This window comes from Tamandua tetradactyla, chromosome 17, assembly GCF_023851605.1.
Source record: "Tamandua tetradactyla isolate mTamTet1 chromosome 17, mTamTet1.pri, whole genome shotgun sequence".
Lineage (NCBI taxonomy): Eukaryota > Metazoa > Chordata > Mammalia > Pilosa > Myrmecophagidae > Tamandua > Tamandua tetradactyla.
In genome coordinates this window covers 41,320,492-41,392,580 of record NC_135343.1, presented here as the reverse complement: position 1 = coordinate 41,392,580, position 72,089 = coordinate 41,320,492, and the positions used below count along the sequence as shown (strand labels likewise).

At 36.2% G+C, this 72,089-nt stretch overlaps 1 protein-coding gene across 4 annotated transcripts; it reads left to right on the top strand.

The window, feature by feature from the left end:
- The first annotated feature begins 19,274 nt into the window (after positions 1 to 19,274).
- On the top strand, positions 19,275 to 53,862 carry C1D (C1D nuclear receptor corepressor). 4 transcript variants are annotated; one of them, XM_077134420.1, is made up of 7 exons: positions 19,277 to 19,352; positions 43,985 to 44,202; positions 45,558 to 45,598; positions 46,827 to 46,973; positions 47,714 to 47,780; positions 48,088 to 48,143; positions 50,853 to 53,862. In XM_077134420.1, exons 4-7 carry the CDS (start codon positions 46,836 to 46,838, stop codon positions 51,015 to 51,017), a joined length of 426 nt encoding a protein of 141 aa, XP_076990535.1. In that variant the 5' UTR covers positions 19,277 to 19,352; positions 43,985 to 44,202; positions 45,558 to 45,598; positions 46,827 to 46,835; the 3' UTR covers positions 51,018 to 53,862. The 4 variants fall into 4 exon arrangements, with proteins under 4 accessions (XP_076990532.1, XP_076990535.1, XP_076990533.1 ...); XM_077134418.1 differs by having other exon boundaries at positions 19,279 to 19,361; XM_077134417.1 differs by lacking the exon at positions 43,985 to 44,202 and having other exon boundaries at positions 19,275 to 19,361; positions 50,853 to 53,860.
- Positions 53,863 to 72,089: the final 18,227 nt, after the last annotated feature.

The window sequence follows — 72,089 nt, the reverse complement described above, 5'->3', positions numbered from 1 at the left end:
CACTCTACAAAGCAAGGGACTTCATGGGGTTGCTATTTCGATGATGAAAAGCTGCTTTCCATCTCTACTAAGGATATAAAGACAGGAAATAGGGGTGGTTTGCAGCATGAGGTCTCAGATTAGATCAGTGACTCAACTGGTGGTGATTTCACCCCTGAGAGCATTCGTGGTGATGTCTGGAGACATTTTTGGTTGTCACATCTGGGGAATGCTACTACTGTCATCCAGTAGGTAGAGGCAGGGATGCTGCTAAGCAATGCACACGGCAGCCCCTCTGACAAGGAATTATATGGGCAAAAATGTTAATAGTGCCATGGTTGAGAAACTCAGGGGTGTACTATGGAATATTTTTCTGAATTTGAATTTAAATGAATATTGGAACGGGTTTATAGGTCCAGGACTACTATGGGGTGAGTAAAGCACTTGTCAGGCACAAAATTTAAGAAAGCACCAAAAAACAAACAAACAAAAACCCCAAAACAAAACCTCAATAATCAAGATAAATAAACTCAACGCAAGCTATTTCTTTAATGCAATTTTTTTGTTCATTTTTAATGCAATATTTTTAAAGCCAAAATCAATGCCAACAAATCCATGATGAACAATATATCAACATTTAAACTAAAGACAGGATTCAACAGAGATGGGATTAGGGTGGAGAAAGTTAGAGTACGATTTATTTTGTTTACTGAGTTTTTGGGCACCCCTTAAATTTTGTACCAAAGGTGAGTGCTCACCTCACCCTACTCCTGACCATTGGGTTAGAGTACAGGATCACCTTAGCTAAAAGCTGATTTGATTATTACCAAATTGGAAGTAGTTAAGCCTGGTGAAGGTAAATGAGAAGGCCCTTCTTACTCTAGAATTTTAGAATTTAGTGAATGCGTTGAGAAAGCAAGCCCCATGTTAAGCTACATAGAACTTTCCTAACATGGAGTTTTACCCTTCTGTTTTTATATTCTGAGCTCAGTTGTTTAAGATCTTCTTCATTATGGAAGATAATTTCCCCCAGAAATGTGTGTGATTAACTGTGGTCTTCAGCAACCCTCTTCTACTATAGTTTTGTTACCCTTCCAGAAAAATAATTACTGCATGACTTTTCCATCTGACTTAGCAAGTAAATGTTATTCTTCCTCATCTTCTCCCCTCCCCAATATCATTCCACCTCCAATCAACTTGATATTCTTTTCTGGGCTCCATTGATGTTAACCTTATATTACTAGACCCTAATATACCCCATGATGCCTTAGATGGAATTATTGGGGGGATTGTGTGTGTGAAAATGTTTTTCCTTCTAATATGTTTGGGGAAATAGTTTGTCTACATCTAATTATTAAGTTCATGTATGTGGAGTTCAGAGTACTTAAAATATAATGCTGACCTCTCAGAGATGCCAGATGAAAGTTTTAAAGATAATTTAGTAGCCTAGGCAGGGTAAGACAGGCAGTTATAAAAAATTACAGTAATATTACTAATCAGGAGAAATGTGGTCTTGGATCCATATCAGAACAAACACTCTAACCATTATAGATCGCTCTCCATTAATTTCCATGGTTTCCATCTATGAGTAACTAGCCAATTAGAGTACCTGCATTCAGCAAATGTGCTCATGCATAAAGTAACTGGATATGGGACCCACCACTTCCCCACATCCTGCCACTTAATTTGACATATGTATAATTCCTTTTGATCTATGCTAACCATCTTTATCTCAGTGCAGATCTCAGCTTCCTATCTGTTATTTTAAAAAATGCTTTAATCAGAGGGTGGCGACAATTTGGGTTGAATTATAGGGTTTGGGTTTGGGATGGTTTAGTTTTGTTTTTCCTTCTTTGGTTAGAAATAAGGCAACTTCAGACTTGGGCTCCTTCTTCCAGACCACTTAGTCATTTGCTATTTTGATGAACTATTTTGTGTTTATTTCTTTAAAAAGAAAAGAGAAAAAAAGAATAAAGCAGTAGATGAAGAATAATTCTAATTTAATTCAAAACACCAAAGCTAGACATATCCAAATATTTTCCTTCTTTCCTTTTCTTTCTTCTTATTTTAATTTTTTTTTAATCCAGAGGTAAATGGAAGTTATTAAGCAAAGGGTGTATGTGATTGTTTAGGTTTTAGGCCTCTGAGTCGTCTGGATTGTGGAAGACCATAAACACATTGCTGCAGAAATTCTCCCAGAACAGGTCAGAGCAGAGTACCGAGTGGCAAAGTTGTTGGCCTAGGGCAGAGGCCCTGATTCACTTTATGATTATACATTTTGACCAAGGACAGATCATGGCATCTAAACTATATGTGCCTAGGTTTTCCTATTCACAAAATGGCAATGAAAATACCCAAAAGTTCCTTTATAACAAACTATCTACATGAATAGTAGGTTTATGGGCTACCTGTTGTTCCCTGGCATAGGAGAAATGATGTCCCCTGGAGAATTTTTATTAGATCTTCAGAAAGAAGAATTTGAAGAAATGGGGTGTTTGTTCCCTTTCTATATTCCTGTCCCCTGAAGAAATGTTACTCCACTTCTTTTATATAATGTTGTAAATATATACTGAAGAAATGAGTGAAAAATCGAAGTCCATTGTAAATAGTAAGTATCGCTTCATGAAAGGTCCATCAGGGTTACCTATAAATTATGGGTCACAATGTAAAATGTGTTTCTCACTGTGGATGATGCTGGTCACTGCTGATGAGGCAGACCAGAATCATACCACTACATAGCTATTACTTCATCACTGATGGCATATACTTTGTGGTTGAAATATTTTCCTTTTATCACATTACTCCTTGCATTCCAGTATAATTTGTAGCTATTTAAAACAGCTTCCTTTATGATACCATTCTGTCTTCTTTCGTGAACGTTTGAAATTTTTCAAAATAAAAACTGTTTTAAAAACCTCCTACCCACAGCCCCAACTTTTTGTTCATGTAAATAATCAGGGAGAATTTCTCATTATTTCCAACTTTTTGAGGTAAACCCCTCAAACTCTGGGCCAATTCAGGGGACCCACAGGGCTCTCTACCTGAAGTCAAATCTTCTGGTCTGGTTTCTGATTCAGTCTCTGCCTATAGGAAGAAAACAATTCATTAACATAGGAAAACAGCACCTTCTGAATATCAAATTTCAGCTGTAGGATTCTCATTGAATTCTTCCATTTAAAGTAGCCAGCAAAAGTAAATATTAGACTTGATGAAATAAACAATAATTCAGAGGTTGCCTATTGTAATGAACTCGCTTTCCCTCCTCTACAGGTATTGTTAGAAATTCAAAGAAGAATGAAACTCACATTTGCAGCCCTCACCTTACAAAAAGGAACTGAGACAGTTGAAGTTCTGACCCCATCAATTCTGGTGAAGGTCACCCTGAGAACGAATATATGGTTAAAATCCTTGGGCTGAAATTGAGAGCCATGTAACTACAGCAGGTGATAGGAGTCACTGGGCAGAAAGAACCCTTCTAACCCTGGAATCTTGAGGTTTCCGTCAGCCTGGGAGTAGGAGGTACCTCGCTCTTCGGGTGCTGTGGGTTTCACACAAATGACATCTCTTTGGGAGGGGGCTAAGAGCCCTGTGGAAAAAGATTTTTACCGTCAGACATTATACTTTAGGACCCACCAGTGCTAGGTTAATTAGGGTGACCAACTCACCCCAGTTTGCCTGGGCAAATCCCACATCGCAGGATCCCCTGAGTTAGTACGAGGGAAATTCAAACATCACTCTGTAAAAGTTAGTCACATGGCTTTTACCAACTCACATTGGTGTAAGCCTATAAAATACATTAAGTCATGTAGACACTAAAATACTTAAAGGAAGTAAAGTGTGATATTTATAACAAAACGACTCCTTACACACAGAATAAACTAAAGCTCAGTGAGCTTGCTTTGGTAGTGGTTAAATACAGTCACCAGAGCTCCGAATGGCAACAGAGCATAATTTGTGGGTCCCTTAAAAACACAACGAATTGGGGGTGCAAGGGTAGTTCAGTGGTAGAATTCTCTTCTGCCATGTGGAAGACCTGGGTTCAATTCCCGACCCATGCACCCACCCACTAAAAAAAAAATTCAATAAATGATGCTGCAATAGTGGGGTACTCACATGGAAAAAGAATGAAATGTCACCTGGACCATATAGCCCGGTGTACAAACAAACAAACAAAAAACAGACATTAAAACACAAAGAATTGAAATTTCTTCCTGTAGCTCAGCCTTGCTCTAATGACTTTACTATTTCCATTTGAATGACTGGGTAGGCTGAACACATAAAACTTGACTTTGTGGTACACATATTGTTCCATAAGGGCAGAGGGTGATATTTTCATAAGATGGAGCACACTGGGGTGTGTGTGTGCATGTGTGCTCATTTCTACTTGACATCATAATAGCTAATGCTAATGCTTTGAAAAATTATCCAGAGTTACATAGAGAACACACTGGATTTAATTCAAACCTATTAAGTCCAGCTGTTTGTAAGAGATTGTCTTAAGTAGTTCATCCCCTTTCTTATACTTGATATACAGTACTTGATATACTGCCCTAGAAAAAAGAAAAATATTTGGAAGTATTTAGTAAAGTAGAGTCATTGTTGAATAAAGAGAAAAGAAAAAAGGTAGAAAAAGAAAGGAAAAAATTAAGAAATGAAAAAACAGGGTCAGAAGGAATGGGGAAATAAAACAATATTCTGTTTAGATCCATTAATTGATTGATTGATTTTTTCTTAACCTATTTCACGTATCGGGTTGTGCCATAGCTCAGGAATATTTAGCTCAGAAAAAGCTAAATGGGAAAGACAAACTTATTTTTATAGTAACTTATTCACTGGTTTTTAAAAAAATTTTTTTTAATATAAGTCTGAATGACAAGCCCCACGGTGCATAAGCTAACATGGTGTGGAAATTCTAGAAATGTCCAGGATAGGTGCTTGGTTTCAATGTCGTCTCAAGTTTGGTTGTGGTTTTCAGTTGCTCCTAGTCTTACTTTAATGAATGTGGTTATTATTTATTGATCACTATGAGGAAAGAACCGAGACACGACACTCAGTGACAGGATAAGTTTCAGGAGCAGAGCAGGGGCAATTGAGCCAGATTTTCAATAACAGGACAGGCTGGGGACTAGGATGCCAGAAAGCTCCTTAGCAAATGTATCCAAGAAGGACGGATCATGCTAGTTATAGCTGAGAGTCTCCTTTTAATCCCAGTCTTGCTGTTTTTTGTTGTGAGACTTTGGACAAGTTCTACACCTCTTTAGGCTCTGGAGTTTTCATTTTTAAAATGACAAGTTTGGGGTGCATGGGTGGGTCAGTGGTGGAATGCTTGCCTTCTATGCTGGAGACCCGGTTTCATTTCCCGGACCATGCACCTTGGTTCAAGAAGGCTGATGAAGTTCAGGGTTTCTCTCTCAAGTGAGAAGGCACATGGTGAACATGGTCATGGTTTCTCTCTCATCTGGAAGGGCACGTGGCGAACACGGCATCATCTGCTAGCTTCTTCTCCTGGCTTCCTGTTTCATTAAGCTCCCCGGGAGGCATTTTCCTTCTTCATCTCCAAAGGTCGCTGGCTGGTGGACTCTGCTTCTCGTGGCTATGTCATTCTGCTCTGCTCTCTGAATCCTTATTCACTGGTTTTATCATTTTCATCATACAATTGCTTTCACTACCCTTTGTGAATCTCCAAATAGTAAGTTGATCTTCAAGTCTTACAATTGGTTTCAAATAATTTTTCGAACAGGCAAAAAGAATCTTATTTCGGAGAACACTGCCTTCCTTATTTTTAATAGTGATCAATATCAGAGAAATAATTTATCTACATCCTGAAACCCCAAAGAACTTACATCTGTTAAAATATGGTCAGCATAGATAGATGAACAGTAGTTCTGTGGTCTCAAAGTATTACCCCAAACCAGCAGCTTTAGCATCATTGTCAGAAATGAAAGTTCTCAGGCCTCACTCCAGACCTACTGAATCAGAAACTCTGCAGGGTGGGACCCAGCAATCTGTGTTGTGATAAGTTTTCCAGGTGATCCTGATGCACACTAAAACTTAAGAACTGCTGCATTTGTCAATTCACAATGGCACTTTGATTTCCTTATCACATTATTATATTGTATGGGTATGCTTTACCACACCAGGTCAGCTGTTGTAAGAAGTTCATTGATTCTGCAGTGATGCCTTACCTGACGACCTGGTGGCAGAGGACTTCTGAAGCCTGCAGAATAGTTCTTACATCACGGGCCATATTTTCAATTATTATTAAAATTCCTCCTAAGATTGTCAACCTCTCCAGAACATCAACTAGTTCCATCCGCCTATCCCAAATTATCAACAGCCCCTTCCATGAAAAAGTTACAATGGGGATAGCCCAAAAACCCCTAAAGAGTTGGAGAAAGATCAAAGGTGATAGTGGAGTTATACAGAGAAGGTGGTGTTTAACAAAGTTAAAAGAGAATCAACTCAATAATTACTGAGTGGTATAGTATAAAATTGTAAAGAAGGTATTCATTATGCTCTACTCTTGAATGAAAGAACATTTTAAAGACATTTTCCAAGTAAGGATGTGGGGAATATACCATTCATAAACCCTGCAGGATGTACTTGAGGAAGAAGGAAACTGAACATAGATGAAAAAATAGGATAAAAGAATCCCTGGAGATAAAACAACAACAACAAATGTGTACTACTGAAGCTTGAGCATGTTTAGGGAGAAACTCTCGTCTCAAACTTCTCTCCAACAATCCCAATGGTGGAAGTTCAAATTTCAGAGCCATAAGAATGTGCTTCCATTTATTGAGCATCTACTTTGTGCTGGGCTGTAATAGGATGTTACATAGAGTATTTCATATTTCATAACCCATCTATGAGGTAAGTATTATTTTACATACTTGGAAGCTGAAACTGAGGTTAAGGGAGGGCCCAGGACCAAAAAGCTATTATTGTATGTAAATTATACCTCAATTAAGTTGATTTTTTAAAAAAAATCTGTTGATCTGAAATATTTTCCTCCTTGGTTCCTCACAATATACTCTTAGATTTTAATATATTGTGTGTGTGTGGGGGCGGTGCACAGGCAATGTTTTTAAGTCTAAGTTCCTATTTAGGTGTCTTTATCTGTGTAACCTACAAAGCAATGGTAGTTAACTAATTTATGGAGAGGTATGGAGTCTGGCCTTTTGAATGTAATCATCTCAACAGGTTCCACTGTTCCTTAGGCCATCATTTTTTAAAATCTTTTCCTGCCCTTCCTGACTATTATGTTATCTTGATCTAGGCCAAGTTCTACGATGTAAGCGTAACTGAATGAATCGATTTAGATTTAAGGCAAATGTTAGACAGAGAAAGGGTAAACACTTGTACTCAATGCTCAGCAATACTCTTTGTTCATTGATTGATTTACATTAAGGGTTTAAAGTAAATACCACCTTCTTAGTAAGATTGCTTTATTTAAAATAGCATGGCTTGTGCAGTGGCTTTTACAAAGTTTCTTTTTGAGAGCTCTGAATCTGTACTAGCTATAAGCTCTAAAATTAAATCAATGGCAAATTTTTGAGTCAACATTATTTACTTTTCCTTTCAGAGTGAAATGTTTCTAAAGGTTGATTTTTCTCCTTTTCATTTATTTTTAAGTGGCATGTTCTTCTTTAAAATCCAAAATTTTCTAATTAAAGAACCAAAATATTTAAATGGACAAAACTGTACCTGCCTTGTGTTTTTCTTTACATATATTCCTCATAGTTCTTAATTTCAACATAATATAAAAATTTCATTTTGAAAATTTTAATAAAAAATCACCCAAATGCCATTACTTATGTAACTATGTATATATTTCTGAATTTCTATACACATTACATTTAGATGTGTCAATTGAACCGTGCATATGCATTTTTTTCCTTCTTAATATAGATGCAGTTCTTCCTGGTAGCAACTTTGATATTATAAAATTCTACTTCTCATGGTGAGGAAAATGATGACAGATTTTTTCTTTATGCTACTCAGTTTCTGCATCTCCTAGCCTTTGTTTTGTGTGATAGTCAAAAAGATGAATCTAATCCCTAACCACCCAATGAGATAGGATTGTAGAAATCTACTAGCACTAAGAAATTTAAGAAGTAGAAAGAGGTCACTGTTCTTAAGAAACTCAAGTCTTGTTACGAAGCTTGCAAAAGACGGGCCAGATCTGAACTCAGGTCAGATTACCCTCTGTCTTTGTCTGCACATTTTGCCATGTCTTCTCAGCTGCACCTATTGCCAAAGACATTGATGGACGTGGAGGGAAAAGTGAGTAACAGAGGGGCAGCCTGGGGAAAGCCCTCCAGTTCTCTGTGTGCGCTGGAGCCCATGGGAGAGATTCAGAATGACTTGATCTTCCCAGGAATTTTTTGCTCCTGAGGCTAATAGGTGCTTGGGGGAATATAATGAAAATAACATTAATGAGGCAGTGAGATGGCATTTATTATCTGATATGAAAGGAACAAAATATCCTGTTGACAGATTTAAAAGCAGAGGCTCCTCCTCCATTTGAAATGAAAGAAACACAACACATGGTTGTTAATGAGAAAGACATTTCCACTGTTTGCCCTGTGAAACAAAGCAAAACAAGCAAATAAAACCACAAAACATCCTAGTTTTCTTTCACACTGCATACTTTGTTTTTTGAAATGTGGAGAATTAATTATGTTGTTGGTGAGTGTTTTCATTTCCTGCCTGCTAAAACAAGTACATTACAATGCGTTGGCATAAACAACAGGAATTCACTGGCTCATGATGTCAGAGAATTCAAGACTTGCTTCCTTCCAGGGTCAGTATCTTCTGACTAGTTGGCAATCTTTGGGGTTTCTTGACTTGGCAATGCACGTGGCAGTGTCTTGTCTTTTCTCTTCCAGATTCCAGGTTCCGTTGACTTTCAGTTTCTTGTTCTTTCAGCGGCTTCTCTCTCTGGATTCAATTTCCCTTGCTTTCAAGGCCTTCAGCCGTATTGGATTGGTCCAGTTTCATTCAAATAGGGCACACCTTAACAAACAACATCTTCAAAGGTCTTATTTACAAATGGGTTCATGCCCAAAAGATCAAGGCTTGGGTCCTCAACATCCCTTTTGTCAGGGGAGCAACACGATTTAATCTCCCAAAATAAGAGACTAAGCCAATTTGTGTCATTTAGGTTTTCAAGCTCACTATCTCTTGTATTTAAATGTAGATATTTTACTCCAAGGATAGAGGCTTTGCAGAGAGTCTACCAAAGAATGGTGGCCTTCTCATGGACAGCGATCTATCTTCCAATTAGCAAAGGTCATACCAAAGAATCAATCCCAGAAACCTGGGAGCCCAAAATACTACAAATGCCTCTAACTCAAAGATTTTCAATCTTGCTTGTTATGAGGATGATCATTTAGTTCATTTTGTTAGCATAAACAGGTCTTCTGAATTTTGAATTATCGCGGGTTTTTTTTTTTTTTTTTTTTTTAAGCTACAAAGTTCCTTTTGCCTGTACGGTCCTAGTCTTTCTTTAGAAAAGGTCATGATTCCAGCACACCGTCAAATATTCATCATGATTTCTGATCTTATAAATTAATCTACTTACCATGGGCTATTGGGGCTTGAGTTCCCAGCATGGGCACAGTTCCCAGCATAGGCCTCTTATATTAGAGACACTTGTGATGACTTGCCACCTTCACACTGATTATTTTTCTAAGTCTTAATTATAAGGTATATGTAAACTTTGACTCTCCAGAAGCTTTCCTCTGAATTCATCCTTTTCATGAAAACCATCAGATAACCAAACCTCCCTCCTAAATCAGCCCAATTACCTAACCACAACCATAATCTTTACTGCATAACCATTTTTCATTTACTTTGCGAACCAAAAGTAAGTTCTAATCGTGAATTAATTAACCAGGTCAGGTCTTATCTCTGTTGTTAAAGTAGCCACATCAAGTCAAATAAGGAGTGTTTCAATTCCAGAAATTCCAGTCTCACTGGAATTTGGGTTACAAATGGCATATGAACTATTTATTAGTTGATGAGGAATTTACTTTTCACAGGAGTTGGGAGAGTTTCTTATGTATAGAAAAACAAAAACAAAACAACAACAACAAAAAAACAACACGCGAGAACACATACCTTGGCCAACAGTACAGTTAATTTTCTTCTCAAGGATTTTTTAGAAAATTTTTTGTAGACTTCCAAGTCTAAATCAAAGAAAAAGATTTTGTTTTCAATTGTAACCCATACCAAACTCTGAAATCTGTTCTACAACTAATTGTTGTGATGTGCTTTGAAATTTATTGGGGTTTTTTGTACATATGTATTTTCACAAAAAAGAAAACAGAAGTATATTAAAAAAGATTTTTCATTCTAGTAACTTAAATGCAGCATGTTGTTCCATCAATAGGATTATTTAATCCAGCCACCGTTTCAATAGGTTTGATATGTAGCTAGCTAGGATATTTTTAGTTATTAAGATAAAATGAAATTATTAGTCTTTTAAACAACCACATGCTGGATTTTTCTAGCAAGATGGATTACAGGGATTTCTAAAGATTTTGTACCTTAAAGCTTTAAGAGATGGTTCTCCCATTGCAGAACCTTTGAGAAAGCCAGGATATGCTAAAGGATCCCTAGAGACAAGGTACAAGGGTAGTACTGAAGCAGATAACTCAACTTGTTTTGGGGCCCTTAGAGGAGGAAAATGGAACTTGCAAAAATTTACATGCCTCTCACTTCATAACAGAGGACTCTGCATAGGGTATGTGTGCAGTAAATGAGATGCCATGACTGAGACCCTTGGAAGTTCAGTAAGAGCTTGATGTGAGTCCCTAAGTCAGTGGTAGAGCCAGGACTAGACACTGGTTTTCTTCTCTTGCCAGTAGATTCTTTCTTTATGTGGTGTATTAATTTGCAAAGACTGAGGATTTGGGGACAGGGAGCCAGAAGTAGAATGAGGCATCATAACTCCTAAAATTATGCTTCTAAACATCTGTCTATATATTCTGTTTTAAACATGGCACCAGTTTGGAGGCCATATGGCAAAAGTCAAACAAGTTTTTCTATTGAGACTATCCCTCATAGTGAATGTGATGCTGGGGAGAGATGGGTATCAAATAGAAAGATGTGAAAAAGGTCTCAAATACAAATGGCTACTGAGTTGTAAACAATTATTTGAAGTCACAAGGAACTTAACACTATTCCTTCATAGACATTTCGAACTGATTCTTTAACTATTAATTTTAAAAGGAACTGCTGTTGGAGACTTTGACCTGGACCTGTATTTTTCTGTTGCTCTGTGTTACAAAAGGGGGGTGGGTGGTGTGGGGTGGGAGAATGGGATGCTGGATCCCCATGTACCTATCATATAGTTGTGTGAACTTCAGTTCTGAGGTCTTCACCAATGATACTCTGGAAAGCAAAAACATGTGGGAAAATGTTCACTTAAATGGTAAAGACAGACACTCTGGCATTCCTTAGAGTGTATCTGTCTTGTCCAAACCGGTTGATTATGTGGTACAGAGCCTTAGGAGGGCAGTTGTTGCGCTCCTTTAAAAATGTCCCTGTTCCTCAGCTCTCCTGGGAATTTAAGCGACAGGCAAAAAAAAGTCAAAAGCTTTTGCAAGCCCAGGGAGGGATGAGTGAGTGGAAAAAATGGAGAGTGTTTGGAAACAGAGTTTTAGAATTCTTTCAGCTTCAGAGGACCTGCTCTGGGGCAAAACGCTCAAAACAAAAGAAATTATTAAACACCGATTAATGGAGCAAGAAGAAACTTTCCTTTTAAGGCATGTTTAATTGAGCCATTAAGACCTAGTGAGAAATGGCCAAAAGTACTTTCATTTCAACCTCATGGCTCACTCAGAGGCATTCTAAGCATGTCATAACGGCCTCATAAAACACACCCAATTGTCTCTTATCCCTTAATTAACATCTTGTAAAATTGACAATATGATTATGGTTGAATCGAACCAGAAACCATTGGGCGCTTTCATTAGCGAAAACCGTAATCTCCTCTTGGGAACTCAAGGAATACTGCAGACAGGAAGGGGGCTGTTGACTACATGAAGAAACGCAAAAATAGCATTTTTCATGAGCCCCTTTAAATTGTTAAAGAAGAAAATAAAGTAAATGTAAACCAATACTGTCCACTGGGAAGGAATCTTAGCCCTATGAGTCTTTAATCAGCTTCCCCCTTCTTAGCACAAGCCTGGCTGTGTTGAGAGCCCTAAGGGAGAACCAAATGCCAGACAGACACAATGTTTTGTTCTTTTCTTAGATGATCTCATTTAATCCTGTCAACAATTTATGAGGAAGATACTATATTCACTTCCCTTTTACAGATCAGGGAACTGAAGCATGGAGAGCCAAAGTAACTTGCAGAAGATCAATTAGGTGTTAGGGTTACAAGCCTAGGAATTCTGACTTAATGGCTGTGCTAACTAATGCTTCCTATACTACATCTCACCTGTCTATACTCCTTGAGCAAGTTTCCCTATTTGGGGATCCAAAGACAAATTTGAGGGACCCTGGATTTCACGTTTTTGTGTTCTTACCTTTTTGTGATAATCTGAAAATTTTAACATAAGCATATCTGCAGGTTCACATTATAAATGAGTATGAGCTTGTGTTGAACTTTGCTCACGTGAACCCTTACCTTCTATGGAGCCATAATTTGGGGATATTCTTGTCATATACCTCTGAGATTTCTTTCTTATGTCATAGCACCTCATGGAAGGCAAAAAAAAAATCTCTGAACGTAATTCACATATCTTATGTACATCTGTTTTGTGCCTTTTTCCTGTTTTCCTTGCTTGCCAATTCTCTTTGCTTGTTTTATATCCTCAATTCTTTATGTACTTACAGTGCAGAAAAAGTAGAGGAAATAGGTTGTCTTCTAAGTATTAGTTATTTGAGTTCTAAAGTTATGAGGTTGTGTAGTCATTGTATAAAAAAAAAGACCATTTATAAAATTAGTCTGCCCTCAAACATCGCTGCCCCCTTAAATCTAGAGTCTGCCACCTTTCACCAGGCATCTTCCTTGACAATACCATGGCTCACAGTAATGCAGATAATGTGTTACTGTCAGGGTTCTCATCTGAAAGTCCTATAATGCATTAAAACTACTTTGCTTTATTAATTTATTATAATGAATATAACAAATTTATATTTATTATAAATTATAGTAAATATGAGTTATATTTATAATATAATAGATTTACTATAATATAAATTATAATAAATATAATGATATATTATATATATATACACACACACGGGGTGTGCAGATTGACTGCAGAGGGCAATCACAATTACTGCAAAGGATTCCAGATTACATTTAGTTGAGCAAAGTGATGGAGAAAATGCAGTTATGGACAAGTGAGGCTCTGGCCAAGTTAGACACGTTGTTATTAAAGAGGAGAGACTCTACAAGGATCATAACAGGATAGGTACTTTAAGGAAGATTAGGGTTTCAAGGGATTAAGAGACGCCCTACTTATGAGTTACTTCCAGAGGACCTCTTTTGTTGCTCAGATGTGGCCTCTCTTTCCCTAATCCCAACTCTGCAAGTAAAATGCATTACCCTCCCCTCTATGTGGGACATGACATCCAGGAGTGAAAGTCTCTCTGGCAACGTGAGATATGACTCTAGGGATGAGCCTGGCCCAGGCACTGTGGGATGGACAATGCCTTCCTGATCAAAAAGGGAAAAACAATTGTAACAAATAAAATATCAGTGGCTGAGAGAGTTCGAATAGAGTCAAGAGGCTACTTTGAAGGCTGCTCTTACATAAGCTTCAGCTAGATGTTGCTACTATCACGGTTTGTCAAACTCCAACCAAAACCATTTCTGCCAACCCTAAAGAACACTCAGGGCTATTTGAGATTCTACAAAAGTTCCATGTACTATGAACACTTTCCAGAAATCTACAGCCTCCAGATGGGTTCCTAGGTCAGATAGGTACTGAAACTTAGAGGGGCCAGCCTCTCCAAGAACGTCAACTAGTTCCATCCCCCTATCCCATATTTATCAACAGCCTTTCAACATGAAAAGATTGGGAGAAAGACCAAAGGAGAAAGCAGAGTTATAACACAAAGATGGGACTTAACAAATGAATATGACTGCCGAATCATTATATTGATATTTCTTTTAGTCTCCATTGTCTTGGAGCAGCTAGAAATAAAAACCTAAAATTGTGAAATTGTAACCCATACCAAACCCTGAAATCTGTTCTACAACCAGTTGTGATGTGCTTTGAAATTTATTGCTTTTTTTTGTAAATATGTCATTTTTTCAAAATAAAAAAAAGAGAGAGAGAGAGAGAGACCCTTGGAAAAATTGGTGCAGTCTTCACATATTTTTGCAAAACTGAATCTCTTCAAGGTCATGCTGCTAAAGTTAAAAATGAATGAAGAATGTCACATTATGTCTTTAACAATTTTTTAATAGACTTTTCATTTTGGTATAATTTTAGGTTTGTAGAAAAGTTGCAAAGATAATAGAGATAGTTTCTGTAAACTTTCACCCAGCTTTCCCTATTGATAACATCTTAAATTACCATGGTTAATTTGTCAAAATTAAGAAGTTGACCCAGGTACATTACTATTAACTGAACTTCAGACTTTATTCAAATCTCACCAATTTCCCCCCATTAATGTCCATTTTTTCTGTCTCAGCATCCAATCCAGGACACCACACTGCATTTAGCACATAACAATTTTGTCAGAAAATTCTAATAGAAATCCAATCAACATTTGATTCTTTCTTCATTCTAAGAATTAATTTGTTGCAGCTATAATTAGAATTCTGTTAAATGTATGAAATAAAATTGTAATGTTTTTTAGTTTCAACTTTCAAATTAAAGTACAAATCAAATCATTTCTAACACTATTTACTAACAAACTTTACTTCCTACTTGTAGAAAATTAACTTTAACTGATCTTTTCCCCAGGCTAATTATTCTTGGGTAACTACAATGGATGTTTAGAGGGCCTTTCTTAAAATACGCAAAACAGCATTTTATTGGGATCTGTGATGAAAAGAATAAGTAAGTTTTTTAATCAGTGGCATACTATGTAAAATGCATATGCACTCTATGGGCCACACAAAATAAGTTAATAAAGCAAAGTACTTTTGATGAGTAGACCTTTCAGATGAGAACTCTGACAGTAATGCATTATCTGCCTTTTTTTTCCCTTTTGCATGGGCAGACATGGGGAATCGAACCTGGGTCTCTGGCATGACCGGTGGGAATTCTGCCTCTGAGCCACCATAGCACCGCCCCATTATCTACCTTTTGACTGGAGAATTTATTGCATTTATACTTAAAATAACTACAGAGAATGCAGGAAATTGTTCTGCCATTTTATTATGTGGCCTCTGTTAAGTCCTACTTTTTTTTTTGTCCCTTGATTTTTCCGTTAATGCCTACTTTCATATTCAGTTAATTTTTGAGGTGTAACATTTTGAGTCCCTTCTCATTTCCTTCTGTATAGCTTTTTCAAATATGTTCCTTGTGGTTATCATGGGATTTAAGTTTAACAGCATAAATGTTAACTTCAATAGCATGCTCACACAGTACCTGTACTCCCCTGCCCCCCCCACTTTTGTTGTAGTTGTTACAAATTATATCTTTATACATTGCATATCCCAAACCATAAATTTGTAATTACTTTTTGTGCATTTTGTTTTGGAACATGTAAGAGAAAAAGGGGTTATATACCAAAACAAAAACCAGAAAACCAAAAAAACATGGTACAATCCAGGGTATGGACAGATGGGTTAAAAAAAATATATGGCTAATAAATAAACAATAGGGGGTATAATAGGTAAAATAAATTGGCTAGATGGAAATGCTAGTGGTCAATGAAAGGGAGGGGTAAGGGGTATGGGATGTATGATTTTTTTTCTTTTTCCTTCTATGTCTTTTTCTGGAATGATGCAAATGTGCTAAAAATGATCATGGTGATGAACACAACTATGTAATGATATTGTGAGCCATCGATTGTACACCATGTATGAATTGTATGTGTGTGAAGATTTGTCACTAAAAATATTAAAGAAAAACACATGGTATAATAGTACTATAAAATAAAGTTACCTTTATTGGAGGTCTTCATTTCTTTATGCCACATCGGTTCATTTTCTAGTGTCCTTTCCTTTCAGACGGAAGAACTCCTTTTAGTTTTGCTTGTAGGACAGGTCTAGTGGTGACCAAATCCCCCAGCTTTTGCTTATCTGGGAATATCTTAATTTTCTCTTCATTTTTGAAAACTTGTCTTGCTGGATATAAAATTTTGGGTTGGTCATTTTTTCCTTCAGTACTTTAAATTTTATCTAACAGCCTTCTTGCCTCTATGGATTATCCCCATCAAATTTTCATCCATAGTGTTATCACTTATTGACAAATGTCACCTACAACAAATATTATCTTGATGGGTATAAAATGGTGATTTTCTTAGGCTACCATTCAAAAGACAGAACAAAAATTCTAATATTATACTGTGATATCAGTTGGGAGTCTAATTTTGTTATTCATAGATAGAACACTAAAATCTTAAAAAATTCCCAAAATCAACATCAGAACTTTCTAATTTTCCGTCTTTTTGTTGATAATATTTTTTCACTACTACTACTATAGCTATTAGTAACTGATGTTTATTAAATGTTTACTCTGTGGCAGGCACGGTAGTAATCACTTAGATATGATGTCTCATTTGGTCCTTATAGTATCTAAGAACCAGTTGCATTATTGTTTCTATTTAAATATGAGAAAAATGAGAATGGAAAAGTTCAGTAAATTGCCTAGGGTCATATAGCTAGTTTGAGCAGGAAGTGATCTGCATTGGGAATGTGATCAGTGGCTTTATTTTCCATTTCCATGGCTATCTATATTGTTAAGTATCAACTCTTTCTCATTACAGCTGAAGGATGGCGTTTTCACTAGCACTTTGATGTGAATTCAGCCTTGTGATGCTGCAAAATGGAATAGCAGAAACTGTGATGCAGCATGGTGCAGTGATCCTGAACTACTGTCAATAGACATGTTTTGTCTGTGACATGAGGCCTTGGACAATTTTTGTTTTTTACTTATTGTTCTTTACGGGGCTGAACAATACTCAAGCATGGACAAGAAAGGCTTAAACGTATAAGTATCTAAGGAGGAAAAAATGCGGTGAAGAAAAAGAGTAAAGGGGAGTAAAAACAAGAGGGGAATATAGTAATAGAGGAAGTTTTGAGTGTAAGTTCCATAAAGGGAAGAGAGTTTCTTTTCTTTTCTTTTTTTTCAATGCAGAAAGTAGGATAGAGTCTGACACATAAAAAAGGGACTCAGTAAATATTTGTTGAACAAATCACAGGATTGTGGTGCTACTTTTATGTGGACAGTTCGGGTGTATGGTGGGTGAGGAGGTACCCTCACCCCTCAGATCTCCAAGACAGAATTTGCCATTCAGCTGCAGGAGTGCACTTAGCTGGCAATCTCCAGCTGTTAGCACCTTCAGGATCTCCCCAAACCACACCCTTTCCCGACAGCACACCACCCCCCCCCAGATGACTAGTCATAGACGTTCCCACAGTGCCTGCCCAATGTGGTCTCTTCAAAGGGGCATTCTTTGCTCTGGAGTTCATCATTTGGTTGGCCTTGACTCTGCCAGATCATTACCATGGTCTGAGGCTCTTCTAACTTCCTTCACCTTTATCTTTCACATGCATCCCCTCTCCCTCCATACCTGCAATAAACCTCTTGAACTACTAACTCCAGTACAGTGTTTGCTTCCTTTCAGAGGGACCCAAATAACATAAGGTATAACAATTTGCCTTGAAATCTCATTATCATCTTGTTGCAGGGTAAACTGCCAGGGTGATGTTATTCTGGGTGATATTTCAGTCTTCCCATGTCTCACCAGGCTTTGTGTGAAATTATGCACCCAGTTGTCTAGGACAGTGCTACTCAGTGTGATCTGTGGAGTTGTGACAGTTTATGAACTATTTATTACCTGTCACAAGGAGATGAAAAGGGGAAATTGAGAATAATCATACAGAAACTTATATAGCAATTTGGCATTACTGCATCAACTGTGATCAGTGAACTCATTGTCTTGAATCGGGTATAGATTAGTTCGGATGTTGTTGAACTCAGATGGTGCCCATGTCACGTAGGCTTATGTACCAGTCATGTACAGGAGGACCACATTACAATTTGTGACATTTTAAGGTTATTTTGGTAACTGTAACCTTAACAATGTACGAAATTTGGAATCCATTTCTTTCATCAAAAGAATTTAAATTTAATTATAGCTTTAAAGGATAAATTGTTGGAACCGGCAATTGAAAAAGAATGAAGATGAATTTTGAAAATATGACATTTGTTTCATTTTAGATAAATCTTAAAAATGAATATCCTTAGTTTGCGGAAATTGTTTTAAAATCATTTCTTCCATTTCTATCAACCAACTTCTGTGAGACCGACTTCTCTGAGAGGTGAAACAGAGAAACAGTTTAGATACACAAGAAGTTTTGCTTTTAATCAAACCTAGATTAAATTAACAAACCAGCAGGAAACTTATTTGCCATTTAAAAATATTGACATACGATTTTTGGTCAAAGTGCCTTTTTGGGGGGGTGGGTGGCACGGTGCGGAATCAAACCCGGGTCTCCCGCATGAAAGGCGAGCTTTCTACCACTGAACCACCCGTGCACCCTGTCAAAGTGTTTTTGTAACAATTTAATATAGGGAATCGCTCTTTCATACATAACTGTTTGTTAAATTACGATTGTGGAACCATACGAAAGTAAAGCAATGCTTTTCACCGCTTATACAACGTCAGTGAACAACAGGCACAGTTGTTTTTGTTATTCTATTTTTCCTATCATGGTTGTTCTGATGGTATTTATCTAAATGTTTTATTTGTTGAAACTAATAATTTAAAGTTTGGGCACACTTTCGCTTTTTTAAAATTTTATTTTTCTAGGAATTCATTTTACAAAAGTATCTCAATAATGGAATGAAAAAAAAATGACCCGTCCTTCACCGCGGGTTGAATTTGAGAAGCTGTAGTAGGCTATTTTTGAGGCCGACAGGACACTGGGACGAGCTTCCACGAAAGAAAAACCTGAACAAAGGTTAACGAGCTAACGCTCTTCTGGTTAAATACTCTCAACTTGTACTTGAAGAAGAGGTCAGCGGAGTGCCTACGCAGAACAAATTCCCAGCCGTCTCCCAACAATCTCCTCCCATACGACGGCCAGAGCGCCCGAGAAAAAGCAGCGGAGGGGCGGGGCGAGCAACGTGACGTCTCTAGGAAGCGACGCTGGTTCTACAGAAAAAAACCGGCGCGTGGTTGACGTCATCTCCATACGACTTCTTTCTGGGAGACAGGAGTCCAAGGCAAGCGAGGTATTTTAATCAAAGCTGGGATTTAAGTTTTTCTTGTGCTCCTGCATAAGTCTGCTTTTTCTCCTGGGGTCCTTCTTTCATCCCGACCTGACTGGGAGGAGCGGGATCGGGCTACGTATCCTTTGGGAATGCCATTCCTCATACTGGAGCGTTGGGGGCAGCATTGTTGCAGGTCACCTACTTCCGCTTGTCCTGTCGCTACTTGTCGGCTTTTGGCTTATGATGGTCCCTCACTTCATTTGCCTTCCCTCCCGCTTCTTAGCTCCGCCTCTTAAATAGTGGAAGAGAAATAAAAACACATGACTTTACAATTTTCAGCTGCTTTAAATCTTTGTTTAGGGAGGAAGGCTAACGTGGAAGGTGTCTGGGAGTAACTTTCCTGTATTAGCCACTTTTATTGTTTACATTCATGATCACCAACTGTCTCCTGCAGCTGTAGTAGCCTACCTGGGATGGTGGGATAATTTTTGACCCTTAGTTGAAGTCTGTAGCAGATTCTCTCTAAAACAAACAAACAAAGCAACCCGTTTTTCTTTACGGTCCAGGAAAGTTCAGGATGAGTCAAACTTATGTTTGAAAACGCCTTTAATGTCTTCATGTTTGTTGAGTGCAATTCAGTTTTGTTCAGGTAAAAATATATCTGTCGGAATGAAATATTTGTTACTAACTACCTAATTGGACTGTGATAATTGACTGAACCGCGACTTAACCATATGTTAATTTTCTTTAATCAGCCATATGTTGACGGTTGACTGGAAAATAGCCATGTAACTCCTATTGAAATTCAAAGAACCGTTAGAGATTGGTGGAAATGGCAGAACGCTTTTTTTTCTATTAATTAAAAAAATTAACATTTAGGAATCATTCCATTCTACATATACAATCAATAATTCTTAATATCATCACATAGATGCATATTCATCATTTCTTAGTACATTTGCATCGATTTAGAAAAAGAAATAGAAAGACAGAAAAGAAATAAAACGATAATAGAGAAAAAAATTTTTAAAAAAATAAAAAAAAAATAAAAAAACCTATACCTCAGATGCAGCTTCATTCAGTGTTTTAACATAATTACATTACAATTAGGTAGTATTGTGCTGTCCATTTCTGAGTTTTTGTATCCAATCTTGTTGCGCAGTCTGTATCCCTTCAGCTCCAATTACCCATTATCTTACCCTATTTCTATCTCCTGATGGACTCTGTTACCAATGACATATTCCAAGTTTATTCTCTAATGTCGGTTCACATCTGTGGGACCATACAATATTTGTCCTTTAGTTTTTGGCTAGTCTCACTCAGCATAATGTTCTCTAGGTCCATCCATGTTATTACATGCTTCATAAGTTTATTCTGTCTTAGAGCTGCATAATATTCTATCGTATGTATATACCACAGTTTGTTTAGCCACTTGTCTGTTGATGGACATTTTGGCTGTTTCCATCTCTTTGCAATTGTAAATAATGCTGCTGTAAACATTGGTGTGCGAATGTCCATTGGTGTCTTTGCCCTTAAGTCCTCTGAGTAGATACCTAGCAATGGTATTGCTGGGTCATATGGCAATTCTATATTCAGCTTTTTGAGGAACCGCCAAACTGCCTTCCACAGTGGTTGCACCATTTGACATTCCCACCAACAGTGGGTAATTGTGCCTCTTTCTCCGCATCCTCTCCAGCACTTGTCATTTTCTCTTTTGTCGATAATGGCCATTCTGGTGGGTGTGAGATGATATCTCATTGTGGTTTTGATTTGCATTTCTCTAATGGCCAGGGACATTGAGCATCTCTTCATGTGCCTTTTGGCCATTTGTATTTCCTCTTCTGATAGGTGTCTGTTCAAGTCTTTTTCCCATTTTGTAATTGGATTGACTGTCTTTTTGTTGTTGAGTTGAACAGTCTCTTTATAAATTCTGGATACTAGACCTTTATCTGATATGTCATTTCCAAATATTGTCTCCCATTGTGTAGGCTGTCTTTCTACTTTTTTGATGAAGTTCTTTGATGCACAAAAGTGTTTAATTTTGAGGAGCTCCCATTTCTTTCTTTCTTTCTTCAGTGCTCTTGCTTTAGGTTTAAGGTCCATAAAACCGCCTCCAGTTGTAAGATTCATAAGATATCTCCCTACATTTTCCTCTGTTTTATGGTCTTAGACCTAATGTTTAGATCTTTGATCCATTTTGAGTTAACTTTTGTATAGGGTGTAAGATACGGGTCCTCTTTCATTCTTTTGCATATGGATATCCAGTTCTCTAGGCACCATTTATTGAAGAGACTGTTCTGTCCCAGGTGAGTTGGCTTGACTGCCTTATCAAAGATCAAATGTCCATAGATGAGAGGGTCTATATCTTCCTTGACCCACTGGTTGTTTAAGAGTGTGTTGTTGAGCCTTCATGTATTTGTGAATTTTCTGGCACTCTGCCTATTATTGATTTCCAACTTCATTCTTTTATGATCCGAGAAAGTGTTGTGTATGATTTCAATCTTTTTAAATTTGTTAAGACTTGCTTTGTGACCCAGCATATGGTCTATCTTTGAGAATGATCCATGAGCACTTGAGAAAAAGGTGTATCCTGCTGTTGTGGGGTGTAATGTCCTAAAAGTGTCTGTTAAGTCTAGCTCATTTATTGTAGTATTCAAAGTCTCTGTTTCTTTATTGATCCTCTGTCTAGATGTTCTGTCTGTTGATGAGCGTGGGGAATTGAAGTCTCCAACTATTATGGTAGATGTGTCTATTTCCCTTTTCAGTATTTGCAGTGTATTCCTCACATATTTTGGGGCATTCTGGTTCGGTGTGTAAATATTTATGATTGTTATGTCTCTTTGTTTAATTGTTCCTTTTATTAGTAGATAGTATCCTTCTTTGTCTCTTTTAACTGTTTTACATTTGAAGTCTAATTTGTTGGATATTAGTATAGCTACTCCTGCTCTTTTCTGGTTGTTATTTGCATGAAATATCTTTTCCCAACCTTTCACTTTCAACCTATGTTTATCTTTGGGTCTAAGATGTGTTTCCTGTAGACAGCATATAGAAGGATCCTGTTTTTTAATCCATTCTGCCAGTCTATGTCTTTTGATTGGGGAATTCAGTCCATTAACATTTAGTGTTATTACTGTTTGGGTAGTACTTTCCTCTACCATTTTTCCTTTTGTATTATATATATCATATCTGACTTTCCTTCTTTCTACACTCTTCTCCATACCTCTCTCTTCTGTCTTTTCGTATCTGACTCTAGTGCTCCCTTTGGTATTTCTTGCAGAGCTGGTCTCTTGATCACAAATTCTCTCAGTGACTTTTTGTCTGAGAATGTTTTAATTTCTCCCTCATTTTTGAAGGACAATTTTGCTGGATATAGGAGTCTTGGTTGGCAGTTTTTCTCTTTTAGTAATTTAAATCTATCATCCCACTTTCTTCTTGCCTCCATGGTTTCTGCTGAGAAATCTACACATAGTCTTATTGGGTTTCCCTTGTATGTGATGGATTGTTTTTCTCTTGCTGCTTTCAAGATCCTCTCTTTCTCTTTGACCTCTGACATTCTAACTAGTAAGTGTCTTGGAGAACGCCTGTTTGGATCTGTTCTCTTTGGGGTGCACTGCACTTCTTGGATCTGTAATTTTAGGTCTTTTATATCATAAGAGTTGGGAAATTTTCAGTGAAAATTTCTTCCATTAGTTTTTCTCCTCCTTTTCCCTTCTCTTCTCCTTCTGGGACACCCACAACACGTATATTTGTGCACTTCATATTATCATTCAATTCCCTGAGCCCCTGCTGAAATTTTTCCATTCTTTTCCCTATAGTTTCTGTTTCTTTTTGGATTTCAGATATTCCATCCTCCAGTTCAGTAATTCTAACCTCTGTCTCTTGAAATCTACCATTGTAGGTTTCCATTGTTTTTTTCATCTCTTCTACTGTATCTTTCATTACCATAAGTTCTATGATTTGTTTTTTCAGACTTTCCATTTCTTCTTTTTGTTCATCCCTTGCCTTCTTCATGTCCTCCCTCAATTTATTGATTTGGTTTTTGAAGAGGTTTTCCATTTCTGTTCGTATATTCAGAATTAGTTGTCTCAGCTCCTGTATCTCATTTGAACTATTGGTTTGTTCCTTTGACTGGGCCATATCTTCAATTTTCCTGGTGTGATTTGTTATTTTTTGCTGGTGTCTGGACATTTAATCAGATTTCCCTGAGTGTGAGACCCAGCAGGTTGAAAGACTTTCCTGTGAAGTCTCTGAGCTCTGTTTTTCTTATCCTGCCCAGTATGTGGCGCGTGTCTGTCTGTGGGTCCCACCAGCAAAAGATGTTGTGGCTCTTTTAACTTTGAAAGGCTCTCCCTGCTGAGTGTGTGGTGGAGACAGAGGAAAGGTTGTAGGTTGGTTTTAATGGCTTCAAATTGCGAAGTACTGGGATCTGAATTCCCTGAGAGAGGTACTCTACCTGAGTTGCGTTTCATCCCTCCCGTGGGGAAGGTTCATGTGGTAGAGAGCCCTGAAAGCAGCCTGTTTCTGTGTTTGGGGCAGTTACACTTCGTGTAATCCCAGCGCTGAGCCCAGAGGCTACTGAGCCTCCGTAGAAACAGCTGCAGAAGGCTCTGTTTCGCCCCCTTTCCTCTTTTTCAGTTAGCCCAATAGGCGACTTCCGCCTTGATCATTTTCGCCTGAGCTGGGGGCCTACTTCTAGTAGTCAGAATTTGTCCATTAACGCCACTATTGGTGTTTGGCTGGGCTCAGTCCCCGCTACTGTTTGGAGACTCTTTCCTTTCCCTCCTGGTAGCTGCCTGTGGGGGAGGGTCGCCGGCTGCGGCTTGGGAAACTCGCGATCCGAGACCCGCCGCCGGACTGGGAAGCCGCCTGTGTGGGAGGGGCGCTGGTTGCCGGCTGCTGCGGCCTGGGAAACTCGCTGATCCAAGACTCGTAGCCGGTCAGGGAAGCCGCCCGCAAGGGAGGGGTGTCGGCTGCCGGCCGCCGCGGCTTGCGAAACTCACCTCTCCGAGACTCCCAGCCCTTCCGGGAAGGAGGGAGGGAGGGGCACCAGCCGCCAGCCGCCGCAGCCCAGGGAAGCACGCGCTACTTGGGGAGCTCACCGCAGCAGATTCTCGCAGCCGGACCAGCCAATCCAGACTGGGGTACACTGTGTGTCTGGTCCCTGCCGTGGCCCCGGGAGCTGTTCTGCACTGTTTCTGGTTATTTAGTAGTTGTTCTGCAGGAGGAACTAAGACGCGCGCACCTTACTAAGCCGCCATCTTGGCCCCTTAGAACGCTTTGTTTTGTTGAAAGATAATGATCAAGTGTAATCAATGTTTTTTCAAAATAATAAAAATTGTTGGAGTCAAAAGATGTTATAGCTACCTTCAAACAATTGTGTTGTCTATATCACAGTTCAGAGATGATAAAATTTTTTCTTAACTTCTTTTAACTTTTCAAACGGCTCTTCATATGTATTATCTCAGTTATTGTTTTCAGACAGTTAAACCTTTAAGTATAGTTCTTAGAACGCTTGCCTGCCAGACGGAGACCTGGTTAGATTCCCGTCGTGTGCGCCAAAACCCTCCTCAAACCTACATGTGTGGTTCTAAATAAAGACTAAGATATTGATCATTTTCACTTTAGTAAAATAATAATTGTTAACTAATATTATTAGCTAATATATTGAGTGCTAATCCAGCCAGGTACTGTTCTAATAGCTTTACCTATATTGTTCACTTAATCTGCACAACAACCCTGTATACTTTTATTATTTTAGAGATGAAAAAATTGTAATAAGCAAATTTCCATGTGTTTTGGAAGGCAATTTTTGTTATTTCTTATCTACAACTTTGAAACCACTTCAAATTCACTCTCTCATTCAATTATTCTTTCTATGAATAATAATCTTTAGTAGCCTCTTTTAATTTATATGTTTTTCTATTATGAAACTTTGGGTAGATTTGGGAAATATCTTCACGAGAAAAGGAAGACATCTATTTTAGGGATTTTATTGTAAGTGTGAAGAAGAAATACAGTTGACAGTGACATGGACTCATTGTCTGCCCCTGATCAGCAATATTTATTGAGTGTTTGCTTTGTGTACATTTCACTATATTTTTTAAGATAGTGCAGTGCAGAAGAGGCATTACAGTAATAGAATTCTGATGGAACATCTGCAGATGGCTCTAAAGTTCCAAAAAAAAAAAAACAAAACCAACCAGTTATATGTTGGATCTATTGTCTGGCTTAGTTCATAATTGTGTGTAATTTTACTGGATATGGGGATGGAAACAGCCCCAGAATGTACATTTATCATATGTTTTCCTTTTGTAACCCTGTGGTGACATCCTAATATCTATAAATCTGAACTGTAATCTGATATTAAGGCTCTCCAAAATTTAGTCCCATTTTACTTTGTTTTAGTCTGTAAACAGATAGTTTACTAAGTACCTAGTATGTGGCAAGACATAGTGTTAGAGATGTGGAGATAAAAATGCTATGCAACATGGATCCTTTTGAAGGAGTAGCCTGGTGGGTAAATAAACAAGTCAAGGCTCTGGGCAAAAGAGTGATATGATCTGATTTAAGATTTTAACAGGATCACTCTGGCTGCTATGTTAAGAATCGATTATTATGGGGGCATGGTGGATGAAAGCCAGGAGACTAATTAGGAAGGTATTGTAATAATTCAGATGAGAGATGATAGTGGCTTAACAGGGCCATAAGAAGTGAAGGTGGTGAGAAGTGGTTCAATTTTGGTTCGATTTTGTAGGTAGAACTAATAGGATTTGCTTGTAGATTGAATGTACAATGTGAGAAAAAGATAATTGTCAGTTTTGAGATTAAACAACTAGAAGGGTGAAATTGCCGTTAATTGAGACATGGAAAACTGTAGGAAGAGCAGGTTTGTGGGGTAAGATTAGAAATTCACTTATGAACATGTTATGTTTGAGATGTTTGTTTGTCATCCAAGTGGAAATGTTGAGTAGGCAGTTGAGAATACTGAGTCTGGAGTTCAGGGCATGGTTGGAAAAATACACTTGGGAGTTGTCATTGAACAGATGGTATTTAAAGTCATGAAACTGGAGTTAATTACCAAAGAAGTGAGTGTAGTTAGAAAAGAGAAGAAGCACAAAGCCAGAGACTGGATAGTCTAGCATTTGTAGGTTGGGGAGATGAGGAAAACCTGCACAGGAGACAGACAGAACAGCCAGTAAGGGACAAGGACAATTTTGAGAATTTGGTGTCATAGAATCAGGGTGGGGTATTATGCCAAATGCAGCTGGTGGATCAAGTAAGATGAGGACTAACACCATGGGATCTATCAGTATAGAGTAGGACACCAGAAAACATGGTCCTGATTGGTCAGGCCTGCCTGATCCTGCATCAAACAGAAACAAGTCTCTTTATCTTGGTGAGAAGGTAAGTTTATTGAAGATGTATCATCAAGGAACTGGAAGAAAAACTTTCCAAGCCCAGTTCAGAGTGGAAAGGGTGTTTTGAATTTTTATAACTCCAGACAGACAAAGAAATGGCAAAGGTCCAGATGAAAGCAGAAATTTTTTTTTTTTAAGCTATGAAAGAGTCACAGGATTCATTAAAATTGAGTAACCTTTGCTTGCTTCATTTTGTTTGGTTAGCATATCCAGTTGTCTCTTAGGCCCTTCTTTCTTTGTTGACCATTCAGGCCTTTGATCTTGTCCTTCAAGAAGAGGAAGGTGCTGGTATTAGTTCATATGATATTTCATTCCTGCAAGCAGAGCAAGGGAGGGTTTCTGGGAACAGAGAGCAAGCCCTTTGAGATTAGACCAACAGCAAACTATTCCAAAAAGGGCTTTATATGGTTAAAATAATTCAAAGCTGCTTGAATGAACTGATTATAACAAACAGTTTTTTAGCTAATGATTTTCCAGCTAAAGGATTATAGTGAATCTTTTTTTATTTATCTAGTGGTCAATGGATATGTGGAAAATCAGACGATCCTAAACCTGTGTGTATTATCAGAGAATATTGGGAGCAAAGAGGAAGGTTTGCTCTTCCTCTTTGGGAAGAGATAAAGCCTGGGATATATGGCAGGCTTTATGGGGGAGAGGTCTTTGGCATGGGTTTTAAAAGATTAACAAGTTTTTCTAGGCCCAGAAGAGGGGTGGGAGGGGACATTCCAAGCAGAGAAAATGACCTGCAGATGAGATGTAATTAGAGAATCATGACTGGAGCAGAGACTGGATGTGATATTAGGGGACAGGAGGAAGATGGGAATTAATTCTGGAACGTTGAGAGAGCTGTACTTTGAAGGACCTTGTGTGTCATGTAAAATAGGATTTTGCGCTGAAAGGGTGTGGAGACCCAAGGAATTTGTGAGGGATGCCCCTCCCTCATTTTATCTGGATTCTACTCTACTGGTTTTGCTACTAGTGAGCCTTGTGACCCAAGTCTCTGCTATGTCATCTGTAAAGGGAGCCCACTCAGAGTTGTGAGTACTCCCCCTTACACCTACCATTTTCAGTTCTGTCATCATGAATTCTTCTTCAAAGAATCATTCCCTCTTCCCTCAGTTTATCAAGTCCACTAGTTATATTTAATTTTATAGCACCATGAATCTCTTCATATCATTGCTATAATTTTATATTTTTGTGATTATTTGATTATTGTCTATCATCTACTTCATATCAACGCAAGGAAGGTAAATTTTTGCTTACCATTATATTCTAAGTAGCATGGCAGCATGCATTAGATGGTAAATAAAATTCCTATTGAATAAAAGAATCCTTAATGCCTGGCATGTAGAAAACGCCCAATAAATCTTATTCATTTACATGGTATTTTGGAATATGTGCTGAGGGTAGAGTCAGGGATAAGTAAAAGAATGTTCAGGCAACTAAGAAGGGCATCTGGTCGAGGTTGGATAGCATTAATATGTGTCTTTTGTGAACTTCTTTGGCAGTGTTAAGTCAGCCTGTAGTTAGAATGGTTACCCAGGCCTGAAATTGGCAAGTGGGCACAGAGGAAAGATAAGGACTGGCAAAAGCATCTTTAAAACAGTTAACTGAGAGATGTGGTTGAGTAGGTAAGAGAAGTGAGGACCCAAGAGGCTTTTGTACCATGAAGGTAGGGAGAAAATAGACTGGGAAGAGGCCTCATGGGGGCTAGAAAAGGCCTCATGGGGGCTAGAAAATGATTCTTTGAATGTAATTAAACTAATGAATAGGTTTGATTGTAGCTGCTAAGTGGGAAGAAATGGTGAGATTGTTCTGACATATTTAGGAATAAAGTAAATTCTTAAATTTTGGATAATTGAAGTTTTTTAAAAAAACTGTGTGTTATATTATTATAGTATGTTACATATATTAATGTTTATATATCATAAGTCAGAGAGTATAAAATAAAATGTGCTCTCTCACCTACTTTTCATGTCCCAGAATTAATCACAGTTAATGGCTTCTTTTGTATCCTTTAATTTTTTATTTTATTTTATTATTTTTTTTATTCAGCATAACAACATACAAACACAAACATTCTTACCATACGATCATTCCATTCTTGATATATAATCGATAACCCACAATATCATCACATAGTTGTATATTCGTCCTCATGATCATTTCTAAGAACACTTGCATCAATTCAGAAAAAGAAATAAAAAGAAAACAAAAAAATTCTGCATCCTGTAATTTAACTTACATCCGTGTACAAGTATGCCTCCTTACTTGTTTATCTTTTCTTCTTGAAAACAACTTTTGTTAGCTTAATGTCTTAGGACTCTGACTAAGCTCTACTTCATATTTTTTAACTTCTTCAGAGTGTTTTATTGAATGGATATATAGTAATTTATTTAACTATTGCTTATTAATGGTCACTTAAGTTGTTCTCTGTTTTAAAAAGTTTCATTCTTTTTTAAAGAGTGTTGCAGTGGATGTCTTTGAATGTAATCCTGTGTGAAGATAAACATTTTTCAAGTAAAATTTCTGGGTCAAAGAGTATGTGCATATACAATTTTGAAACATAGTGCCAAATTGCCTTACAAAAATGCTCAGTTTACAGTTCAACGAATAGTGAATGAGGGGCTGCTTCTCTTCAGCTTTGCCCATATTAGGTGCTATCAGTCTTTTAAATTTTTGCTTGTTTGACAGACGAAAAAGGGCATCATATTTTGATTGATGCTTTCGTTATGAGTGAGGCTGAATAGGTCGGTCTCTTATTGGTCACCTGGAGTCCTTTAGTTGTGAACTGCCTATTTCTCCTCTATTTTTCTTTTGGATGGTATCTATTATTTTTGTTTTTTAATTGATTTGTAGATGCTCTTTATCTGTCTTGGTATTGTAAATATTTCACCTAGTTTTTCATTTGACTTTAAACTTTATTAATTCATTTATTTATTGTCACATGCATACATTTTTTTCTATAGGCCAGGTAAAGATATAAGGAATCAGGATTTATTTTTTAAAATAAACTTTATGACATCCTTGAAATAATTAGAAACTTTGGAATGTCAGCCTTTGTTGGAAATAATAGGAATACAAACTGTGAGGCCATAGATTCTGTCTTGTTTTTATAAGCTTTGTTCAGCAGTTATCACAGATCCTGGTGTGCACTCAATAGTCTTCCTCCCTTTAGACCAAACCATATTTGGGATTGAAATGAGATATAATAGAGCTACATACATATTCTAGACCACTTCCTATTTAGGTATCCTTGGAATTTATGAGCTGTGTTGTATTCTGAAAGTTAATTTGTAAGTTAGCTGTCAATTTCACTGTAGAAACAATGTACATAGGTCTTACCTTTGCTCTCAAAGATTTATTTAATTTCACCCCTGTATGCTTCAGTATGCATCCTTAAATAGTAGAGCCATTTTCTTATATAACTATATGCTACTGTCATATGTGAAAAAAATTGTCAATAATTTCTTGGTACCTTCTAATACACAGTCCCTGTTTGCTTTGTTTCTCTCAAAGATGCATTTTCATACTTATTTATAAGAATCAAAGTCCAAATAAGTCTACACACTCCATTTGATTATGTTTCCTAAGTCTCCCTTAATCTAGAGCTGTCTCTTCTTCCTCTACCTCCCCACCCTTTGCTTTTTTCTTTCTTCATGTCATTGGCTTGGTGCAAAAGCCAGGTCAATTGTTTTCTAGAGTGTATCTGATTCCAGATTTATCTGTTTACTTTCTTGTGGTGTTATTTAATTTATTCCTCTATCCCCAGTATTTCTTGTAAATACAAGTTACTTCTAAAGGTTTAATTAAGATTCAGATTCACCTTTTTGGGGGAGGCAGCAATACTTCGTACATGGTGTTGTATATGTTACATTGCAGCACATCAGGAGATGCATAATGTGTGCTTGTCCTATTTTTTAGTGATATTAAGATTGATCAGTGGGTTCAGGTAGTGAAGGTTTATCACTCCATTGTATAATTCCCCATCATCCTTTTATCTGTTGGTGATCATTACCTGAATCTGTTATTTCATTAAGGGTTGCCAAATGTGGATTTTAAAAATACATTATCTTTCATCCCCATTTCTTACCTGGAATTTGAGGTCTAGTTTTATTACTTGGGAACCTAACAATCAAGAATAACAAGGTTGTTGAGGGAAAATGTTAGCACAACAACAACTTGTTAGGCCAGGCATACATATTTCCTAGCTGTAGTCCTGGAGGTTTAAAGGAGTATAATGATCTTTTTGATGTGTTACCTTGATATGATGGTTTGAACTGTATATACTCCAGAAAAACATGTTCTTAAATTTAATAATCCATTCCTATGGGTGTGACCTCATTTTAAGTAGGATCTTTTGATGAGGCTACTTTAGTTAAGGTATGACCTACCTCAGTCAGGATGAGTCTTAATCCTATTCCTGGAGTTCCTGGAGTTAAGAGAATAAAATTCAAACAAAGAGAAAGCCATGGAAGCAAGGTTCTAAAAACAATAAAACCTGGAAGAGAAGGGAGAGACCAGCAAACACTGTCATGTGCCTTGCCATGTGACAGAGTAGCCAAGGATTGCTGGCAGCCAGTCTGGAAGAAACCATCACCTTGATGATACCTTGATTTGGACATTTTCCTGGCCTCAAAACTGTGAGTAAATAAATTCCCATTGTTTAAGCTGAACCATTTCATGGAAATGAAATGTTTAGGAAACTAAAACACTTGGATAGACTACAGTCCCCTGTTATTCAAACACTAATCTAGGCATTGCTATGAAGGTATTTTGTAGATGTGATTAAAATCCATTATTAATTTACTTTAAATAAGGGAGATTATTGCAGATAATCGGGATGGGCCCAATTCAGTCAGTTGAAAGGTCTCATAAGCAGAGCTGAGACTTCTCTGAGAAAAAGAAGAAATTCCACCTCTGGACACTGCTTCAGCCTGTGTCCAAAAGTGCTGGTCTACCCCTTCTGGTGGCTTGCCCTGTGTATTTCAAATTTACCTAGCTAGCCCCCACAATTGTGTAAGCCAATTTCTTGCAGTAAATCTCTTAATATGTGTCTCTTACTGATTCACCTCTGGTTGAACCTTAACTGATACAAGGAGCAGCTCTCCTGTCTCTCCTGCTCTCTAACCAAATGGGGTGATGACCTACTATTTAGGGTGATCATATAATTTGTCATTCAAGCTGGAACTTCTGGGAGTGAAAGGGGATTGTGGCCAGATGGTAGGCTGAGATGAAAGGCATAAACTGGGACTGTCTTTGGCAAATTCAGACATGTAGTCACCCTAATTTTGTGTCAACCACTGGGGATTCAGTATCAATATGACATAGCCCTCTCAAGGAGCTTTTAGTCAAAGGGGAGGTCAAGTAAATAAAGAAACATTATAGGATAGTGTTTTAAGTGACACAGTATCTTGTAGTTAGTTGTGTTTATCCAGACAGAGAGAATGAGAGGGGGGCACTCAGAGAAGTTTTTGTTGGCTGAAATGAAACCTGATCTTAATGTTAAAAATTTATCAGAGTTTAAACCAAGTGGAGTGGGAAGGGATTTTTTAGGTTGGAGAACTGCATGGGTGGAAGTTTAGTGAGAGAGCAAGGCATATCTGGAAAACTCCATTAGACCATATGTCTTCATTTCTAGGATTGGGAGAGGGAATGAGGAAGCATGAAGCTGGTTTTATAAACAAGGGTTTCATTATCATGGGCCTTGCATGCCATACTAAGGAGTATGGAATTTATCCTCAAGGTGGTGTAAAACTACTATAGGATTTTAAGCAGGGGAATCCCGTGACCAGACAACTTTATAGAAAAATGATGTTTTGTAGTATTCTAAAAGTAGGAGTGGGGAAAAATTGGCAGTAGAGAAAATACTCAGTCTAATGAAATAATCTGATAGTGAGACTGGAGAAAAGTTTGTGGTGAAAGGAGATTAAAGAAGCCATATTGGCAAATCTGATTGGATTTGGAGCCTAGTGAAGGAGTTAGGGATGACTCCTAGGTTTCTGGCTCGACCTTTCTGAAGAAGATGGAAGGAAGGAGGTGGGTGATAGCTTTAGTTCAATTGGTGGTGATGCTGCACATCCTTCTTTTCCTTCTGTTTACAACAGAAAGGGAAGTACTATGGCTTCAATAACCAATAAGGGGAGGAGATGAGGAGTGGCAATAACCATCCTAGAGAAATCACCGGGTAGAATTTTTACCTCTTAGTTTCAGCCAGACCTTATTGAGAGGTGAAAAGAAGCTTTTTCATGCCCCCTCTCTCTATTTCCACCTCTGTGTGTGGTGCTGTAGAAGGAGTAGGTGGAGGCATGATGAGGAGTAATTTTGGGGCCAGGGGAGGAGCATAAGGAGCAGAGATAGATGAGCTCTTTTTCTTCTTAGGAAATTTTACCTTGTATAACCTTGGGCAAGTTACTTAAACTCTTGGTGGCTCTGGTTTCTTCATTTGTGAGGATTAGATGAATTAATGTGTGTGGAGGATTTAGATTAGTCTGGCATACAATCAGTGCTATTCAGGTGTTCACTGTTGCTGCTAAAACTGTAGATTCATTCCCTGATCCTGGGATCGGAGTAGCAAAGGGGACGGAGGGTGTTCCTGCACCTCCCTCCTCCACGTTTTCCTGTGGAAGGAACGAATATTTAGAAACTGTCTAGGTAAAATATGAGAAATCATTTTAATTAGGAGAATTTCTAGTAATAGAAGAACCTTAATTTTTTTAGTCTGCCGTCCTTTATTTTTCAGTTAGGAAAAAGGCAAGTAGTTTAGTTAAGATTTAATGAGGGCATTTACTCTCAGTGTTCGCCCTAACACATTTTAACAATAAAAAATTGTTGGGGCCTAGGGACAGGGAATAATTGTAGGAAAAAAACTCTGTCATGATTCTGGAGAGAGCAGATATTTTCTAAAAGAAAAATTGGATGAAAAAAATTCACAGTTAAATAAAGGCCTTTTTGTTTTTTATATATGTTCTAGTTTGCTAGCTGCCAGAATGCAACACACCAGAGACAGATTGGCTTTTAATAAAAGGGGATTTATTTCATTAGTTTTTCAGAAGAAAGGCAGCTAACTTTCAACTGAGGTTCTTTCTTACGCAGGAAGGCACAGGGCAATCTCTGCTGGCCTTCTCTCCAGGCCTCTGTGTTCCAACAACTTTCCCCAGGGTGATTTCTTTCTGCATCTCCAAAGGCCTGGGCTGAGCTCCTTGTGCTGAGATGAGGTATGCTGAGCTGCTTGGGCTGTGCTACATTGAGTGCTCTCATTTAAGCACCAGCCAGTTAAATCAAACATCATTCATTGCAGCAGGCACGCCTCCTAGCCGACTGCAGATGTAATGAGCAACAGATGAGGTTCACGTTCCGTTGGCTCATGTCCGCAGCAGCAGAACTAGGTACCTTCACCTGGCCAAGTTGACAACTGAATCTAACTACCACAATATACTTGTAGTATTTATTAAAAGCCAAAATATTTTATAAAATGCTTTTATTTAAAATTTTTTTAAATTTTTATTGCAAATTTCATACATGCTTTTTTTTTTTTTTTTTTAGAGAGAGGGAGGAAGGGAAGGAAAGACAGAGAGAAGGAAGGAAGGATAGAAGGAAGGAAAGGAAACATCTTTAAACATTTTCTTGTTTTATTGTATTTTGTTTGTTTGTTTGTTTTTTACATGGGCTGGGGCCGGGAATCGAACCGAGGTCCTCCGGCATGGCAGGCAAGCACTTTGCCCGCTGAGCCACCGCGGCCCGCCCCCATACATGCTTTTTGAAATAACAAAATTTAAGCAATTTAGAACGAAGAGTTAAAAAGAGTCTTCTTTAATCATCTTCCCTAATCCCTGCTCCTGTCTCAGACAGATTGTCTTGTTTTTTGTGTCTCCTTCCAGACCTCTATATATACATGTAAAATAAAAAAAAAACGAAACAAATAAATGGCATCACACTAAACACTTTTTTTATGTTATGTATATTCTGTGACTTTTTTCACTTCTCTTATGTGTCACTATATACAGGGATACTTCTTAAATGACTATATAATGTTCTTTTGGATGATGTGCTATAATTCATTTAACCATTTCCCTACCCATGAACATTTAGATTATTTCCAGAATTTTGTTATATTTTATTCATTCAGTAAATGTTTATTGACTGATCTGTGCTAGGCAGTGCTAGAGATATAGCAGTGAATAAAAGAGACAAAAATTCCTGCTCTCATGTAATTACCTTGTTTTATGGTGGAGGGAGAAGAAATAAATAAATAAATAAATGTATGTCAAATGGTGATAAATGCTATTGAGTATAAGGTAGGCTAGGAAATAGGGAGCCCTTGAAATGAGGGGAGGGGCGTGAAATTTAAAGTAGAGTAGACAGGAAAGCTGTTGGGTTGAGAGGGTAGAGAGCATTCTGGGAAGGGAAAAGTACACGCCCTGAGGTAGGGACATGCCTGATGCAGTGGAGGAAGAGCACTGAGGCTCCTGTGGCTGGAGAGATGAGCAAGGAGAGAGTGGTAGGAAATGAAGTATTGAAAGCTGGGGGAGTTAGGTGCAGATTGTATTGGTTCTTATAGCCATTGTAAGGACTTTGGCTATTATTCCAAGATAGGAAACCACTGGAAGTTTCAGAGCAGAACCAAGAATGGAAGTAACGAGGCCATTTAGGACACTTGCAACAATCCAGGCAAGGCATGATGGTGGTTTGGACCAGAGTCGTAGCAGTAAAACTGATAGGAAGTGATTAGAGTCTAGATATATTTTAAAGATGGAGTGAGAGAGAGGAGTCAAGAATCACTCTGAAGTTGTGGGTCTGAACAGTTGAAAAGTTGAGGTTACTATTAACTGAGTTGTGGAAGACTGCAGTAGGGCAAGACTAGGAATTTTTCTTTGGACACATTCAGTTTAAGAATCTTATTAGGCATCTAATGGGAGATACTGAGTAGGCAGTTGGAAATTTAAATTTAGAGTTTAGTGGAAAGGTCAAGACTGGAATTATAAATGTGGGAGTTATCAGTTTATTAATGCAATTTAAAGCCCTGAGACTTCCTGAGCTTACGTAAGGTAAGGAGTAAAGTAGAGAAGAAAAGATAATCAGGGACAACTCTTGGACACTTCAGTGTTTAGAGGCTAAGGATATGAGCAGGATTCAGCAAAGGAGACCAAGAAAGAAGCCAATGGGATAGGAGGAAAACCAGGAAAATGTCCTGGAAATCAAGAGAAGGGAGTCAATGTCAAAATGATGAGAACTGAGAATTGATCATTGTATTTAACAATGTGCCAGTGATGGGTGATTTTCTTTTTTAATTAAAAATTTTTTTTTTAAATTAACAGAAAAAAAAAATTAACCCAACATTTAGAAATCATACCATTCTACATATGCAATCAATAATTCTTAACATCATCACATAGATGCATGATCATCATTTCTTAGTACATTTGCATCGGTTTAGAAGAACTAGCAACACACCAGAAAAAGATATAGAATGTTAGTGTAGAGAAAAGAAATAAAAGTAATAATAATAGTAAAACAAACAAACAGATAGACAAACAAACAAACAAACAAACAAAAAACCTATAGCTCAGATGCAGCTTTATTCAGTGTTTTAACATGATTACTTTACACTTAGGTATTATTGTGCTGTCCATTTTTGAGTTTTTGTATCTAGTCCTGTTGCACAGTCTGTATCCCTTCAGCTCCAATTACCCATTATCTTACCCTGTTTCTAACTCCTGCTGGACTGTGTTACCAATGACATATTCCAAGTTTATTCTCGAATGTCTGTTCACATCAGTGGGACCATACAGTATTTGTCCTTTAGTTTCTGGCTGGACTCACTCAGCATAATATTCTCTAGGTCCATCCATGTTATTACATGCTTCACAAGTTTATCCTGTCTTAAAGCTGCATAATATTCCATCGTATGTATATACCACAGTTTGTTTAGCCATTCTTCTGTTGATGGACATTTTGGCTGTTTCCATCTCTTTGCAATTGTAAATAACGCTGCTATAAACATTGGTGTGCAAATGTCCGTTTGTGTCTTTGCCCTTAAGTCCTTTGAGTAGATTCCCAGCAATGGTATTGCTGGGTCGTATGGCAATTCTATATTCAGCTTTTTGAGGAACCGCCAAACTGCCTTCCACAATGGTTGCACCATTTGACATTCCCACCAACAGTGGATAAGTGTGCCTCTTTCTCCGCATCCTCTCCAGCACTTGTCATTTTCTGTTTTGTTGATAATGGCCATTCTGGTGGGTGTGAGATGATATCTCATTGTGGTTTTGATTTGCATTTCTCTAATGGCCAGGGACATTGAGCATCTCTTCATGTGCCTTTTGGCCATTTGTATTTCCTCTTCTGATAGGTGTCTGTTCAAGTCTTTTTCCCATTTTGTAATTGGGTTGGCTGTCTTTTTGTTGTTGAGTTGAACAATCTCTTTATAAATTCTGGATACTAGACCTTTATCTGATATGTCATTTCCAAATATTGTCTCCCATTGTGTAGGCTGTCTTTCTATTTTCTTGATGAAGTTCTTTGATGCACAAAAGTGTTTAATTTTGAGGAGTTCCCATTTATTTATTTCCTTCTTCAGTGCTCTTGCTTTAGGTGTAAGGTCCATAAAACCACCTCCAATTGTAAGTTTCATAAGATATCTCCCTACATTTTCCTCTAACTGTTTTATGGTCTTAGACCTAATGTTTAGATCTTTGATTCATTTTGAGTTAACTTTTGTATAGGGTGTGAGAGATGGGTCTTCTTTCATTCTTTTGCATATGGATATCCAGTTCTCTAGGCACCATTTATTGAAGAGACTGTTCTGTCCCAGGTGAGTTGGCTTGACTGCCTTATCAAAGATCAAATGTCCATAGATGAGGGGGTCTATATCTGAGCACTCTATTCGATTCCATTGGTCGATATATCTATCTTTATGCCAATACCATGCTGTTTTGACCACTGTGGCTTCATAATATGCCTTAAAGTCCGGCAGCGTGAGACCTCCAGCTTCGTTTTTTTTCCTCAAAATGTTTTTAGCAATTCGGGGCACCCTGCCCTTCCAGATAAATTTGCTTATTGGTTTTTCTATTTCTGAAAAATAAGTTGTTGGGATTTTGATTGGTATTGCATTGAATCTGTAAATCAATTTAGGTAGGATTGACATCTTAACTATATTTAGTCTTCCAATCCATGAACACGGTATGCCCTTCCATCTATTTAGGTCTTCTGTGATTTCTTTTAGCAGTTTTTTGTAGTTTTCTTTATATAGGTTTTTTGTCTCTTTAGTTAAATTTATTCCTAGGTATTTTATTCTTTTAGTTGCAATTGTAAATGGGATTCGTTTCTTGATTCCCCCTCCGCTTGTTCATTGCTAGTGTATAGAAATGCTACAGATTTTTGAATGTTGATCTTGTAACCTGCTACTTTGCTGTACTCATTTATTAGCTCTTGTAGTTTTGTTGTGGATTTTTCCGGGTTTTCGACGTATAGTATCATATCGTCTGCAAACAGTGATAGTTTTACTTCTTCCTTTCCAATTTTGATGCCTTATATTTCTTTTTCTTGTCTAATTGCTCTGGCTAGAAGCTCCAACACAATGTTGAATAATAGTGGTGATAGTGGACATCCTTGTCTTGTTCCTGATCTTAGAGGGAAAGTTTTCAATTTTTCCCCATTGAGGATGATATTTGCTGTGGGTTTTTCATATATTCCCTCTATCATTTTAAGGAAGTTCCCTTGTATTCCTATCCTTTGAAGTGTTTTCAACAGGAAAGGATGTTGAATCTTGTCAAATGCCTTCTCTGCATCAATTGAGATGATCATGTGATTTTTCTGCTTTGATTTGTTGATATGGTGTATTACATTAATTGATTTTCTTATGTTGAACCATGCTTGCATACCTAGGATGAATCCTACTTGGTCATGATGTATAATTCTTTTAATGTGTTGTTGGATACGATTTGCTAGAATTTTATTGAGGATTTTTGCATCTATATTCATTAGAGAGATTGGTCTGTAGTTTTCTTTTTTTGTAATATCTTTGCCTGGTTTTGGTATGAGGGTGATGTTGGCTTCGTAAAATGAATTAGATAGTTTTCCCTTCACTTCGATTTTTTTGAAGAGTTTGAGGAGAGTTGGTACTAATTCTTTCTGGAATGTTTGATAGAATTCACATGAGAAGCCATCTGGTCCTGGACTTTTCTTTTTAGGAAGCTTTTGAATGACTAATTCAATTTCTTTACTTGTGATTGGTTTGTTGAGGTCATCTATTTCTTCTTGAGTCAAAGTTGGTTGTTCATGTCTTTCCAGGAACCCATCCATTTCATCTAAATTGTTGTATTTATTAGCGTAAAGTTGTTCATAGTATCCTGTTATTACCTCCTTTATTTCTGTGAGGTCAGTAGTTATGTCTCCTCTTCCATTTCTGATCTTATTTATTTGCATCCTCTCTCTTCTTCTTTTTGTCAGCCTTGCTAAGGGCCCATCAATCTTGTTGATTTTCTCATAGAACCAACTTCTGGTCTTATTGATTTTCTCTATTGTTTTCAATTTCATTTATTTCTGCTCTAATCTTTGTTATTTCTTTCCTTTTGCTTGCTTTGGGGTTAGTTTGCTGTTCTTTCTCCAGTTCTTCCAAGTGGACAGTTAATTCCTGCATTTTTGCCTTTTCTTCTTTTCTGATATAGTCATTTAGGGCAATAAATTTCCCTCTTAGCACTGCCTTTGCTGCGTCCCATAAGTTTTGATATGTTGTGTTTTCATTTTCATTCGCCTCGAGGTATTTACTAATTTCTCTTGCAATTTCTTCTTTGACCCACTTGTTGTTTAAGAGTGTGTTGTTGAGCCTCCATGTATTTGTGAATTTTCTGGCACTCCGTCTATTATTGATTTCCAACTTCATTCCTTTATGGTCCGAGAAAGTGTTGTGTATGATTTCAATCTTTTTAAATTTGTTAAGACTTGCTTTGTGACCCAGCATATGGTCTATCTTTGAGAATGATCCATGAGCACTTGAGAAAAAGGTGTATCCTGCTGTTGTGGGATGTAATGTCCTATAAATGTCTGTTAAGTCTAGCTCATTTATAGTAATATTCAGATTCTCTATTTCTTTATTGATCCTCTGTCTAGATGTTCTGTCCATTGATGAGAGTGGTGAATTGAAGTCTCCAACTATTGTGGTATATGAGTCTATTTCCCTTTTCAGTGTTTGCAGTGTATTCCTCACGTATTTTGGGGCATTCTGGTTTGGTGCATAAATATTTATGATTGTTATGTCTTCTTGTTTAATTGTTTCTTTTATTAGTATATAGTGTCCTTCTTTGTCTCTTTTAACTGTTTTACATTTGAAGTCTAATTTGTTGGATATTAGTGTAGCCACTCCTGCTCTTTTCTGGTTGTTATTTGCATGAAATATCTTTTCCCAACCTTTCACTTTCAACCTATATTTATCTTTGGGTCTAAGATGTGTTTCCTGTAGACAGCATATAGAAGGATCCTGTTTTTTAATCCATTCTGCCAATCTATGTCTTTTGATTGGGGAATTCAGTCCATTAACATTTAGTGTTATTACTGTTTGGAAAATATTTTCCTCTACCATTTTGCCTTTTGTATTACATATATCATATCTGACTTTCCTTCTTTCTACACTCTTCTCCATACCTCTCTCTTCTGTCTTTTCGTATCTGACTCTAGTGCTCCCTTTAGTATTTCTTGCAGAGCTGGTCTCTTGATCACAAATTCTCTCAGTGACTTTTTGTCTGAGAATGTTTTAATTTCTCCCTCATTTTTGAAGGACAATTTTGCTGGATATAGGAGTCTTGGTTGGCAGTTTTTCTCTTTTAGTAATTTAAATCTATCATCCCACTTTCTTCTTGCCTCCATGGTTTCTGCTGAGAAATCTACACATAGTCTTATTGGGTTTCCCTTGTATGTGATGGATTGTTTTTCTCTTGCTGCTTTCAAGATCCTCTCTTTCTCTTTGACCTCTGACATTCTAACTAGTAAGTGTCTTGGAGAGCCTATTTGGGTCTAATCTCTTTGGGGTGCGCCGCACTTCTTGGATCTGTAATTTTAGGTCTTTCATAAGAGTTGGGAAATTTTCAGTGATAATTTCTTCCATTAGTTTTTCTCCTCCTTTTCCCTTCTCTTCTCCTTCTGGGACACCCACAACATGTATATTTGTGCGGTTCATATTGTCCTTGAGTTCCCTGATACCCTGTTCAAACTTTTCCATTCTTTTCCCTATAGTTTCTGTTTCTTTTTGGAATTCAGATGTTCCATCCTCCAAATCACTAATTCTATCTTCTGTCTCTTTAAATCTATCATTGTAGGTATCCATTGTTTTTTCCATCTTTTCTACTTTATCCTTCACTTCCATAAGCTCTGTGATTTGTTTTTTCAGTTTTTCTATTTCTTCTTTATGTTCAGCCCATGTCTTCTTCATGTCCTCCCTCAATTTATCGATTTCGTTTTTGAAGAGGTTTTCCATTTCTGTTCGTATATTCAGCATTAGTTGTTTCAGCTCCTGTATCTCATTTGAACTATTGGTTTGTTCCTTTGACTGGGCCATATTTTCAGTTTTCTGAGCGTGATCCGTTATCTTCTGCTGGCGTCTGGGCATTTAGTCAGATTTCCCTGGGTGATGGACCCAACAGGTTGAAAGATTTTTCTGTGAAATCTCTGGGTTCTGTTTTTCTTATCCTGCCCAGTAGGTGGTGCTCGTGGCACACGTTTGTCTGCGGGTTCCACCAGTAAAAGGTGCTGTGGGTCCTTTAACTTTGGAAAACTCTCGCCGTGGGGGAGGTTCGCCAGCCGAAGCGGCTTGGAAGAGTACCAGCTGGCCCGGAGTCCGAAAGCGGGGTGGGTCGCCGGCCGCTGCAGCCCGGGAGAGCACCCGACCGAATTTCCTAGTCGGCCCGGGGCGCCAAGCGTGGCAGGAGGGCGCCAGCCGCCGCAGCCCGGGAGAGTGCACTGTTCCCAGCCGGATCGGGGAGTCACGTGTTTGGAAGGGACCCCCCCTGGTCACCGTTCTCCGCGGTCTGGGGATTTCCGACCCAGCTCTCTCAGTTGGTCCGGGGGTCTCGCGTGGTGGGGATGCCAGCCACCGCGGCCCGAGGGGACCGCCTGCCGAATTCTGCCAGCTGGCCTGGGAAGGAGGAAGGGAGGGACTCCGGCCGCTTGCCGTCCTGCCCGGGAAAGCCCGCGCCCCTCAGCGATTTCACCGGAGCTGGTTCTCCCAGACAGTCAGCCGTTCCAGGATGGGGTACGCCGTTCCTTTGATCTCCGTCGTGGCTCCGGGAGCTCCTCTGTATCTTCTCCACTCCCCCAGTAGCTGTTCTGGAGGAAGAAAGGTGAGGGTGGCAAGGCTGTCGAGGCCGGTGGCGGGGGAGCCGGTGAAGGCGGAAGAGGGCATGGTGGTGGTTGGAGAGCCGCCGGAGCAGGAGGAGAAAGGGAAGGATAAGATGGCAGATGGAGCGCCGCCGGAGCAGAAGGGGGAAGAGGAGGGCAAGATGGCGGCGGGAGCGCCGCCGGAGCAGAAGGGGGAAGAGGAGGGCAAGATGGTGGCGGGAGCGCCGCCGGCGGAGAAGGGGGAAGAGGAGGGCTGGCCGAGAAAGAGGGAGAGGAGGGCTGGCTGGCTGGCAGCAGGAGCGCCGCTGGCCGAGAAAGAGGGAGAGGAGTGCTGGCTGGCTGGTGGCGGGAGTGCCGCCGGCCGAGAAAGAGGGAGAGCTAATTAAAATTTTTTTTAATTTATTTTTTTATATCAGACCAAAACAACATACAAACATGAACATTCTTAACATACAAACATTCCGTGCTTGGTGTACAATCAATGGCTCACAATATAGTGGTATATTCATTCATCACCATGATCATTTTTTAGAACATTAGCATCACTCCAGAAAAAGAAATAAAAAGAGAAAAGAAAAACTCATGCTTACCATACTCCTTACCCCTCCTTCTCATTGACCACTAGTATTTCTATCTACTCAATACATTTTAACCATTTTTCCCCTATTTTTTTTCTATACCCTTTAGCACTCCCTTTCATTGTTCACTAGAATTTCAATCTACTCAATTTATTTTAACATTTGTTCCCCCTATTATTTATTTATCTTTAATCCATATTTTTTACTCATCTGTCAATATCATAGATAAAAGGAGCATCACACACAGGCTTTTACAACCACATAGTCACATTGTGAAAGCTATATCATTATACATTCCTCTTCAAGAAACATGGCTCCTGGAACACAGCTCTACAGTTTCAGGTACTTCCCTTTAGCCTCTCTAATACACCTTAAACTAAAAAGGGGTTATCTATAAAATGTATAAGAATAAGCTCCAGGATAATCTCTTGACTCTGAAATCTCTCAGCCACTGACACTTCGTTTTGTCTCATTTCTCTCTTCCCCCTTTTGGTCGAGAAGTTTTCTCAATCCCTTGATGCTGAGTCCCAGCTCATTCTAGGATTTCTGTCCCACGTTGCCAAGGAGGTTTACACCCCTGGGAGTCATGTTCCACACAGGAGGAGGGCTGTGAGTTTGCTTGCTGTGTTGGCTAAGAGAGAGAGACCACAAGTGATGGGTGATCTTAACCAGAACAAGTTTAAATGAGAAGTAGGGAACCTACTTGTAGTAGATTCAAGAAAGAATGGAAGAAAAGGAATTAGAGACAGGTAGTATAAGCATCTCTTTGAGGAGTTCTAAAAGGGAGAGAGAAAATTGGTGTTTAGCTGGAGGGGGAATATGAAATCAAGACATTTCTTTTGAAGAGTTTGAGGAGTCCATTTTAATTGATATGCATAAATACAAGGATTTCTGTAGGCTAGATTTTTTTTTTTAGTTAAATCATACAAAAATTTATTGGTGTTCACTAAACTTAATTCTGTGAACAGATTTTTGAGATAAGATAATAATAGTGGTCGCCTCCCCAAGCAAAATAGGAGATTGGGGATGCAGTAGAAGAACTAACCACATGAACATATTACCTACTCAGTGCAAGCTAAATTTAAAAAGATAAGCTTATGTTTAAACCAAAGGCACAAAGTAAATCACTAAAGGTTTACACACTGTTGCAACTCAGTAGTAAATATTTTTTTAGCTTGAATTGGAAAATTATTTACATGGTTTATCAAGTACATGAGTGGCATACATAGTATTGGTTTTCATGATTTACTAATCATTGTAGAACAAGGTACACCAAATTTACTTCCTGACATTGTGTAACTTTCTATGCTTTGTCTAGGGTCTGATTCTGAACAACAAACAACAAGCTAAAAAAGATTCACCCAAAAGCCTTTCTAACCGCGAAGAAGTTACAAAGGCTTTATTAGTCCCACAGTCAACTAAGTGAAATACCACTTAATCTTCCCCAGTCCTTAGCAGAACTGAGAATTCATAATAATAAAGTTAAGAAAATACAACAGGAGACATTCAAAGGAATTAATGCTTTACATGTTCTGGGTAAGTTTTGCAAATGAATGCGGCATCCTGAAATTATAATAAACTAGATTTTTTAAAGGATTTCTTAAGTCAAAGGGTATGTGCATCAATTTATATTCCACCTTCTCTGTATATATCCTTACTAACATTGGACATTCATAATCTTTAAAATTATTGCCAATCTGATGGTTGATAATATCTTCATTATTTTAATTTCTTTGTAGGAACTCTATATAATAATCTGTCTTATCCCTTCTTGTATTTTGGCAGATATTTTCTCCCAAGCTGCCTCTTGCTTTTAAGTCTGTTTATGGTATCCTTTTACCATATAGAAGTTTTTCCAGTTTTTATGCAGTTAAATCTGTCAACCATTTCCTTTTATAGCATTTGGGTTTCATTTGGATTATATAAATATTTTATATAATATAATATGTTTATATATTAAAATTTTAATTCATCTAGAATTTATTTTGTGTATGTTATAAAATAGGTATCTAAGTTTTCCATCTTTCTCTGTGTCCTTAAACAGTTAAGTACCATGGGAATTTTTTGTTTCTTGAAGGTTTGGAAGAAATTACCTGTAAAATCTTCTAGGCCTGGAGTCTTTTTGGAAAGTAGATCTTAGATTACTTCTTAAATTTTTTCTGTGATTAATGGTCTTTTTGGTTTATTTCATTTTAAGTCAGTTTTGGTAATTGATATTTTCCTAGCACATCATTTTTTTTCATATGGATTTTCAAATATATTGGTTTACAATTCCACATAAAGAAAGGAAATACTAAGTCTTTTCTGTATTTGCTGTATAACTCTTATACTTGTACTTTTATCCATGCAGGAAATGTTGGAGCCATCCTTTCCCAGATCTGGAGATTGGTTTATCTGTTTTCAGTTTTCATAGTCCAACTCTTATTGCCCTTGATCTTGTGGTCATTCCTAGATTCTCCTGGGGAGATTTTTGTTTGTTTGACCGCCTCCTCTTTTGTGTGCAGGAGATTATAGTTTCTTGGCTCTGTTTCCTGTCAGCCTGATCCTGTTTGCTCTTTGGCTTATAGAAACTTTTACTCTTGAGGTCTGATAATGCATATGTCCCCGTATAACTTACAAAATTATAAGTTTATTGCACAGGTAGTGATAGTCAAATGAATTTCACTTTTTTCAATGAAAAAAGTGTCAGTGGAATATACTTTTTCCAAAGTAATGTTAATATATTGTGGCTAAACATTCACAGTACTTTTTTGTTTTTTGCTTTTTTTAAAATGTGTCTCCCTACATCTATGTATTTTTATATCTAAATGTACACACACAGAGACAGATATGTGATATGTGTATCACAGGGAAATTTGTTCACAACGTTTTTTGTTTGTTTGTTTTTTCAGTACACAGTCTGGGAATCGAACTCAGGTCTCCTGAGTGACAGGTAAGAATTCTGTTACTGAACTACCTGTGCACCCATATATTTCTTTTTAAACTTAAATAACATAGTGATAATGCTTAGAAATATAGGGGCTCATCAGATCATTACATAGCATTAGACCAACTGCCTTATTTTTTTGAATGAGGAATTTGAAGCCGGGAGAAATTCAGTGATTTACCTTTGGTGACATAGTCAGTAGTCAAGCGAGATGGAAAACCCAAGTCTCTTTATTTCCATTCTGCTTTGCTATTGTATACATTCTTGCTGCTTTCCTTTGACATGTAATGAGAGAGGTATTTTCAGCTAATAAAAAAATTATTTTAACCCTGAGGATGATTTGTATGGCTTGAAATTGCCTCTGAAATTTGATCTTGGGTACTTTGTTAAATACATTGATGTAAATTTTGCTTTTTCTCACATACATATTGAATATTATGATGCAAATGTGAATTATGAAAGAGTGGGTTATCAGGGTATGCTCTAGCCTAAATGAAAACCACACAGTTTATTTCCCCCGTGCCTCCTCTTCTGTTTATAGATTTTATGTGACTTATGGACTTCTTGAGTTTCTTATTAATATTTTAAGGGCGCTTAAAGAATAAAAATATAGAAAGTCTTAAAAATGGTTCTGTTGATAAATCAACAGGAGATATTTCAGACTTAAGATTTCTAATTTCTTAGTTTAATATAACATGTTCCTTGATCAACATCTAGGTTAGAATGACTAAAATACGTAAGCCTTAAAAAAAAAAGAGTTCTGCATGCATTAGGGGATGTAAATGGTCATTGCTTTGCTTGGTCTTTAACTTCAACAGAAAGGTTTTAATTTTTTAATTTAATTTAATTTTTTTGGATGCATGGGCTGGGAATTGAACCTGGGTCTCCCACCTGGCAGGTGAGCCATCTAACACTAACAACCTATGTACTCCAACAGAAAATTTTTAAAATATAAAATTTTCTTATTGATAATTCCATGTCTGGTAATCATGTCTTGAGTGCTTTAAGAACATTGAGGGTTTGATAAGTGGACTTGTTTCCCCCCCCCCACCCCGGGAACTTCATGTTTGAGTTTAGTTGCTCTAGAATTATGTTCTGTGAAGATTTATTGAATTATCTCCAGATTTTAACTCCTTTAGCACTTTTGAAATTTATATAACCTGTTGAATTTGTTGTAAACCAAAGAGCAATCTCTATCTTTTCATGTGATTCTAAGAATTTACTTTTTTCCTAGTTGGTCATAATGGCAAGTGAAGAAATTAATGAAGACTATCCAGTAGAAATTCATGAGTATTTATCAGCATTTGAGAATTCCATTGGTGCTGTGGATGAGATGCTCAAGACTATGATGTCTGTTTCTAGAAATGAGTTGTTGCAGAAGGTATTTTAAAAATGTAATTTACAAACCAAAATTCTGTTTTATGAAACTTATAGAAGAAGAAATAGGTTAATGATATATGCCCTTTTCCCCCTTTATTACAATTTTATATGTGTTTGGGTTTTTTAAGGAAAAAAATACCAAAACAAAACTCCTAGCTTAGGAAATACCTCCTAACTTTAACTATATTGAGTTCGACTTGATTTTGAAAAAAGAGAAGAGTACTTATAGCATTCTTTTTGACAGTCGCTATCTTTGACCTTTTAAGTATTACAATGATGTTATCAGGGTTTCTGGAAACCCTATAGAACAAAAATGGTAAATTGATTTTGACAGTCTAAAACAAATCTCATTATGTTTCTTCTGTCTTTGGTATTGCCTAAGCATTTTAGCCTGCTCCCTATACATAAATGCATCATGTACAATGTTTATGTTGATAAATTACTTTTGACATGCAAAGCCCAGCTCATAACTCCTGAAATTAAAATAATTCAAAGGAATTTTTCTTGGATTATATACATTTCTTTATCTAACTAAGGATGGTATCCTAAGTGAAAATTTGTGGGCAAAGATCACTGGTTAACAAAATTTCTTCTTTTTGCAAATTATTTCCAGATCATTTAGTTATTGGATTGTAAGAAGTGAAAAACACTTCTTTGATACATTGTACTTGGTGAAAGTTTTAAATGTTATCTGATAGTACTCAATTTGTGTGTATTTTTTCCCTCTCTTTTTTTTAATAGTTGGACCCGCTTGAACAAGCAAAAGTGGATTTAGTTTCTGCATACACATTAAATTCAATGTTTTGGGGTAAGTGTTTTACTTTAGAGTTGATTAGAAAACAAATTATTTGTTGTGTCGAAGGTGATTTTTTTTAATACTAGTGATTTAAAAATAAAATTATGCTTTGTGGCAATTTTAATAGTCAGTTATTTATTTATTTCAAATCAGAACACCAAATGCCTATAATGTCATATTATGTCTGGGTGGAATAATTAAACATTTAATTAATTCTTTGTGCAACTTTGCTTTTTTGTGAATGATTAGAGTTGCTTTAAATGGAATGGTTTTAATTAACATATACATCATATTATTCCATGAAATCTTTCTCTTGTAGTTTATTTGGCAACTCAAGGAGTTAATCCTAAGGAACATCCAGTAAAGCAGGAATTGGTAAGATTTTGGTTAATTATTTAGTATTTATTTTACATATGTATTTTTTATGATTACATGGGATATTATCTATGATACACTTGTAGTATTCTTGAAGTTTAAGTTTTTATTACACTAATTATGGAGAACAAAATTATTTAGTGTTGATATAATGAAAGTAAGCTAGATCTCATCGTATCTTTGTTTTTTCTTTTCTTACTTTTGTCAGAGAATTGGTGTTCCATGTATTATATAAATCTCTGGATAAGAAAATGTTACATTTTTAGTAATTATTTATAACTTCCATATTATTTTTTCCTATAAATTTTTGAAATCCTGTTCATCTCTAGGACTACCTTTTTTTTCTTAAAAGTATATTCTAGTTGATTTACTAGCAAAGACGGGAAAGTTTCTCCCCCACCTTTTCAATTCCTCCATTAATTCATTTTCTCAGCAGTAAAGAATCCAGTTCAGCAACAAAGCTAAAAGCTTTTTTGGCACCAGTTGTATGTGTACTGTCCAGTAATTCTGCATTAGTGACATATTTACAACCTGTAATAAATCTTCTAGGTTTGTCTTTGTATTCCATTTAGATATATAAGTATAGTATAGTATATACTGGTATCTTGGAGTTTTTGCTGACTTCAAAAATTAAATCAAATCATTCAATTTGAAGAAAGAAATTAGAAATCAAACTTATGGTTACCTTCTTGACTTCCTTTATGAATAAGAATATTATTAATAAATTTATTCTTTGTGTATATAAAGTATAAGGTAAATATATATGTTAAATGTACTTGACATTGTATTCTGTTCTTATTCCCAAGTCCTAAGGTAGTCAATACATATGTATTTACAATTTAGTAAAGTACTTGGTCATTTATTTTTTTAAAATGAGTAAACCAGATTTATCTTCATTTTTTTTTTTTAACATCTGGTAAGATATTTTCTTCTCATCTTTTAAAGTTATTGGGAGGGAAGTAAATTTATTTTTAAATAAAGCTATTGTAAAAATATTTGAAGCAAAAGTATAAAGCAATATGTTACACAGATCTTGGTTTGACCAATGATAAGGGCTTTAAACCTTATAAAGTATGAATTGTATCATCTGTTTTCAACTTTTTGATAAGTACTTTACATTTATAAAATTCCTCTTTCTTAACACAAGTTATTGGAGAATATCAATCCTTGTTACTGTCAATAGAAAAGGATAAGATCATCTGTATTCTTTTCTGCTCAGAATCCACTTTTTTGGAAGTGCACATTAATTTTCTGGACCAGGGTTTACAATCCCCTTTTTAGACCTTGTGACGGACATTACTAATTGATCACAAGTTAGTGTTTGAGTGGAAACCTATTTGGATGACGTATGGAGAAAGGACCATTGAAAATAGTTTATTCATTCGTCAAATATTTAAGTGTCTATTGGGAGCTAGGCATTATTTCCAAGTGAGATGATTCTTCAGTGAATAAAGCTGATAAGTATCCCTGCCCTTGTGGCAGATACCAGACCATCCAGTGGAGAGAGATAATAAACATAATAAAACAGTGAATCAATAATAAATATATATGAATATGTAGTATGTTAGAAAATTTTACCTTTATGGGAAAAGAAAATAGCATGGTAAGGAAGGTTAGGACTTCTCAGGGTAAGATTGCAATTTTAACTAAGTCAGAGATTCATTGACAAGGTGACATTTGAGCAAAAAGAAGGAAGAAAGGGAGCGGCAGTGTGATGTTTGAGGAAATTCATTGCAGGAGGCAGAGGAACAAGCAGGGCAAAGGCCCCAAGGCAGGGCTGGGGTAGATGTATGCTGTAGCTGATATCCACTATTGTAAGGACTTTGGCTTTTACTCAAAGAGAAATAGGAAGCTGTTAGAGGGTTTTGAGCACAGTTGTCATTCTTTTACAGTTAAAAATATTTTTAAAGGCCTGTACTTTTCTGTGTATGTTTATATAACTATTTTGATTATTTCAGTGAAACTTGCTTTTAAGCAATCAATCATTTACTCTTCCATTTTATGGCTCTCATCAACTTTATTTCTCCAGTTGATGTATAGGCTAGCCCTTTATTCTGATTAATGGCCTCAGAAGAGTCAAAGTGGTATGGCAACATATTATGTTTCTCACCTTGTAAAGTCTGATTAGAACTGTATATTTTATTAGAAAATTTCATGTGCTTATCAATCAAAACTGTGAAATTGAGTAAAAGACCTTGTATTTTCATGCTGCCTATTTTAATTGTGACACTAGAAGGTAATATAAAAAAAGAAATAAACACTGCCTCATCCATTTCCTATTTAGAAAAATTTCAGGAGAGTTTTATTTAACATATGTTGCAAAAGTGTGACAGCTCAGATTGTAGATTGTGGACCTCACACACAAAATGTGGATTTTCCTTAATGCTAATTAAAAAGAAAATTTATAACCACATATAAACAATTCAGTTTTATCTTTTTAGTGCTATCTCAGCATAGTTCTTCCTCTTTTTTTGGGAACACTCAGAAAACTTCTGAAAGGACTGAAAGGACTTTTTCATGTCTGTCTTCCCCCCAGACTGTGAGCTCCAGGAGAACATGGAGCAGGCTCATGCTCCTCACTTGTATTTGGCATTTACTAGGCAGTCAATCCATAACTATTGTATTTAACTGTGGATAGTATAATAGAACTTAGTGGTGGTGAACAGCTTACTAAATCCATTTCTTTCTTGCTCTCCTTTTATCTTTAAGGAAAGAATCCGAGTATATATGAATAGAGTCAAAGAAATAACAGACAAGAAAAAAGCTGGGAAGTTGGACAGAGGTGCAGCGTCAAGATTTGTAAAAAATGCCCTCTGGGAACCAAAAACTAAAAATGCATCAAAACTTGCTAATAAAGGGAAAAGTAAAAATTAACTTTTTGATTTTGAAGTACATATATTCAGAAGTTTCCTTAGTTTTGTTGTTTTTTCACAAAATGGAGGGTGACTGTGTGGCAGTGCAAGTTTAAAGATATTCCTTTTTGAATTAATATATAAAGTTCACACTTTAAATTTCTAATGCTAAATACTTTCCTCCAGAAAATATTTTATTGATTTTCCTATAGAGAGCTATGAGGGTTTTAGCATTGTGGTATATTTTATATTCATAATTTACTATCTTTTTTGATGAGACTCTTATTTCCTTATTCTTTCATGTACTGTTTTATAAACAACTGTGAAATTTAAGTTTAACATTCTTTGTAAACATTTTGTACTATTTTAAATGAATAATCTTATGAAATATGCAGTCTCAAGACTGAAGTGATAAGTACATCAGTTTTCACTATAATATTAAGAAAGGATGAAATAAACTTAAATGTCCTTTTTTTCTGTGTGGTTATGTCATCACGTTTTCATGATTTTAGGATTATTGCTTTTTTTATATTCAGAGTGTGAAATTAAAACTTTAAGGTTATACTTTAATTCTTGGCACTTCGCCTCTGTCCCATTTAAAATAAAATATATTCTATTCTCATTTTCTTTTAGATAAGAAATTAGCTTGTATGTAGATGGCTGAATTTTAGCATAATGGCTATACTCTTTAATAAAGGCTGTAAATGTTGTGTGACTAAGCTGTTTATTTTTCTTTTTTGAGTAAATTTGCCCACTAAATTACAAAGATAGATTTTAGAAGCCATCACAAATAAAGAAATTTGTGAGTTTTTGTTCTTGATACATATTGCTTTAGAAAACTGCCTGCAATTCCGTTGTTCTCATTTTTTTTTAGATTTTTAAATTTTATATCTTTGAGGATGTCAGGTACATCCAAGTGTTTTGGAACAATTAATATAATCCTACATAAGTACAAGGAGAAATCCAAAGGAGATTACATTGTGTTTATATTCTGATTTATCTTTTGGGAATATTTGTTACAGACAATTCTACATGTTAAACATTATTTAATGTTTAAGCCCATGAATTTTAATTATATGCCCTTAATGCTTTCAATCTTTGAATCCACATCATCATGTATAGGAATGCCAAGTACAGTAAAGTACTTTAATTTCTGAAAAAGGAGTTGTTAAAATTTTGTGTGATTAATTCTCCATAAGTAACCTTGAATAAATGGATTTCTTGATTTATGGTAGCAGATATTGGAAATGATCTTAAAATGTAATGGATTTTGTAAAGCATGTTGAATTCTTTCTATGACACATGAAGAGGAAGTCTCTGATAGAGGCAGAAAGTCTCTTCTGACACTTATGTCAGACAATTTTTAAAGTGGAAGAACATTTATAGTTACTTCACTCCTTTTTTCACCTTCATCCTCTCAAATTTCTAACTACTTTCTTTAGAGTAACTTCTTTATGAGAGAAATGTTATAATTAAGATCCGGGGTAGTATACATGCCTTTGTATTATTTATTGTAAAGAAACTTGTAACTTGTATTTCACTGTATTTTTTAATTTCATAAAGAAAAGATCCAATGAAAAATGTCACACAGTTGCAGAAAATCATTAGTCAAATTGTAGGTTTGTGATGGTCCAATTCTACATTCTGCTAAATTGGGGATTGTTAAATGAGGACTTCTTTCAGTGCTTATTATTACAAATAAAAAATAATTTGAGTGTATTCCATTTTATTATGTATAATTTTAAATGTTCATTACTTATCATAAGGAATTGAATGGTAGTAGTACATTGAATTGTAATTTGTCATTTGTTTATTCATTCCACAAGTATTTAATGATATTTACATTGCCAGATATTGTGCTAGGTGCTAATTCCAAATAAGACAACTCAACCTTTAGTCTGTTTTAATAAAGTGTTATGAAAAAAAGTAGTCTTTTCATTCAATTCAGTTTCTCAGAGTTACTGGAAAATTTATTGCAAATTGTGCTCATTAACCTTAAGCAGAACCATAAAGAATGATGGGTTGATCTATTTGACTATGATGCAGTTGTTGGTATCATAGTTTGTTCCAAATGGCTGTCTGTTCTAAGTTTAGATCTTAATTACTTCTCTTATTAATCTCTTTGTGAATCGGCAAATTGGAGAGGTTGCAGCTATAGATATTTTTAAGATTAGAATTATGGACTTTTTCTCAAATACCAGATAATGAGATTTTGCCTTCAATATTATTTTAAATATAATTTCCTTCTTGTTCATAGGTGCAGGATGGGAATTCATTTTGGTAAAGTAGAATATGTTCAGAGAAAAACTGGAGCTTGAATTATGGTTTACTACATTTCTGGAATTAGGAGGTCATGTCAAGCTGATTGATTTTTAGGACTCTACAAATTAAAAAATTGTTCCACTTAGCTATTAGAAATGGATTGGTATTATTTCTAAATAAAGCTTTTAAAATGGACTAGAAATGTAGGAAATGTTTCAAAAATGGACAGTGTTATTGAATGTAGGTACTATTTTCTTAAGCACATCATAAGATACTTTAGGAGTCACTCAGTTTATGATACAGTTTAATTGTAATTTTTGTAATACATTATCAGAAATTCTGGCTTTACAGAAGTGACATTAAGACGGATTTGCACAGTTTCTAGAGAATGTCATGTAATGTGGCTACGTTTAGTGTACAAAGGGAAGAAAAAAGAAGCAATGGCGTCTCATTTTCTTCCTTTATTATTCAGATTGCACAATTAATAAACTTGCTTGGATATATTCAGTGACTTTTTTTTACTGAACGGCTTTGGTAAAACCTGTTTTATATAAATGTGGCCTGAATGTATATTACTAATAAAAACATTTTCTTTTTCCTATATTCTTGTCTAAATCTCTCAGTCTTGGAAATATAAACCATATATTTTTTATTTTATATATTAGCATTTTACAGTTGTCATTAACAATTATGTTAGGGGGAAGTGTATAAAGCTTTATGATAGAATGTTGTACATTTGTTCTACTTGATTAATTTGCTATTTTATAGCTTGCTAGCAGGATTTCAAGAAAATTCTTTGGATGTTTTGGTTTGCAGATTAGTTTTCCTTTCAGACTGCACTGTCATAGTCTGCTCCTTAGAGCAGCCGGTTCTGACTTGATGTGCCTTTTTAAAGTGTTTATTTTATGGCATAATTTTTAATATAGCCAGGAGGATAAATAAATCTATCCAGAAAAGGAATAGCTATAGTGACAACCTATTGGCAATTAAGGTTTAACTTTAACCCTCCTCTTGCCTCTCAAAGGCCAGAAACCAAAAACAATTTTGCCCTTTATTAATCATCCATTCATAAAAGATTGATAGAAGATGCTAGTTTTTACTTTTACCCCCTATAAACCTTGAAGTTTAGCAAATGTATCATGGCAGAATAACTGCATGCAAGATATCAATTTTGTAAAATGATGTATTTCAGACAGTTTACAAAATTTGATGATGGGAAAAATAAGCTTTATAAATGAAACATTTTAAGAGATACTTTTTCATGATTTGCTTTTCAGTTTAGTGTTGCCTTTAAGGTATACCATTTCAGTTTGGCAGCTACAATAAATGACTGAAAGAAATTGAAGATGATAATTCAACATTTCAAGATGCTTCTGCTAAAATGAATGTAGACCTAGGAAGGGTTTGAATTTAAACTTTATAGTAATACAGTACTTTAAGGGCAAGTATCCAGGAAATTCATAGTGATATGATTTGAATGAGATGATTGGGGGAACTAGAAAAGAAGCCCTTCATTTCCCGGTTATGTGAATATTGTCTGTCAAGAGGCTGTGTTGAAAAATATTGTAAAAAGAATGAAAATTTCTTATGCAGTGTGCTGTTGTACCATTCATCCAGTACCTTACTCATAGAGGTTTACTCATTAAAATTAAAAAAAAAAAAGATCATAACAAGGAATCACTTCTGATTTTGTGCTATTTTTGTAGACTGCATGTAGACTTTGTTGCTCTGTATCTGACTGGTATTGTTTCATGTGGCGCCCTTTGAGCTCTCAAATAACATGTTCCCTGATTCTTTAAACTGAAGTTATTTTGCTGTCCTATTTCTTTTCTTTTTAAAATGTCTCCCTGCATATATGTATTTCTTTATACATACATACATACATGCACACACAGAGGCAGATATGTGATATGTATTGTGTAGTATGTAGTTTCAGGTGTCAACTTGGCCAAGGGATGGTGCCGAGTTTTTCTGTTCCTGGGGACTTATGTCATCAGTGTGTGAATTTCGGTAATGGCTGATTATATCTGTGCTCAGCTAAGGGGAGTGCCTTCCGCAATGAATGAGGTTTAAAAGAAAGAGTTTGAAGAGGAGCTCAGAGCTGGTTCAGACCCAACACTTGGAGATGAAGAAAGGACACAGCCCAGGGAAAGGCCTTTGAGCCCAGAAGTCTAGCAGACATGGCTCTGTGCCTTCCCAAATTACTAAATTTGTAACTAAATAAATCCCCTTCATAAAAGCCATTCCGGTTCTGATGTATTGCATTCCAGCAGCCTTAGCAAACTAAAGCATATATCATAAGAAATTTTGTTCACTTTTTTGTGGGGGTAGGGGGTGCATGGTCAGGGAATCGAACTTGGCATGGCAGGTGAGAATTCTACCACTGAACTACCTGTGCACCCACTATATCTTTTTTTTTTTTTCATATGTGTGTATATATATAATAATATTTTTATTGACAAATCTTCACACATTCTACACATGGTGTATAATCAGTGGCTCACAATATCATCACAGTTGTGTCTTCATCGCCATGATCATTTCTTAGAACATTTGCATCACTCCTGAAAAAGAAATAAAAAGAGAAAATTCATGTATCCCATAACCCTTATCCCTCCCTCTCATTGACCACTATTGTTTCCATCTACCCAATTTATTTTGCCCTTTGTCCCCCCTGCTATTTATTTATTTTTATCCATATGTATTATTTTACTCATATGTCCATACCCTGGATAAAAGGAGTATTAGAAGGTCTTCACAACCACGTAGTCACATTGTAAAAGCTATATTGTTGTACAATCGTCTTCAAGAATCAAGACTACTGGAACACTGCTCAACAGTTTCAGGTACTTCCCTCCAGCCACTCCAAATCACCATAAAAGGGATGTCTGTATAGTGCATAAGAATAACCAGGATAACCCCTCGACTCTGCTTGAAATCTCTCAGCTACTGAAACTGTATTTTGCTTCATTTCTCTCTTCCCTCTTTTGGTCAAGAAGGCTTTCTCAATCCCACGATGCTGGGTGACAGCTTCTCCCTGAATTCTGTCCCATGTTGCCAGGGACCCTGGGAGTCGTGTCACATGTAGTGCACCCACTATTTCTGATGCTCTTTCTTTGTAATATTTCCCTTAAGAAAGAAGTCATTATTTAAAAGTGTATATAATAGCTAACACTTGTGGCTTTTGACATATTAACGTTTGTGATTTTGACTCTTCATGAGTGACTTTAGAGGTCCAAGGAGTATGTAGTATTTTGTACTTTTGCCGAGGCACAGTTTTAACTCCTGTTAAATTCCATGCAGGAAGACATTACTCAGGTAAAGATTGAAACTATCTAATCTCTCAGCATCTACAGGCTTTTACCCCTGCCTGCAGCCTCATTCATTTATTAAACAAATATTTATTGAGCTCCTACTGTGTGCCGGATTCTGTTTTAGGCACAGAAGATGGAGCAGTTATCCAGACAGTTTGTAGTGATTTTTATCATGTGAAAAATGACCATTAGATTAGAGGAAACTATTGAAAAAATAATTTGTGTGTGAAAGTATGTATAGGAAACTTTAGGACACAAAATAGAAATGTAATTCTGAAGAAAACTAGGAACCTATGTAAACTTATCCAGGAATATTTTTGAATTTGGGCAAAGATTTCAAGACTTAAACTTTGAAATGTGAAGAGCCTGTTCTACTGTTTCTGAAGCCAAAATGTGCAGACCTTATTAGTAGATATCATCAGTATGACTGAGTGTACTGTCTTTTAAACTTTGTTTCTTGGTTTTGAAGAAACTAATTTCCCTGAAGGAAAGAAAGCCCTGTCATGTTTCCATGGAGTGGACGTTTTCACCAACCTTGTTACTATGTGTCATGCAGTCTTTTCCTACTGTAATACAGTGGCCAGTTTGAAATACTGAAAAATGCTTAAGACATCTTAGAAAACTGGTATGTAATTTGTGCTCTTGGATTGAGCATATACCATATTAAAAATCCTATGTTGAATATACCTGGATAGATATATTTTAACTTTTTTTTTCTTGGGCAGGCACCGGGAATCAAACCTGGGTCTCTAGCGTGGCAGGGGAGAACTCCGCCTGCTGAACCCCCGTGGCCTGCCATGGATAGATGTATTTTAAAGTGGCATTTTTAGTTTTCTTCCAATAATTAACAGCACACTCTATGGTATGCTATTCGAATTTCTTTCTTTAAGGCACTAGAGAATTCAAAAGTGGGTTTTTCTTAATGATTTGAATCCAGTTTAATTATTTTTAATATTGTAATTTTTTTGTTTTGTTTTCTTTTCAGCTTTTAGAATTGACCTATAGATAAAATGAGGAAGATAAGAATGTAAATAATATCAACCTTGACAACGTAAAAATAAAGTACAGTGGACAAAAGTTGGGGGTTAAAAATGGGAAGGAGAGGGAATTGGTATGGCAGGGAGCCTTTGTTCTCTTTTATGGTAAGAAATCTGGAAGCTGTACAACATCTGAATGGTGAACACGGTGTGAAGGGTCTTGAAGTTTATTTAAGTTACAAAGGAAATAGCTATATTATTATTTTAAATTCTTCCATCAAAAACTGGAAGGGATAGAAGGCAATAGTAGTAAAATTTAAATCCTAAAGTTCAGGATGGGGAGTTACTAGAAGATGTTCAATGAAATAGCAATGTAGGTATGAGTTATGAAGGCAAAACCTGGACTAAAGATAGAAATGTTTTAAAAATGATAACTTATGGATGTGAGTAAGGGTGAATTGGACGCACAGTTTGTTGTTATTTTCTTGTCACTTACCCAATTTCTGTTGTAAAAAAAAGAGAAAAAAGTTATATTGTCCAGCAACAAAATTTGTCCAAAGGAGCAGCTTGACAATCAGAATCAAAATAGAATCAGATTCTAGTTATTTAGTTTTTGAAAGTTTTGGCAATTAAAAAACCCATTTCAGTGGTAGGGAAATAAAACAATTTAAGTGTAGTAGCAGTAGCAGATATTTCATTGTCTAAAACAGAATGTATATATGTTTATAAAAAGTGTAACCTGTAAGCATTTTTAATTTCCCTAAATTTGGGCTCATTTTATTTTTAATTTGAATTTTAGACAAGTTGCATTCCAATTATAATAAAAAAATAAAAGCTCTTATTTAGAAGTGACTCTTGCTTATCTATCTTTTATGCTATTTTAATACCTCTAAATGTTATCCAAGATAAGTTTAGATGCCACAACAATAAGGTTACCATAGGAAAGTGATAGTGAGATCTTTGCCTGAATGTATTGGTAATGCTAAATTGGAAAGGGGATTTTATTGTGCCTAATTTTCATAAAGGGAGGCTTGGTCATAGGAAACCTGCTTATAATTTCTTACAGAATCTATTTTCTCACTGCAGTTCAACTGGATTATAATGGAAATTAATTGTTCAGTATCAGAAATTATAGCTCTCAGAAGTGTAGTGAAATGGAAAAACTTTTTAGGACTTTTTCCTAAGAACAATGAAAACAGAATTAGGGTTTAAGGAATTAGGATTGCTAGGTTTTGTCTATCCATTTAAAAATTTCTAGAAAACACTGAGAGTGACCTAACAGTGTTTTCTTAATTATTGACACCACTTAAAATTTATTTTAGCACAAGTTGTTACATGAAGTTACCTAGCTACATTATGTCACTAAATACATAACATTGGAAATACCTATAATTAAATTTCGTTGTCTCACTTAGCTTTAACTTAAAATAATTTAAATATATAATTCATGAAAAGAGATATTAAAAGCAGCTTTTAGAAACAGGCTTAATGTGTGTTTTATGGGAGGTACTTATGTACAGTATAATACTTATCTTCTCAGCCTTTGATTTCTTAATGCTTAGGTTCTACCTTGAAACTTACAAAAAACATTTGAAATAATCATTTCTTAAGCTCTTACTGTGTGAGATGTTTTTGTTGCCTGAACTTCCCTTTCCCTTTATATACAATTTATTTTTAAAGCTTTTATTTGTAGGTTCTGCCATACACTTTTGTACAGACTCCAAGCAAGAAAATGATTTAAGTGATTAAATAAGATGTAGAAAAGCTTAGATTTTGTAATGATAAAATTGGAATGGAACTAGGGCCTATATCCTGAAAAGCAGGGAACTAGAACATTTCATTCAGAATAAGTCTTGGGCTTTGGTTTACAAAGGCACCTTAGAATTCCTTAAATTTCCCCACTCACTGCAAAGTGTAAAGTATTGAAATCCTCTTCCACAAATACTCTTATCAGAAATAAAGATGTTTGTTAGCATGTGAATTGGGAACCACAACTGAGTTTATTAGGGCTTTGTTTTTAATGCTTTTACCAGCTGTTTTAATATACTTTTCCTCCAAAGGTATCCGGAATAAGTGATGTCTTTATATTCCCATTTGATTGTAATTTTCACACCTAGAGAACCCTGGCCCAATATTTACTTTTTTTGTACCAGTGTCTATAATAAGGTGGAGAAAAATGATTTACAATCAAGTAAAACAAACATCTTCCAATTGTTCTTTGTTCTCTGAGTGGTAATGCCATGTCTGTCCATGTATATTGATATGTTCATTTGTAGCAGATAATACCAACTTCTTGCAATGAGCTAGGCATTGTATTCTCATTTGTGATCTGCACGAATCTACTGAACTGAGTATTCTTTTGAAAAATAAGATTACTGAAGCTCGGTAAGGTTAGAATGTAAGTCCATTCTGGAGACTGCATTCTTAACCATTCTGCTGTTTTTGTTGACTGAGGAACTATACATGGCATTTATTACTGACCTAGGGACTGCACGTGGAGGAGAGGTCCTGAGCCAATTGTAGGTTACCATTTACTGATTGACCAAACTTGCACTGGATTTTCATGCACTGTGTAGTTGGATTCAATTTTCGTTTACAGGGTTTCAGTGTTAAATGAACATAGCAACTTCCAAGTACAATTTGGACCCTGTTCCACTTCTGATGGTGTGCTCTATGGCTAGTGATGGTGATGGGAAACCCATCCTAAATAGCCATTTTTGATCAACGTTTGACAATTTGTCCTCTAACACAGACCATCTGAGAATTATTCAAGAATTTTTCATAATATTGATACATCTGAGTATATTCCTCAAAATTAATTCTTTCCTTAAATTACACATATTGGTCTTCCCCCACCTCACCATGTAAAACATGCTCTTTATAGAAAATTTGGATAGTGTAGAAAAGAAGGAAGTCCCACCACCAAGAGACATAACTGACTAATATTTTCAGCCTATTTTCTATTTGCTTTCAAATGTAAATATAGTTTTGGCATTGTGTGCTTTTTTTCCCCACTTGGTTATTATAAGCATCTTGATTAAACAGTTTAAAAATGCAATTGAGGTAAACAAGTGTTTATTGAGTGCCTACTATGCTCCAATGCCTGGCTAGTCTCTGAGTCTACAAAGAAGAGTGAAGTTCAGTGTTCCCACCCTTGCTTGAATTTACAATCTAGTGAATATTTTCCCTCAGTCTTTGTGTCACACGAAGAAACCTTTCATAATGTAATACCCCCTTCAAAATTTATCACTCTTTACAATTTGGATTTTCATGCTTTGGAATTCCTAATTTTCTTTAAGGTGTATGTCTGTCTCTTAAATATAGTTGTACTGCTTTTCTGTCATTTTGTCATCAGTGCATTTACTGATCAGAACCACTGGGTGGCAGCAAAAGAGCATAGAAGATTTTCTAATTTGCTTTTGTGTACACAGAAATGAAGCGAAAGCTATTTGAATTTCATGGGTGATGGGAGAGAAACAATCCAGTGATTAAAACTTGACATGTAACTATAGCAGATGAGACCCCAACAGGTCTCATCACTAAATGTATGCTACCATCACTGTAAAAAATTAAATTTATGTCGTATTACCAAAGTCATATTGTAAAGTTCTTTCTCAGTTTCTTTTAGTCATAAATATATCTTTCAAGATTTACAGGCAATTACTTTTCTGTTTATCATGCTGACAATAAGAACTCAAGCAAGACACTAAGAAATATTTATTTAGGAAGAAACTTGTGAACAGAATTTTTAAATGGAAAAGGGCCATTTTTTTTCTTTTGGTAGACTGTTTTATTTTATTTTGGTAGACTGTTTTGAAGAGCATTTTTTAGAGAAAAATTGTTTGGAGATCAGGTTCATAGTCAAGAGTTTACTTTCCTTTTTCTTTTTAAAAATCACTTAGCAAGTAGATTTTCAGTAATGTGAATTGCTTTGAAGGCTTCACCCCATTCCTGTAAAGTTACAATGGATTAGTCCCAGCTGAGATCATATATGATACGATTTTAAATGTGGAATAGTCATGAGGCAAGGATAAGGTAACAAACATTTATTTTTTATTTTTTCCTTTCAGGAACTTCAAATCTATTTAGGTAGAAATAGAGCTTCCCATTTTTTCCCAAATCTTTTAAAACCATATTTTCGTATTTTACAAGAATATTTTAACTTTTAGATAAAAATGTCCTTACCCTACCTGAGAATTTCAAAATGAATTAGAAAAATATTACGCACACAAGAAATGCTGCTTTGGCCAGAGTGCTGAGTAAACTTGCACCTGAGTAAAGCCAGGGCTCATTTCCAGAGGGTTATGGAAGAACAGCGTTTGTGTTTTCTTGCTGTGTTGAGATTCGGGTCTTCAGTTGTATTAGGGTCTGAACCCTTCTTAATTTTTTTATTCACATTATTATGCCTTTTGGTGTGTTGAGTAGCACTAAATACATTTTTTTTTTTTTTGCATGGGCAAGCACCGGAAATTGAACCCGGGTCTCCGTCATGGCAGGTGAGAACTCTGCCTACTGAGCCACGTGAACCACCCCAGCACTAAATACATTTTCATGCATGTTGGTAGTACTAAAATTAAGATGACGTTTCATATTCAAAATGGGCAAATTTGATGAACAATTTCTCTTCTGGTCTATTTTCTAAGTTAACAGTTCAAAAAGTCATTTAGGATCAGGCCGCGGTGGCTTAGCAGGTAGAGTTCTCGCCTGCTATGCCAGAGACCTAGGTTCGAGTCCTGGTACCTGCCCATGCAAACAAAACAAAAAGTCATTTAGGGAAGTTAGAGTTCTCAGACCTTAGTTGAGGTTGAGATTGAAACTAGACCCTGCAGTTTTATTTACTCCATTTCGATTGCTAGGGTGTTGCTGGGTAGTTTGAGATCCTGGGCCAGTCCTTGAAGAAATTAGGCAGTAAAAAATTACTAGCAAAGGAAGGACATTATCTTATCTGAGAATATGTCAGTCCTTCTCTAATGCATTTAGAGAAAGAATGCCATACCACAAGAAACGGATTTTCCCGTATCGTGTTACTAATTAGAAATTGTTCCTCTAGATTCTAACGCAGAATCTAGAGGCCTGGTTCTAACCCATGGCTCCACATGAGCATCACTTGGGGAGCTTTAAAAAAAAAAAAGTCCCTATGCCCAGGCTCCAGATCAACAAATCAGAACTTCTGGGTATGGGCGGGGCATCAGTAAACAAACTTTGTGGCAAAGAGAGCAAATCTTGTTGCTTAATCGTGGTCCTTCCTGAGACAATTCGAACCTTACTCCATCTCTGTGAGATAAGAGGTGATTCTTTCCAACCTATTCCCCGTGTAATTAAAAGGAACATAAACCTGAACATAAAATTAATGTAAGCTCTTTGATACTACTGAGATTCTTAAATATCGACACAAAATGATAAGAATATTTTTTTCTGACTTAGACGTGAGAGCTGCTCACTTAGATAATCACAGTTCTTAAGAAATTAATGATTTCTCTATTCTGCCTGAAATGATTTTCTAAAAAAGAAAGGAAACCTCACAACCTCAACCCGCTAAAATGATTGTGGAGAATCATTTATGTATACACACAAGCACAAACATATATGGGAAATGCCAACTGTAAATCAAAATTCTCAATTTCTTTGTGTGGTAGAAAGAAGATTGACCTGGGAGATAGGCCTAAATGTACGTGTGAGTTGGTCCTAGCCAGCTGGGACCTCAAACACGTCTTTCACACTCACTCAACTTCAGTTTTCTCACTTATAAATGGGGGACACATTCGTGACACTGAATATACTTTATCTTCTCCTTTTATATTCCTTATCCATTTCTCAAATCAACCTTGCCGTAGAGATAAGCTTCAATTAGCTATAGATGTGCTTTAGAAATATTCCAAGCACAGGTGACAATTTTTGCAGGGTGATGTCATTTACTGTCAATTGTATTTGCCCTTTTTTATGAGGAAGATAATGTAGGCATTGGATTAAATTTTAAGGCTGTTTTAGAAAGATGCATTACACAGAGAACTGGAAAATATTCTTTTCACTGATTATGTTACAGACACTAATGTTAAATATGGAGCATAAATCAGCAAAGCAAATGAGCAACTGTCTGATGCATTTTAAAAAAGAACCAAGCAGTATGCTTATGTGTTTGATATATGATTGGTGTTCAACAAAAGTTTGTTGAGGTTGAATGAATTTGGAAGTTTAAAAATAATTTCTTAATCTCAAATACTAATTTGAAGTCAAAATTCTTTTTGGTCATAAAATATGCTTTCGATTTAAGCTGGATTTCTTTAAATGGTTAAAATTTGAATATAGTAAAATTGGAAAAAATCATTGGGCAGGAATGGTAAACTTTTAATTACATAAACTTATGCAATGATTCTGAAAAGTTTAAAAAAGTTATAGCAAGGCTTGAAATATACTCAGTTTATTAAAATTATCATAATTTAAATGAACAATTCTAAGGTAAATTTTTCCTGTGGGGTGTACATCTAGTATTCCCATGGTTATATCAACTACACTAAACTTTGTGGCTGCAAAGTACAGTTTTGTTACTATTTTAAAGAGAGTGAAAGTCACATTAATATTTTGATATAACCATTTGCTTAAATGCATATGCTTTAAAAGAAATTAATTTGGTCAATTAAGTACATTGTTCCTTTAACTTAAGTAATTTAAAGTAACAGCCAAAATGTCCATCAACAGACGAGTGGCTAAACAAACTGTGGTATATACATATGATGGAATATTATGCAGCTTTAAGACAGAATAAACTTATGAAGCATGTAATAACATGGATGGACCTAGAGAACATTATGCTGAGTGAGTCTAGCCAAAAACTAAAGGACAAATACTGTATGGTCCCACTGATGTGAACCAACATTCGAGAATAAACTTGGAATATGTCATTGGTAACAGAGTCCAGCAGGAGTTAGAAACAGGGTAAGATAATGGGTAATTGGAACTGAAGGGATACAGACTGTGCAACAGGACTAGATACAAAAACTCAAAAATGAACTGCACAATAATACCTAATTGTAAAGTAATCATGTTAAAACCCTGAATGAAGCTGCGTCTGAGCTATGGGTTTTTTTTTGTTTGTTTGTTTGTCTGTTTGTGTCTTTTTTTTTACTATTATTATTATTTTTATTTTTTCTCTATATTAATATTCTATATCTTTTTCTGTTGTTTTGCTATTCTTTTCCTAAATCGATGCAAATGTACTAAGAAATGATGATCATGCATCTATGTGATGATGTTAAGAATTACTGATTGCATATGTAGAATGGAATGATTTCTAAATGTTGTGTTTATTTCTTTTTTTTCTTTAATTAATAAAAAAAATTTTTATCTTTTAAACAGGAAAAAAAACTTAATTTAAATTGAGAAATCACTTGGTAGTGTAGTAATTAGAAAGTCTTTTGTTTTTCTAGTTTTTCTAAGATTAAAAAGAAAGGAGGAAATTATGCTTCCTGTCTTCTGCTTTTAACAGTAATAACTTGTACTGACCCTCCTGTTGAGTACACCTGGAAAATCTAGACCAAAACAAACAAACGAACTACTTTTAAGATCCTAGAGAGCTAATAAGATAGTGAAGAATTCCAAGACCAAGAGCTAGAGATGGGGCAAGGCCTAGGGAAGTAAGCCTGGAGTTTGCAACTGCCTTTTCCTCTCTCCCTGGAGATAGAGGCTGAGAGGTCAACTCAATATTTTTTAAAAACTCATGAGACTGAAGCAACAGGGATTGGCGTCCAGGGCCCACCAAGGTTGGGAAGGAACTCCGGTGCCTCATTGCCCCACTTTGAATGGGACCCTAAAGGGTCACAACTTAGAAGTCTATCTTGAAGGTGATACAGGGTACTAATATTCCCAGGCATCCAGTGAAGAAAATGTAAGTTCTTTTTTTTTTTCTTTTGAAAAATGGAGTATCGTTATCCAGGCTTCAAAGGATTTCTACAAATACAACATTCAGTGCATAATAAAAATATCCAGACAAATGAGACATGAATGAAAACTAATAGAAATATGAAAAATAGAAATAGACTCACAAGGGCTCAGATATTGGCAGCATGAGATATAGAATTTAAAATATAGCTACTTTGACCAAAGTGATGGAGGACAAGTTAAGAATTTTGGTGGATGTTGAAACTATATAAAAAGAACCAAACAGAAAATCTAGAACAGAAAATTTAATGACTGAAATGGTAAGAACTCAATAGTTGGGTTTAACAGCGGGTTCACACAGCTGTTCAGAGAATTAGTGTGGTGACTGTGGGTTTACAGAAAATGTATTTCTATTGAAATAGAAAGAGGGAAAAAGGATGGAAAAATCAGAGTTAGGGCTAAGAGACACTAAAATCTCTAAATTATGAGATATTGTAATTCCATAAAGAGGATAAGTAAAAGGAAGAAGAAGCAAAATTTGAACAGAGATGAAAATTTTCCAGAACTGAAAAAATTCATTGAAAGAATGCTTACAAATCCAAAACAGGATAAATATCAAGAAAAATAATATTTAGATATGTCATCTAATGTTACTGAAAAGGAAAGATAAGAAAATTAAAGACAACCAGTCCCCCCGTCCAAAAAAAAAAAAAAAAAAGATTGTATTCAAAGAAACAATTAAATTGAGAATTTAACAGATAAAATGGCAATCAGATGACAATGGGATCATTTTCAAGTGCTGAGAGAATATAATTGCCAACCTATGATTCTAAGTCCAGTAAAAATATCCTTCAAGAATGAAAATAAAGATGTTTTCAGGCAAATACTAAATGTAGAGAATTTGTCATTAGTAGACCTAAACCAAATAAAAAATCTAAACGGTATGCTCTGGAGAGAAACAAATGATTCCAGATGGAAATTTGGAGATGCAGGAAAGAATGAACCAAAATATTTAGAAATACCCAGGTATTTCTAAACAATATTTCTAAATATTAATTGCATGAAATAGTAATAATTTTATGTTGTTTAAATAAATTATAAAGTATACATGTAAAATATATGCAACAATTCCATATATGTTGTCAGGGGGGGATATATGTGGAAGTTTTCCATTCTAAGGTGAAAATAGCAATTCGCTCAGTTCCTGCAACCCTTTAACTGTTTTCCGGATTTGTGGCAGATAACTGCCAGTTTTTGCTAGTTGTTAAAAGATTTGAGGCAGGGCTGGGGAGACTGCGCGATGTCCTACACCGCCATCCTGGTCTACTGGAAGCCCCAATATTATTCTTTTTGATGTTCCTATTGTCCCAGCTTTGGTCAGTGGGATCCTTTTCAAGTTGGCTGCCAAGTACTTATGACGCAACCCCAGTAATCTGGGGTGGCTTCCTTGCTTTTCAGTAGGACAATATACTACAGGCTTGTCATGTACATTTCCTGCTCCAGATAGGAAATCAGTGACTTCGCCAAGGAAATCTGTATTTTTTTGTTTTCTTAAATTCTCCAATGGCAAATGGTATTCAGACAACACAATCTGGGTATTGGGAATGCTCATTGCTACTGGGTTGGTCATTGTGTGCCTAGTTCCTTTTGGTGGAAAAAGCTAGGTATTACTTTAAAAAAAGAGTTTTATTTTTTAGAGCAGTTTTAGGTTTATGGGAAAATTGTACAGAAAATACAGAGGGTTCCATTTACTCTCTGTTCACCTTCCCCATCCCAGTTTCTCCTATTATTATCTTGCATTAGTGTGATAAATTTGCTACAATTGATGAACCAATATTGTTTCATTATTATTAATGAAAGTCTGCAGCCTACATTAGGATTCACTCTTCATGTTGTATAGCTCTATGGGTTTTGACAAATGCCTCATGTCACGTATCTACCACACAGAAAACATTATACAGAATCGTTTCACCGCTTTAAAATGCCCGGTGTTCCACCTATCCATCCTTCTTCCCCTCCCCCTGGACCCCTGATACCCATTGATCTTTTTACTGTCTCAATAGTTTTGTGCTTTTCTTTAAAAGGAGAAAATACAACCTGAGTTCAAACTGCTTTTCTATTTCAAATTTGGGATCACAGAATTTTTCTTTAATTTTTAGATTTGTATGTGTAGCTTTTCATTTAGGTTGAAATCTTGGTTCCTAATGGGGTTATTTGCTTTATTCTATGATAACTATATGGTATATAATTATTGTGGTAGACACAGGTGAGTTGCTTAGAGCACTCTTCAAAAAAGAGCTCATTGCCTCACTACAAGAAATGTGGTTAACTGAGACTGTGTAGCTGGAAACTCCTTCAGGTCTAACTCAGCTTTGAGTCAAGGTCGTGCTATTTTTATGGTGGCTCCAGGCAATCACTGAGCAAGAACAAGGACTGAGCCATTTCTACTCAAGATGGGACTCTGCTACCAGACTGACTTCCTCCTGCTTAGTCTGGTTTCTGCCGTTTTCGTTTCACAGGTTTTTCTATCCATAAACCTTTTGCACTCTCCACTCAGTCTCAGTGTCAGCTTCCAGAAAATCTACATTTGCTGTTACATATGCTATGCATATGCACATACATAATAGTCTCAAAATTAAAACTAGTAGTAGTATTACAATTACTGAAAACATTGCCCGGTTTCCTTGCAGTTTTTCTCAGTCCTTAGGATACCCCACTAGGGAAGTACAGTGATATTACTGTGTTTTAAAGTCAGTTCAGTCAGTTTCTCTGTGTAATTAAGCTATCACCTGGTTGCATAGGTTCACTCGTTCTTTTGATTTTTTTTGATACAAGTAAGAACAAAATGAATAGCCTTGTGCATAGATCTTCTTGTATCTTTTGTGGGTTCACTTTGAGTCAGAAATTCTCTTTCTGCCCCTATTTCCTCACTCTACTCCCTGTACTCACTCTTTCCCTTCTAGTGATTTTGGGGTTGTTCCCACATCATCCCCCACCCCCACCCCTAACTCAGAACCAAGCCTTAATCGTGGCCATTCAGGGACCCTGCCCAAGGTGATGTGCAAATAATAACAGCTTTGCTCAGCTCCTGGTCATAATGCTCCATAGGCTACATAATTGTGATGTGCTTTGAAATTTATTGCTTTTTTGTATATGTTATTTTTGAAGAAAAAAAGTGAAATTTTAGTGCACAATGACACAGGACAAAGGTTCCCAATCACGAGACACACATAGGGAGACTAAGGGCCCAGATAGGGTCAGGCTGGAGATTTGTTCTTGACTATAGCGGTAGGAGGAGGAACTGGACATCAGAACTGCATGAACGCTATGTGTTTTTCCCTAGGCCTTCCATGGAAAAATGTTTATCATTCTCATACTAGGCTGTGAGTTCAGACACTCTCAACAAGTGTCTTAAAGACTTCTTTAAGTTTTGACTTGAAGGACTCTTCCAGGTAATGTTTATCTGTAGATTCTTAGGTGGGTGACCTGTATAACTGAAATACAGAATAAGCAAGAGCAGGTAAGCCTTTGTCTTATGAGGCTGATTTTTGTGGGAATGTGCTTTACTTTACACTTGTATGCACAACATTTTAAGTCCTCAGATTGATACTGCAGAAATAATCTATTCACATTTTACTTTATAAAAATTGCTGTACTTAGTTTACATTATTATTGAATAATTAAAATCTCAAAAGGATGTGTATTACTAATTAAAATATAATATAAACTTTATGCTGGATTAAAATGTCCAAAATGTGTTTGTTGATGTAAAAAAAAAGACAAATATGTGTGTGTTTAAAGTGTTGTTTGGGGTTTTAGTATTGCCATCCTTATCTGGCAGCACAAAAATCTCCACCCTTTCTCCCTCCATGTTCAGGATTAATCTTGTAAACTGGAGATGAGTAGCAAATAAACAAATATATATATCAATAATGATTATTTTCTGGGATAGTTTTGAAAGTCTGAGAAATTTCTTTAAATTTGCTTTAAAATGAATTTTATTTTTCACATGGTTAAATTTTCTTTGCTAAGTTTCTAGTAATTTTTACTGGAATTAATCCTTGATTGACATTGAATATTCCTGACTAGTATTTTAACTTTAATTGATTCACCATTGTTAGTTAATGCAGTTAAAATATGTTCAGTCAGCTTTTGAAAATATCCCAAGCTTGCTTAGGCTTCATATCATCCCCCCTTCCAATTCTAAAAGGACTGAAGTCATCCTACTTTATTAGGTAATAAAGGAAAACAAATGGAAAACAGAACACAGACCCTCTAAGTAAACATTTCTCAAAATGCCACCTGGACACTCTGGGCACGTGTCAAAAGGCTTCACTCTGGATTCAGTGAATCAGAGTCTGGGGCTCAAGAATCTGCTTTTAAATAGATTCACAAGGGATTCTTGTGTACATTAAAATCTGAGAACAACTAGGCCCTAGGTATCTGAGATAAATAACTTGACCCAAACAACATGGGTGGGTTGAGGTGGAAATTTCCTGGAAGCTAAGGAAAACATACCAAAAATCCCCCAAAGAAATCATTTTGTCTTATGTGGTTTTTGTTGTTGTTGTTTGTTTGTTAAAAGGATGTTATTTGTCGAATGCTTTTTCAGCATCAACCGAGATGATTATGTGATTTTTCCTTTTTGATTTGTTAATGTGCTGTATTAATTTAATTGGTTTTCTTGTGTTGAACCATCCTTACATTCCTGTTATAAACCCCACTTGGTTATGGTGTATAATTCTTTTTTTTTTTTTTTTTTTTTTTTGCATGGATAGGCACTGGGAAGTGAACCCAGTATAATTCTTTTAATGTGTTGGATTTTATTTGCTAGTATTTTGTTGAGAATTTTTGCATCTATGTTCGTTAGGGAGATTGGCCTGTAGTTTTCTGTTTTTGTTACTTCTTTATCTGGTTTTGGTATTAAAGTGGTGTTAGCTTCATAAAATGAATTAAGTAGTGTTCCTTTTTCCTCAATTTTTTTGGAAAAAGTTTGAGCAAGATTGATGTTAATTCTTTTGGGAAAGTTTGATAAAATTCCCCTTTGAAGCCATCTGGCCCTGGGCTTTTCTTTGTAGGAAGATTTTTAATGACTGGTTAAATCTCTTTACTTGTGATTGGCTTGTTGAGAACTTCTGTTTCCTCCTGAGTCAGTTTAGCTTGTTTGTGTGTTTCTAGCAATTTGTCCATTTCATCTAAGTTGTCTAGCTTGTTGGCATATAGTTGTTCATAGTATTGCCTTATGATTTCTTTTATTTCTTCAGGGTCTGTGGTAATGACTCCCTCTCATTTCTGATTATGTGTATTTGCATTGTCTCTCTTTTTTTCTTTGTCAGCCTTGCTAGTTTTATTGACTTTATTGATTTTCTCAAAGAACCAACTTTTGGTTTTATTGATTGTCACTATTATTCTTTTGTTCTCCCATTCATTTAACTCTGCTTTAATCTTTGTTATTTCTCTTCTTCTATTTGCTTAGGAATTAGTTTGTTGTTCTTTCTCAAGTTCCTCCAGGTGAGCAGTTAAGTCTTTGATTTTTGCTCTTTGTTGTTTTTTAGTATAGGCATTTATAAATTTCCCTCTCAGCACAGCTTTTGCTGCATCCCATAAATTCTGATATGTTGTAGTCTCATTTTCATTCATCTCCAGATAGCTACTGATTTCTCTAGCAATTTCTTCTTTGACCAACTGGTTGTTTAAGAGTGTGTTACTTAATCTCCACATATTTGTGAAAGTTCTCATTCTTTGGTGATTATTGATATCCATCTCCATTCCATTTTGATCAGAGAATGTGCTTTGAATAATTTCAGTGTTTTTAAATTTGTAAAGACCTATTTTTTGCCCCAGCATATGATCTATCCTGGAGAATGTTCCCTGAATACTAGAGAAGAATGTATGTCCTGGTGTTTTGGGGTGTAATGACCTATATATGTTTGTTAGGTCTAATTCATTTATCAAGTGGCTTAACTTCTCTATTTCCTTGTTGATCCTCTGTCTGGTTGTTCTAGATATAAAAAAGAGTGGTATATTGAAGTTTCCTACTATTATTGTTGAAACATCTATCACTCCCTTCAGTTTTGCCAATGTCTGTCTCATGTACTTTGGAGTTCCTTGATTGGGAGCATAAACCTTTATGATTATTATTTCTTCTTGGTGAATTGCTCCTTTTATTAATACATAGTGTCCTTCTTTTTGTCTTATGATGTCTTTACATTTAAAGTCTATTTTGTTTGATATTAGTATAGCTACTGCTGCTTTCTTTTCATTGCAACTTGCTTGGAACATCTTGTTCCATCCTTTCACTTTCAATCTATTTGTATCCTTAAATCTAAGATGAGTCTTATTTCTTAATCCATTCTTCAAATATGTATCTTTTAATTGGTAAGTTTAGTCCATTAACATTAAAAGTTATTACTGAAGGGGCGGGCCGCAGTGGCTCAGCGGGCAAGAGTGCTTGCCTGCCGTGCCGGAGGACCCCGGTTCGATTCCCGGCCCCAGCCCATGTAAAAAACAAACAAACAAACAAAATATAATAAAACAAGAAAATGTTTAAAAATGTTTCCCTTTCTTCCTCCCTTCCTTCCTTCTCTGTCTTTCCTTCCTTTCCTCCCTCTCTCTTTATAAAAAAAAAAAAAAAAAAAAAAAAAAAAAAAAAAAAAAAGTTATTAC

What these genes read in the sequence shown, in the direction of transcription:
- C1D (XM_077134420.1), top strand. Translation starts at nt 46,836, where the DNA reads ATGGCAAGTGAAGAAATTAATGAAGACTATCCAGTAGAAATTCATGAG. An exon ending in ATTAAATTCAATGTTTTGGG is followed by an intron (nt 47,781 to 48,087) that starts GTAAGTGTTTTA and finishes TTTCTCTTGTAG; the next exon opens with TTTATTTGGCAACTCAAGGA. An exon ending in ATCCAGTAAAGCAGGAATTG is followed by an intron (nt 48,144 to 50,852) that starts GTAAGATTTTGG and finishes TTTATCTTTAAG; the next exon opens with GAAAGAATCCGAGTATATAT.